At 36.9% G+C, this 72,089-nt stretch overlaps 1 protein-coding gene across 1 annotated transcript; it reads right to left on the reverse strand.

Annotated features, from left to right (window-relative positions):
- Window positions 1–50,935: 50,935 nt before the first annotated feature.
- Window positions 50,936–52,176, reverse strand: LOC149173803 (putative LRR receptor-like serine/threonine-protein kinase At3g47570). Its single transcript, XM_089428008.1, has 2 exons — window positions 51,585–52,176; window positions 50,936–51,477 (listed from the first exon to the last, which is right to left on the reverse strand). Exons 1-2 carry the CDS (start codon window positions 52,039–52,041, stop codon window positions 51,029–51,031), a joined length of 906 nt encoding a protein of 301 aa, XP_089284134.1. The 5' UTR covers window positions 52,042–52,176; the 3' UTR covers window positions 50,936–51,028.
- Between the last annotated feature and the right edge of the window lie 19,913 nt (window positions 52,177–72,089).

Genomic DNA, 72,089 nt, shown 5'->3' on the forward strand with positions numbered 1-72,089 from the left:
TTGCATGGAAGACAAATTTCATCAGTTGACTACATCAGTATGTTCTGAAGACTTGTGCATAAAAAAACAAAGAAATTCAACAACTCCAGGGTATGATTGATTGATCATCAGTAGCAACAAACTGCATGCATCTCCAACACTTCGACATCACAAGTAGGCTCAAGTATGACAAACCTCACCTCTTCCCTATGCACATAATGGTAAAACAATGTGTTTAATGACCGAGAATGGATTTTTTATGGCTAGAGGTTTAGTAAACTAGAGTTCACTCAGCCATCTATACACATGTCGAAGTAAAATTATGTGGGTTGATGATTATGAGGAGTGCGGACAATAGTTAAAAAAGGGAAATTTGTGTAAGGTCCAAGTCACCAAAGCGCTCTAAGCCATTACCAAAAAAGGGAATAAAAGTACGAGGCTCGATTCCAATTGCACAATTGCTCATTTCTAGAAAAAAGTTGTAGAGAGCCACAAAGGTATTGAAGGACGAGCTAGATGCTACCTGATGTTTCCTATGGTTCCATCGAGCTACTATAAGTTGCATTCCAAGTGATACAGGAGGTGTTATAGGAGGATCTGATTTGCTACAGGAGCACATAAAATAAGCTATCGGGATAGACTAAGGGGAGAAGGGGATCCAAAAAAACCAGAAGTTTTCCTCAAACCCTCATGCACCAGAAAGAGTCATCTTGGAAAGGGTAAGTGGCCTCCTCCCTCTCTAATTTCCATTTAATTGCATGAAGAATTCAGCTTAAATCGGGTACATCAATTTGTGTATGTCAACATCAATTTGTGTATATAAAATTTGTGTATGTCAACATCAATTGTAATTTTCCAACCATTCCACATCTCACTCTATATAAAAAAAAAATCCATTTTGTTTCTCACCCATATGACATTTTATCAACTTTGGAGCAACATCTCATATATGACTACAAATTTTTTAGGTGACGGCCCTCTTGTGCAGTTTAAAAAAATAAGAAATAGTACCTTCTCTAAAATTTATCAATGGTTTGTTGTTGAACCTCATTGATAGGTGAACACCATTATACCTCCAATGTGGGCTTGGGCATTTTATACTTATATTTTCTCTTTCAATTTGATATGTCTGGGTTTTATATTTTCAGGTCAATAAAGAAAAACAAAAGGTAAGCTTAGCTTAAATGTTTCTTGAAACTTGACAAGTGTGAGGTAATTTTTTAAAATTAATTTCAAGCTAAACTGAACTTTTGATATTACTTCATTCTTTGATATTTAATGACACAATGATGAATGTAGGTGAAATTTTCTTGTAAATGATTTTTTTATTTTTTTGTTCTTCCAAAAAAAAGAAAAACTAGAATGTCACTCCCTCATTATAAGCTAAATAATCTTAATATTTTTATTATAAGTTTTAATATTTATGATCTATCTTTGAAAAGAGATTGAAATGGGTGTAGTGATTTTAGATATTAAAAATTGTTCCTCGGTTACTTTGAACCACTTGGATGATTCCCAAAAACTTATTATGTTATTTCCACAATGGCTATATCAAGTCTGTGTATGTCAGCATCAACTATACTCTTCCAACCATTCGACATCTCACTCTATATCAAAACAAAATCCCAAATTGTCTATCACCCATATAATATTTTATAAACTTGGGAGTAATATCTCATATATGACTAAAAATTGTTGAGTTAGTGATTCTCTTTCTCACTTTAAACTAGGATCTCATGTGAACCAATAGTTCTCATCCTCCAATTGAATTGCAACAACAATGTCTTGAGTCATAACAACAACCCTTCATTTCCTTATATTACAATAATCCTTGGGATATTATAAACACAAATTGATGTTGATTTAGTGATGAACATGTATTTCAAAGCCTTTGGTATTACATCCTCTCATCACATGTCTACTCATGTTTTCATGGTATTTTTTATAATAAATATTACTAGGTACTCAAGTTGAAATATATTTTCAATTATACAAAAAAAAAATTATATAATCACACACCATCATTATCAGAGAAGCAAAGATTAGCCTAGACTTGAATTTTATTCATTTCAATGTTTTCATTAGTTAATTTTTATTTTTCTAGCAACCATGTTTCCCTCCTCCTTTTCACACATATGCATTAACTAATTGCAGTTGTGACTAGTCATGCTTGATATGTGGTTGAGTGTCATCATATTTATTTATGCTACCATGTCATAAAAATGGATGCAATATTCTTCATTGTTGATATATTAACACTACCTTGTCATACAAAGGAATGTAATATTTAGGCTGATAGGCATTTCTTTTGAATCAATTCCCTTACCCTTTCTTCTACCTTTTTCCCTAATTTGACATATGTTATGTGATTTAATTATCCTGCACCATTGGTTTATGCGCTAATGTGGCTTGAAAGTTAGACCACTACTCTTGACTATTCAAAGAAGCAATTACTGGGTCATTGGTTTATGCGATGATTGTTCCTTGAAAGTTGCGCCAATACTCTAAAATATTCACGAAAGTAATTATGTCATAGTTTTAATTATTATTTACAGTATTTTCCCAACTGGAAAACCAATATGCAAGTTCATGAAGGATTTTGAATTCTAGGTTCCCGACAGGAAAAACTAGTATGCAAGTTCATGGAAGATTATGAAGTCCAGAGTTCACAGTTTTCTTACTTGCATTGTATTGGGATTCCTTGCATGTATAAGCAACTAAAGATGAAGGTTTCCATCGAAAGACTGGAGAAGACTTGCAATGCATGGAAGATTTCTAAGCTTATTGGGGGCTCGATTGATCCTACGAGATTGACAACTAAGGCTATGGGAACATGGATTCACACCCTTCTTTGCTTGCATTGTTCCTATCCGAAGAGCCCAAGTAGAAAACAATGGAATTCTTGCTCTCAAGGATGGGTTTCAGATACCAATAGGACTGAGTTATGAAAATTTATCTCTGGAAAATTTAATTGCTTTTGGAATTTATGACATAGTTCTTAAAAACTGGGAGGTAAAAATTATGGTGATATCATCCATGGGAAAACAAAATAGTAGAAAATATTATTTTTTAAATCACTTCTCAGGGTCTCTTTTGGATGTGGCAGATGGAAGGTGTACTGATGGAGTGTGAATGACTGTGAGAGTAGCAAAAATCGCATCTATGTCGTGATGGAATTTGAAATGCATCTATGTAATGCTAGACTGGGTAGTTTTGAGCAGACAGAGAAAGAAGATATGCTCCTATCAGTTCTAAATGAAGCTATAAACAATGTAACAATCTTCAATAACTAGACTTGTCACTCACAATATAGTTGCACAAGAGTCATGATTTGTCTTAGACTTTCCTGTCTTAGAATTTCAACAAGTTGAAACATTTTGGCATGGATATGGGTGATTGTAAAAGCTTATCATTCTGGATACCAAGTAATTAACAAATGCAAATTGTGTGCAGAGTGACTCTTAACAGTTCCCTTGCAGAAGCTGGAAACAAGGATACATTTCTCTAGCTCAACTCAAGCATTATTTTACAATTACCATACAATTTTAAACCAAGATTATTAGTAGATTGCTTGAATCTACAGGTGGCTATTAATTCTTTAATATAGACTGGATGAATGGATCAGAGTTTCTCACCAGTTGTTTAATGGGAGGTTTTTCCACACTTAGTGACTTCAAGTTACCTTCATACTTCTGAAAACCGTTTCCACCAGTTTGCTTCCAATCACTGTATGATTTCAAAGAAAAAATGTAGTTCATAACTTTCACTAACAATCCTCCCTGAAAGAAAGCTCAAGTGAGATATGTGTACAAAGGATAAACTGAGGCAATCGGTTCATTGCTTGCAAGATTTAGGCCTTCTTCCAGCAAATCGTTTAAGGTAAAACCATAGTAAAAGTGTGTGAGGTGACTGATTTGATCAACTTTTCCCCTTAACATTATGGTGTGCAGAAAGTAGGCATGTTTATTCACTTGTAGCAACTCTTACCTTTTCCAAATCAGACGCTTCGAAGGTTGGGAGGTTCAGCTCTTGAACTGCAATAAGGAAGTTCCTACATTTTTAAAATACTGATAAGCCAAGAGAGGTTCTCCCTTAGAAGAAGGTAATGCAAGAGTCAAACTCTTCACCTCCTGGGACGAAAAACAAAAGCACATCCACTTCATTTCATAGTGAAAATATTACTGATTGAAAATTAGAAAAGGAGTTGTTTATTTAGGCCGATTGTTCTTGCTTTACTAATTTTCAGTTTTCTACAAAGGTTATGTACAGAGGTTACTTTGTGTGTAATATTTTCTAAACTCACTATTGACTTTTAAGCATCGGATTTAAGGCCATATCAAACCTCCTCTTATGTAACTTTAATTTTGATAAATAAATATTTTCCTTTATGGTGAAAATGTCAAAAAAAATGGCAGGAATGACATAGATCAAATTGTTGTGTTATTGCAAAACCAAACTCCATAATGTTGTCAACAAGTAGACTAATTAACAACTAAAATTTTAATTGCAAACATATCAGTCACCTAAGAGTTAGGTTGGGTGGTGATTCATCACTTACAGAAGCATAATCTATTGGGTTGTGATTCATAGTCCATATTTTGCATGTGCTTTATCATGGATATGCATAAGTAATTAGATTTAATTAATAAATATAATGAATTCAAAGAGTTTAAGAGAAATATAGGTAGGATATGCTTATTGATTTACATTTCAATGTGTGTTATCAATAATGCGTTATCACAACTAAAACATTTAATTTCATTGATTAAATGGAATTGGGACTCTAACAAAAATATTTATTTAACCACTATAACATTTTCCAAAGAATATCTCCCAATTTTCATTTGAACATCCTAAAAAAAATTTCAATTCAAACATGTTGTCCAAAAGAAACATTTGGAACAGAGTAAAGGCCATCAAAGGTAACGCCACTCAATTTCTATCTTTTCATTGTATTATTATTTATTTTATTATCTATAGGACAAAGATTCATGTAATTTAAGTGGAGAATGTCTAATAAGAAATAATGGTTATATCTTTTTAAGTCGAACATACAATATTGACAAACCTGATTAGAAATTTAAAGGATCTTAGTCAATAAGAGATAAGAGATCCATTTATTGCATTGACTCTCAATTTTTTTTATAAACAACAACACTAAATCATTTCAAAATACCAGTGAGTGGTTAATTTATGTATTGTAATATCATCCATTATAATAGTTTTCGATTAATCTAATTGGGTAAATGAGTTAAGATTTTTATTTATTTGAGGAAGCTACTCTATATTCTCAAATTGATGGTGCTATGTTCATGTTGACGGGTATAATTTCACTCTAAAGTTAATCAATTAATGGGTCTAGATTGCAGTTTTTATGAACTTGTGGAAGTGGTCTCATAGTTTGAGCAATTTAATTGTTTTTTAATTAATTGGTGTTCTATTACTCCTTGAAAAGCTGAAAATATTAAGATGATAAAATTTAAAAATGTTAGATCAAATGTGTATGTGTTGTTGAAATTACTACAATTTAACAATCTTACTTGCATCTCTTTGCTCCTTTTGGATAATTGCTAGTCTTCATCATTAACATATTTTCAATACCTAACTTTTAATTAACCAAATAAATTGATTATAATTTTTCACATTGTATAAACATGTTGAAATAGAAATTTATTAGATATTCAATTACCAGAAACATATCACCATTATTATTAAACCATGTCAACCAATTTAAAAAAAAAAAACTTTTCACCTCTTTTCATTACTTAAACTATATTGTTTTATTTAAACTTAAAAAAAAACCTACATAAATAACGCATCATGTCCATGGAATATATACATAAAAAAACGAATAATAATAATGTTGTAAATTAGGAAATTAATAAAGACTTGAAACAAAAAAAGAAACGATACACCCTTTCCATTTACAACATATGCACTACGCATTTTGTTCAACGTTCCTTTATTCAGTAGCGTATAGTAGAAGGTGATGCATTTCACTGGTGAACTAATTGGAATGGATGTTGTGACACATAATGAGGTATGCCATGTATCCATTACATATGGGAGCTCATGTATCCATTACCACGTGCCCATCACATGTCACGCTATGTGCTATATACATTAACACTTGTCTTTCATCGTGCATTGTCCATTTACCCAAAGCATTCGGATGTAGAGGTGTAGATAACAGAATTTCTGTGCTACCAAATACTGTGTGTGTTTTATTTCCATCAGCATTTTTCGGAGCAGAGCTTTTACCTTCATTAATGGATTTGGTTTTGTGTGTTCAACTTTCTAGCAGTTACAAGTTCTGGTTTTGTGTGTTCAGCTTTCTAGCAGTTACAGGTTCTATCCACGCTCATTACTTGGAGATTCACTTTGATGCTAATCTGATTGATAGGATACTTGGAGATACACTGTGATGCTAATGATACGGAAGCCACTTTTAGCATAGTTGAATTGGAGGATACTTGGAGATTCACTGTGATGCTAATGATACGGAAGCCACTTTTAGCATAGTTGAATTGGATACCTACAGCAGTGACTGACACTATTGAATTGGATAGTTATCTCGTGTTAATGACCTGTGCATTTTGGTAACCATTAAGGAAATGCATTTTTGTTGTGTTGGGTATTTTTAATGGGGAAAATACCAAAAACCAAGATTCAAACACACAGAGGCAATGCTCTGTTTTACTTTACTCCAGGATCTTTTTGTGCACAGGAAGACTTAAAAAAAATTCACTGAGAGACAGAGTATTTCACCACCATAAAAAAACATTTCTATTAAAAAAAACTGATACAAACTTCATCCTCTTTTACTGAGAGGGATTTACCACTGTAAAATCCTTTTTACATTCACTGCTGTGAAAAACAACTTACTGTTGTAATAAAAATTTACATATGCATTCAAAAATGCGCTCCACCATTTTCTTTATGCACTGCTGTGCAAAACCACACATGGTTTTTCTTACACCTCTGTTTTACAAAAATGCCACACAAAACATTGCAAACCTGTTCTTGTCTTTTTACACACTGCTGTGCATACATTCACTGGTTCACACATGGTTTTTCTTACACCTCTGTTTTACAAAAATGCCACACAAAACATTGCAAACCTGTTCTTGTCTTTTTACACACTGCTGTGCATACATCCACTGGTTCTCTCTCGCTGCTGCGAACACCAGTTACAATTTTCCTCCCGTGTGCAACAACCATATAATATGGAACACACTTCACTTGTTATATGTTTGATTACAAAATGGTCAACGCAATAATAATATAAAAAAAATTACGTACCCATATCCCATACAAAACTTAGTTAATGAGCATATGCGCCCATACCTCCGATTAAAAACATTAACACTTTACCTACCCATATGACAGTCTATTAATAAAACGTATGGTCAACAAAACTTAGATTTACTCCACGCTATGAATTTAATGCAGGTTCGTATGCAGCTCCAGGTGATCAACGGCGGAGAACACGAGAGCAAATCCAACGGTGGACAACAATATCGGAAACCCATTTTCTGCTGAACATTAGCACCCGAGAAACTTACGTTGGCTTACGTCAGGGGTGAACCACGTGTCAGCTCCATATTTTCTCGGGTTTGAACAGACGGAAAATCCCTTTGCCGGAAATCGACCCGAGAACTCTCCGGCGAACGGTTTCTGGCTTGGTGAACAGTTGCGTTGAAATTACAAATTTAACACTCCCCTTTAATTTCAACAGCTGGGCATTCGGTCATACCAAGACACTTTCTCAAAAATTCAAAGCTCTTCTGATCAAGTGGTTTTGTCAAGATGTCTGCAACCTGTTCTTGAGTCCTGCAATGTTCTAGGACAATTTCTCCATTGTTCACCAATTCTCTGATGTAGTGAAACCTTGTATCAATGTGTTTCGTTCTCTTATGAAACACTGAATTCTTTGACAACGCAATAGCTGAGCTATTGTCACAAAAGATCACTGTCGCTTTTGCCTGCTCTTGGCCTAAGCTTCTCAACATTCTTCTCATTCAAACTGCTTGACATGCTGCTGCTGTAGCTGCCACATATTCAGCCTCTGCTGTAGACAATGCTACAATGGACTGCTTCTTAGAAGCCCATGAAATGGCTCCTGAACCCATATTAAAAACATAACCGGAAGTGCTCTTCCGATCATCTACACTTCCAACCCAATCACTGTCAGTGTATCCAACCAAATCTGAATGTTCTGAGACATTATATAAAATTCCAAACATTTTGGTACCTTTGACATACCTCAAAATTCTCTTTGTTGCCTGCCAATGTGCCTCCTTCAGCCTCTCCATGAACCTGGAAATTAAACTAACATCATACATTAAATCAGGCCTAGTTGCTGTTAAATACATAAGGCTGCCCACAATGCTTTTGTACAGGCTAGGATCAAAATCCTTGCTGCTGTCCTCTCTGCTGAGCTTTAATCCCATCACTGTGGGAGTGATGGCTGCCTTGCATTCTTGCATGTTAAATCTGCCCAAAACTTGATTTACATATCTTGCTTGAGATATAAAAATTCCTTTTTCATTTTGCTCTACTTCTATGCCTAAGAAGTATCTCAAGAAACCCATGTCAGTCATTTCAAATTCATCCTTCATGACTGATTTAAAATTCTCAATAAGATAAATATCATTTCCAGTGAAAATAACATCATCTACATACAAGACAACAATTAAAATTTTACCATCCTTTTCCTTGATGTAGACTGTGGGTTCTCCTTCACATTTGTCGAATTCATTATCCAATAGATAAGAATCTGTCCTGTTGTACCATGCTTTTGGCGCTTGCTTCAGCCCATAAAGAGCTTTCTTCAATTTGCACACTTTGTGCTCTTCACCTTTCTTCTCATATCCGAGAGGTTGTTCCACATAGACCTCTTCCATTAACACTCCATTTAGGAATGCTGATTTCACATCCATTTGGTAGACTTTCCATTTGTTTTGTGCTGCTATAGACAACACTGCTTTCACTATTTCCATTCTTGCAACCGGTGCGAAAGTCTCCTCATAATCTCTCCCATACTGCTGCTTGTAGCCTTTGACAACTAGCTTTGCTTTGTGCCTTTCTATCTTGCCTTCAACATTGCTCTTGGTCTTATAGACCCATTTCACTCCAATGACTTCTTTGCCTTTTGGTAGCTCAACCAAATCCCATGTTTTGTTTCTCTCTATGGCATTCATCTCCTCATCCATAGCTTCTATCCATTTCCTATCTTTGATTGCATCCTTGAAATGAATAGGATCATCAACATGACAATACAAGGCAAATAAGGAATTCATTCCTTCTTCATAAATGTCACTTAGATTTCTAAATTTCTTACCTCGTTCATTTGGTGTGCAAGTGCTTGAAGATGCACTTGAATTTCCTCCTTGTGGTGTGCTTGGAGAAGCACTCTCATTTATCCTCAATGGTGTCCCTTGCTGTCCTTGTGTTGGCGCTGCTGTTTGGGGATGCATTTCAGCCACCTCCTCTTCATCTTCATCATGAGACAAACAGTTCTTGACATTGACTATTTTCTCTATGCTTCCATCCCAAGCTTCCTCTTCAATGAATTGAACATCTCTGCTGACAAAAAACTTCTTGGTGGATGGAATGTACAGCCTGTAGGCTTTGGATTCATCACTGTATCCAATGAAGATGCATTTCTCCCCTTTGCTATCCAACTTCCTCCTTAGCTGATCTGGTATGTGTGCATAGGCCACACACCCAAAAACTCTCATGTGGGTGACTCCTTGCTTTCTCCCACTCCATGCCTCTTCTGGCACTTTGTTCAAGACTGCTTTTGTAGGACACCTATTCAATATATAAACTGCACAATGTACAACTTCAGCCCAATACTCATTTGGCAAATACTTTGCCTTCAACATGCTCCTTGCCATCTCCATGATGGTTCTGTTTTTCCTTTCAGCAACTCCATTTTGCTGTGGGGTGTACCGAGTTGTGAACTGTTTATGTATTCCATTTTCTCTACAAAACTTTAGGAATTCATTTGAGATATACTCACCTCCTCTATCAGTTCTCAATACTTTTATGTGCAGCCCGCTTTGGTTCTCCACAAGTGCTTTGAAATTTTGGAATTTTTCAAAGACTTCACTTTTGTTCTTGAGGAAATATATCCAAGTCTTTCTTGTAAAATCATCAATGGATGTCAAGAAATATAGGCTGCCAGCTAATGATGGAGCTTGCATTGGTCCACACAAATCTGAGTGGATAATCTCTAAGGGTGTCTTTGCCCTTATGCTTTTCCCTGATGGAAAACTTTCTCTATGTTGTTTGCCCAATATACAACCTTCACAAAGGCTGTCCGGCTTCTCTATCAATGGTAATCCCTTTACCATTCCTTTTCTGCTCAATAAGTTTAGACCTCCAAAATTTAGATGCCCGAATCTCAAGTGCCATAACCAATTCTCATCCTTTGGCACGCTTTGGAAGGCCTCTTGGGTGACTGCTGCCATTTCCCTTTTGTTCTTCATGTCTGCCCTGATCCGGAGAGGGAACATCCTGTTCCTTGTCATCTTCACTTCAGCAATTCATCTTTTGCTGGGTGGTATATCCATGATGGTGCATACATCATTTTTAAAGAAAACATTGTACCCCTTATGGACAAGCTGTCCAATACTCAAGAGATTACATCTCATTCCGGGGACATAGTATACATCTGCTATGGTTTTCCTTTCTCCTTGCTTTGAAAATATTTTTACTTCTCCTTTTCCCATAACAGACACTTTACTATCAGTTCCTAGTGTGACTTCTGATTTCACATTTTTATCTAGGGCAGAAAAGAAGGCTATGTTTCTGGTCATATGGTTGCTGCAACCTGAGTCTAAAAACCGAATGTCCTCACTATGTGTTTCAGCCATGTTACAAGCTAACAGGACATTTTCTTGACTGTTGTTTTTTCTTGTAACATTGGCATTTTGTCTGTTGTTCTTATCATGTTGTTTCTTTCTACAATCACTAGCATAATGTCCATACTTTTTGCAATAATAGCATTGAACATTATATTTATCATACCTTTGTCCTTGAGCCTGATACTGATCTCTTTGTTGGCTGCTGCCTTGACCTTGGTTCTGATTTGCATTGCTGCCTCTTCCTTGTGCATTTGATGGGTTGTTCCTTCCACCTCTGTTCTGGCTTCTGCCTCTTCCTCTTCAGTTTCCTCTTCCTTGACCCCTTCCTCTTCCAAAGGACATCTGGGTCTTGAAGGCTTGCTCAAGGGATGAGTTTTCATTCCTACTCAACCTCTGCTCATGAGTTATCAGTGATGCATGTAGCTCATCAACTGAATAGTTTGAGAGATCCTTTGTCTCTTCAATGGTGGTAACTATGGCATCAAACCTTGAGGGTAAGACCCTCAATATTTTCTCCACTATTCTTCTATCTTCAATTGTTTCTCCATGAGTTCTCATTTGTGTGATTACACCAATCACATGAGTGAAGAATGAGTCAATGTTATCTGACTCCTTCATGTTCAAGTTTTCAAAATCCTTTCTCAGCATTTGCAATTTTGTTGTCTTCACTCTCTCCATGCCTTGATAGGTTGTCTTAAGGGTTTCCCATGATTCATTTGTTGTCTTAGCTGCTGCTAACCTAGGAAATATACTCTGGTCTACTGCTAGATACAACAACACACGGGCTTTTGAATCCTTCTTCCTATTGCTCTTCAGCAGATCCTTCTCTCCCTGAGTTAATGCATTGAACTCAGTTTCATCTGCTGGTTCTTCAAAACCATCTTCAACTACTTCCCATCTTGGGAAGCAAGCAAGGCTTTCATAGTTATTGACCAGTAGTCATAGTTCTTCCCATTAAACTGTGGGAGCTGGGTATTAAACATACCCATACCAGTGCTTGTGCTAGCCATTCCTTGACTGTGTATTTTTAAAAAGAACTGACTGTTTCTTTCAGCAGCAACACAAAGAAAAACTTTGAGAAATACCTGAATCCTTCGTTGTCTGAGTCTTCTATCTGCCTGAGAGGTTTTGCTGCAGCTACAACCTTCTCCCTTCAGTTTCTTTAACTTCTTTAAAGAGCCTGGACCAGCTCTGATACCACTGTTGGGTATTTTTAATGGGGAAAATACCAAAAACCAAGATTCAAACACACAGAGGCAATGCTCTGTTTTACTTTACTCTTGGATCTTTTTGTGCACAGAAAGACTTAAAAAAATTTCACTGAGAGACAGAGTATTTCACCACCATAAAAAAACATTTCTATTAAAAAAAAATTGATACAAACTTCATCCTCTTTTACTGAAAGGGATTTACCACTGTAAAATCCTTTTTACATTCACTGCTGTGAAAAACAACTTACTGCTGTAATAAAAATTTACATATGCATTCAAAAATGCGCTCCACCATTTTCTTTATGCACTGCTGTGCAAAACCACACATGGTTTTTCTTACACCTCTGTTTTACAAAAATGCCACACAAAACATTGCAAACCTGTTCTTGTATTTTTACACATTGCTGTGCATACATTCACTGGTTCTCTCTCGCTGCTGCGAACACCAGTTACAATTTTCCCCCCGTGTGCAACAACCATATAATATGGAACACACTTCACTTGTTATATGTTTGATTACAAAATGGTCAACGCAATAATAATATAAAAAAAATTACGTACCCATATCCCATACAAAACTTTGTTAATGAGCATATGCGCCCATACCTCCGATTAAAAACATTAACACTTTACCTACCCATATGACAGTCTATTAATAAAACGTATGGTCAACAAAACTTAGATTTACTCCACGCTATGAATTTAATGCAGGTTCGTATGCAGCTCCAGGTGATCCACGGCGGAGAACACGAGAGCAAATCCAACGGTGGACAACAATATCGGAAACCCATTTTCTGCTGAACATTAGCACCCGAGAAACTTATGTTGGCTTACGTCAGGGGTGAACCACGTGTCAGCTCCATATTTTCTCGGGTTCGAACAGACGGAAAATCCCTTTGCCGGAAATCGACCCGAGAACTCTCCGGCGAACGCTTTCTGGCTTGGTGAACAGTTGCGTTGAAATTACAAATTTAACATGTTGCAGAACTGTTTCAGAAGTTATTTCGACAAGACCTTTTAGTTGCAAGTCTCTTCTGAAATTTCTTGATTGGGGATTGCGAACTGTTCTCCCCTTTCTTTTCCACCCTTGGCACCTGCTCATCGACATGATTCCCACCTGGTAATATGTTTTGGAAACCTTACTTTCGGCATTAGTATTGTTCATGTCTAAATGGTTTGTTGATTGAGGTTATCGTTCATGCCTAAATGGGGTTTGTTGATTGAGGTTCTTATTGTGTTTTCCTTTACAGGGATACATGGGATATGGGATATGGCCGCTGAAATTTGTCTTTCTCAGCTTCCGACTTTGCTTAGTGATTCAAATCTGGAGTTTCAGGTAAGTTCTCGCCATGCTGAATTGTATATACAATCTAAATTTTCACTAATACCAAACTTGCACTATAAATAAAACAAATAAACTGCAGTCCCGTCACCTCCAAACATGATATCCCCCATCTTAGATGGTGCAAACCAACATCTTCTCCTAGTCATGATATTCCTATTTTGCTTGCACTTGTGTTCAAACAAAATGTCCCTCCTTGTTATAGTAGCTACAAAAGACTTTCTTCCTTCAAGATTCTCTGGACTATCAATTCCCTCCTTTTAAATTACATTGTTCAAATTTCCTTCCTTCTTGTTTGTTTTGAATTTATAAATGCGCTGCTCTTTTTGAAGGAGCATAGCACCAAGATCTTCAAGTGAAACCGTGCAAGTCTTCTTTGATGGTTCAAACACCTCAATCAACCAATCACTTTGTCAAGTCTGCTGTCAGAGCGCCCAATTCCTTCACTTCGACACTATCAACAACAAGAAGTTGGTTGCAAAGTCTTCCATGTGGGTTATATAATCAACAAGTCTCATTATCAATATGTTTCAAAGCCTGCAATTGTTTGCAGAAGTAGATAAAATAGTCAAAGCCTACAATTGTATCAATAGGTTTCAAAGCCTACAATTGTTTGCAGAAGTAGATTAAATAATCAAAGCCTACAATTGTTTGCAGAAGTAGATAAAATAAGATAATTTTGTTAACGTGCAAAAGTCCAATAAAGGACCACAATGTTGGTCAAAGTCCAATAATGGACCACAATGTTGGTCAACGAGATTAAAAAAATAATCTAACTTAAATATAGTGGGAATGCGAAAACATCTCTTAACACAATTTGCCTATAGGACAATCGATTTATTTGAGGTCTTAAATGGATACTATATTATGATTCATATAGGAATAATATGATGATTTACAGTAGAGTAGAGTTGAAGTTATAGTGTGCATCGTCATCACATTCTTCAAAGATACCAAAAGCAATGTTAGTAGGACCACACCACCTTGCTTGTTTGTTGCTGCATAACTCCACACCTTTCAGGGAAAGGGCTTATCACATGTTTCACAGTAGGACAATAACACCCAACCTTTTACTCTATTACTAGTGTATGCTGCAAGATACACAACCTCTTCAATAGGGTATGGATGTCCCTATGACTATCATAAATCATAACAATTCTAGTTTCATTACCCAAATCATAAATCATAAAAAACAGTAGTTATATTCATCTATTAGAATTATATTCATTGCCATATTTTCTTCAATAATTTCTAGAACTAAAATATATTTCTATATTTTAATCATTTGAAAGAAATACTAAATTCCTTATGTATTTAATACCAGAAGAGTATAGATGTAAAAGATATTGAATATAATTTTTTTTAAAGATAGGATAAGAAATTTTATAATCATAAAGACATTTTTATAACACCATTCACAGTGAATCTAATTCTATTGTTCACATTTGCATAGAATTAATAACAAATATTTATGGAAATAAGACTCAAATTACTTCATAGTTTAGTTACATAACTACCACTTTGCTAGAATGGACTAAGATGTGAAAGAACTTTGGCCTTCACAAATGTTGTTGATAGTAGTACTTGTACTACCCAACAAATGTGTTAGATTTGATTGGAATTTGGGAATGGAAGTAGAGCCCAATAAAGTGTCCCTAATGTTTTGCAATGTGCTTAGAATTCCCAACATAGTAGGTCATCCTTGAGGAGATTCATTTGTGCAAAGCAAGCCCACATTTATCAGTGAATTGAGACAATTGAGATCCTTATCTTCTTCAATGCATCTAATAGTCCTCCTCAATATGGTAAGGGGATTGAAAAAATATCCGAATGTGCATAATATAGATGTGTCATCATGGCGACTTTTATTTCTTTATATATATTCAAAATCTTAGTCTATTATTATCTTTTCTTCGTTATTTGTTATTTTATTTATTTATGTATCATTAGTATTTCATTTATTATTATTATTATTATTATTGATATTATTAATACAGGGCATTACATACTACCCCTCTTTAAGAAAATTCATCCCAAAGTTAATATATTCATTTAATATTTGATTTATTTATTACCCCATGTTTGCCTAACACCCTCTAATGAACTAGTATACCAACAAGAATCGAAAGTTACATTACAACATGGGGAAAACCAAAGGAACCTAAAGTCTCTTTCCCAACTTTAGGAATTAGGAATATGGCCTCTTTAGTTTATATCATGGCACCAAGACTCACATAGGGGCTTATACCTCATTTGCCCCAAGGCAGGCATTCAGTCTAGTACTGAATGATGTTCGACATATCACAACATTGGCCCAAATCCCTCCAGAACCAACTAAGGTACATAGCCTCAAGAATCGAAGTCCTTACACCACTTGTGTACTTTGGCATCCCAATCCAATTTTGGGCACTCGGGCTCCTCAAGATGGTCCCATAGCTCCTCAAGAGCTATACATCAAGAGTTATACAAGAAAACAAATTGGCATATGTTGTGTTGATTTATTTTTTCCCCAACCCATATGGTTTACACATTCTCCCTCATAGGTATGGGCTCCCACAAGATCATCAAATAAATCTGATGGGGCCAGCCCACGTGGTCCCGCCGTCGATGTGCTGAGGTGTTATGCGACTGTAATGAATATAATAATGTTTTGGATTTTTGGATATTTATGTTGGTTGATTTGCAATTGGTGCCGTATTGATTTTGAAGGTCTGTACCTTAGTGGCTTACCCGTTGAACACCTGTCCCTCCTCGAGATCCCACGAATTCGCCCAGGTTTGGGGTTTTTACTCCTTCGCGCTCATTTCTTTCTCGTTGTTTCGCCTGGTCTTTTGCTCTGCGAGCTCTGCAACTTCGATGGTTTGTTTATTTTGGATGTGGGTTCCTGCGACTTGTCTGCACGGCTTGCTGGTTGTGGCTCCTAGTTACCCTTTCGACTTCGGTCGTTGGTTCCCGGCCTGGTATGTCTTTGCTCTTCCGCGTTTTATGAATGCTTTGGTAAGTTTTCCATGGCACTATTCCTCGACTTGCATGTCAATTACTGTTGTGATTTGGGGTTTTGTTTTTCTTTCAAGGGTTCCTGACTCTGTGTGTGCTATTTGTATCCTGTGAGTGGTTACAGTTTCTCTGTTAGTAGTTTCCGCCTCTGTGTGTTGCTGTTTGCATCTCGTGAGGGTTTAAGCTATACGACAGTTGTGTAATACTTGTTATTTATTCCAATACTGGTTCAGCTCTTTCCATAGTCTTTAGCAATCCGATGGCGGCGTCCTCCGTTGGGGTCTCTGCAAACTCGTTCGGTAAGTTTTTTTTTTATGCCGGAATTTTTGCATTCCTCCTTTACCTGTACCTGATGTCTTGGCTCCTTCGTGAGCAGGGGTCTTCTCGGGGTTGAATGGAGAATATGGTTCACCGAACAGGTATGGTGCCATTTCCTTTCATTTACTCGTCCCTTTCAAGTTCTCTTTAACTCAGTTGATGTTGTTGCTTGGCCTAACCACTCCTGTTCATTCTCTTGCAGGTGTGACTGTTCGAGGGTTCCGGTGTTTGAGCTCTCGGCTGTTCGGGAAAACACGGGTAGTTTCTCTGTTGTTTGGTAGCTTGTTTATAGGGGTGTTTTGACTTTATTTGTTGAACTTGGTTTGCTGGCCTTAGGCTGCTCTCTGTCTGTACTTAACTCTTCTTTAGTCGTTGGGCACGACGTGGGTTGTGATTCTGGGTCATATGGGAAGTTGGTTTCTTGTTTGCTGCTAGAGTAAATGTCTCACGACTGTGGATTTAGTCCGGTCTTCTATTTCGGACAATATGTAAACATATATGGAATTTTGGCCGACTGTATTATGTAATCATATGAATTTAATGATGAATAGTTAAGACTTGTGTTTGTATTTTCCACATACCTGTTACGAGGTCTTTCTTTTTTTTTCTGTTTATATGGACTCGTGCTGTTACTTGTCGTCCAACTGGTTTATCTTCTCCTCTGGGTCCAGAACCTGTAGCAGTACATTCGACAGTATTTGTATAATAACTTACTAGTGAAATCATACAATCATTGAGGACACGATAGGATTATATGTGCACAGAATTGTTTTATATTAATCTCTCTGTTCTTTTTCCATACAAAGTCGAACCCCTGTAATGGTTTGTTTCACCCCTTTTGTAACACTGTTTTCAAACAGTTTTGTAACTGCTGTTAGTTGTGTTGTTGGTTATATCAGTTATTTCATATACGGGACTTCTCCATAGCTAGTTAGCACATTTTGTTTTACATGCATTTACAACAGTAATATAACTATTTGGGAAACAAACGATTCTAACTAATTACTACTGCTCCTAATTAAAATTCATTACATTATTCTTAGGCAATTTAAAAAGAAAAGTAAAATAAAAATAAAGACAGATATACTGTCCATCCAGCGAACTGTGTTCTCTGTCCTTTTCAGAAACCATTGCCCTGTTAGCCAGATGCTCCTGCATCAGGCTCCCGGGGTAAAAGAAATTCATGGCTCCGTTCCATGAGTTCCTCCACCGAATAGCCAGCCTTCTGTATCTGCGTCGCGTCGAGCCATGAGCTGTCCTCCATTGGACGGTCTCTCCACTTGACGAGGTAACGTAGATATTCTTTCCTACGTGTCTTCTTGGCTACCTGGGTACTGAGGATCCCTTCAATCTCATGGGACTGGGCCAAAGGCAATTGTTTCTTCCAAGAACTGTCTCCAAGTTGGGTGTCCCGTTCTGGCCATACCACACTATCATCCTCTGCTTGGGCATTATATGGGAACAGATCTGCCACATTGAAAATAGGTGATATGCCTATGTCAGGTGGCAGCTGAATCTCGTAAGCGTTGGCTGAAAATTTACGTAAGATCTTGCATGGACCAATTTTCTTATATTTTAGCTTATTATATGTGCCCTTAGGAAATCGTTCCCGGTGCAGGTGCGTAAGGACCTCATCCCCAACATTAAAATGCACCTCTCGTCGCTTTGAATCCGCTTGCTGCTTGTATTTATGTACGCTGTCCTGCAACCTTACTTTGACTTTTTCATGAAGTTCGCTCATTTCTTCAGCAAAGTCTTCCCCATCTACGCTTCTCCGTTCCAACTTTCCCAAATCTCGCAGTTCATGTATTCCCCGAGGATGCATGCCATACAAAATATTGAATGGGCTGTGTCCGGTGCTACGATTGGGCTAATCGTTATAAGCGAATTCTGCCTAGGCGAGAGCTCGATCCCATAATCGTGAATTTTCTCCAGTTAAACTTCGTAATAAATTCCCCAAGCTCCTCTTCACCACTTCCATTTGTCCATCAGTCTGCGGATGATACGCGGAGCTGAAATTCAGTTGCGTGCCCAACTTTTTCCGCAGGGTGTGCCAAAAATGTCCTGTGAATTTTACATCCCTGTCTGAAATGATAGATCTCAGTAGGCCATGTAGTCTAACAACTTCCGTGAAAAATAGGTGTTCCACATACGTGGCATCACTAGTTTTCCGGCAAGGAATAAAATGAGCCATTTTCGAAAATCTGTCTACCACCACCATTACTGAATCATATCCCCGATGCGTTCTAGGCAGTCCTAGGACAAAGTCAATGCTGACGAAGTCCCATGGCCTGCTTGGAACAGGTAGTGGTGTGTAAAGTCCATTATTTTGACTGTGTCCTTTCGACAGTTGGCAGATTTTACACCTGTTTACATATCTCTATACATCCCTGCTCATTTTAGGCCAATAATAAAAATGTCCGAGTTGCTCCAAAGTTTTGTTGATGCCAAAATGTCCCGCTAATCCACCACTATGCTTCTCCTGTACAATATTCTCCCTCATTGAACAGTCCGGGATACATAACTGCCCACCTCTGAATAATAATCCTTCCTGTAAATTATAGTCCAACCATGGGCTTGCATTCCTTAATACGGGATTTTGGCAGGCTTCAAAAGCTTCCTTGAAATCTGTGTCGGTTTGGTACAAATCTTTCAAATGTTCGAATCCCAGTACCTGTATGCTACTCTCTTGTAAGAGCAAGGCTCTTTTTCTCAAGGCATCCGCCACTTTGTTGGCTTGCCCACTTATGTGTTTTAATACGAAAGTGAAACTCTGCAAGTATTCTACCCATTTGGCATGCTTATGGTTTAACTTGTGCTGCTGCATTACATATTGTAATGCCGAATTATCAGAAAATAAGACGAACTCATTGCCCAGCAGGTAGTGCCTCCAATGTTTTAAAGCTTGGACCACGGCATAAAATTCCTTGTCATACGAGGAATATTTCTACTGGCTCTCGTTTAGTTTTTCACTAAAAAATGCCACTATTCTGTCTTCCTGACTGAGCACAGCGCCAATAGCTGTTCCACTTGCGTCACACCGAACTTGAAAATTTTTATTGAAATCGGGCAGCCTCAAGATTGGCCTCTCCGTGATCTTCCACTTCAAAAGCTGAAAATTGTCTTCTGCCATCTTGGTCCAACAAAAAGGCTGACTGGCCTTTCTGATGGTCTCTAACATTGGTGCGCAGATTTCACTGAAATTTCTAATAAATTTTCGATAAAAACTTGCCAGTCCGTGGAAACTACGTACCTCAAATAAGCTCTTCGGTGACGGCCAATTTATAATTGCTGCAATCTTCTCGGGGTCCATTTTCAATTCATTTTCTGCAACTACAAACCCCAGATAGACCAGCTCCTTCTGCAGGAAAGTGCATTTCTTTAAGTTTATCAGCAGTTTGTTCTGCTGTAACTTCTCTAACACCCTTCGAATATGTTGAAGATTCTCTCTTTTCGTTCTGCTAAAAATTAAGATATCATCAAGATAAACTATCACGAACTTGCCAATGAATTTCTTTAACATCTCATTCATCAATCTCATAAAGGTACTAGGAGCGTTGCTTAATCCAAATGGCATGACCAGCCATTCGTACAGCCCTTCATTAGTCTTGAAAGTTGTTTTCCACTCATCTCCTTCCCTAATCCTGATCTGATGATAACCACTCTTCAGATCAATCTTTGTAAAATAAGTTGCTCCGCTAAGACAATCCATCATGTCGTCCATCCTGGGTAAGGGAAATCTATATCGAATAGTGATTTTATTAATAGCCCGCAAATCTATACACATTCACCATTCTCCACCCTTCTTAGGTGCAAGTACTATTGGTACTGCACAAGGGCTCAAACTTTCTCTGATCAGTCCCTTATCCAGCAACTCCTGCACTTTTTTACGAATTTCTTCATTGTCTTTCAGACTCATCCTATACGTTTCCTTGTTCGGCAAGCTTGCTCCAGGTATAAAATCAATATGATGGCTAATACTCCTCTTGGGAGGCAACTTATCTGGTAGATCATCAACTACAATGTCTTGAAATTCTTTTAACAACTCCTGAATTTCTACAGGCAGTTCTGATTTTTCTGTGTTTAGCAACATCGGTTTTGTCCTCCTTACAATCGCATAATTGACCTCATTTTCCTCAATCTGCTTCACAAATTGTTTTCCTCCAATCAACAATGCTTTGGTTCCACTTGATTCTGCTGCATCCTCCTCTTTGATGGGTACAAGCGTATGTTTGACCCCATCTTTCACAAATTTATAACAATTCGTCCGTCCATCGTGCGTCACCTTCCAATCATACTACCACGGTCTCCCTAGCAGTATATGACACACGTCCATTGGCATAATATCGCAGACCACTGTGTCTTGATATTTGCCAATGTGAAATTCAACCTCGCACTGTTCATCAACTAGTAGCTGGTGGCCTTTCTGTAGCCATGACACCTTGTAAGGCGTCGGGTGTTTAAGCCATTTCAATCCCAGCTTTTCCACCATTTTGGTGGCAACCAAATTGTCTGTACTCCCGCTGTCTATAATCAATTTACAGCACTTCCCATGTGATTTGCAAACTGTTCGAAACAACGCCTTTCGCTGGGTCTGTTCAGCCATCTCCTTGTCTAGCTTCAACAATACTTTGTTCAAAATTAGAGCTTCCCCTATTTCTGCCACATTTTCTATCTCTCGGGGCTGTGCTTCAGCTTCCTCAGGCTATGCAACAAATGCTCCCTCTGGCCAGCGTGCTAAGCTTCCGAGCATTCGAAGGATCTGTGCCCCCATTTATGGCACCTGTAGCACTGGACATTAGTCCCTCTTCCGCGACCATTTCCTCTTCCCCGCTGATATGGCCGACCTCCTCTAGTGCTATCTCCCTTCTCTGTTGTCCCTGAAGCCCTGGAACTGCTGCCTTCTTCGTTGTTAGTGGCAGTTCTCCCTCTGCCATAGGACTGTCCTCGTCCTCTGCCATTTCCTCTCCCTCTCCTATTGTTATGTTTCCTGTTAATTTTCTCTTCAGCCTTTACAGCACTCTGAAAGGCTTCTTCAATATTTTGGGGAGAGAGAATATTGATCTCGTCCAATATTTCCAACCTCAAGCCATTTACATACCTCACTGTTTTTTCTGGAGTATCATCCGTATAACCAGCACGTAAATTTACTCGATAAAATTCCTCGGTGTACTCCTTTACAGTCATACCTTTCTGCCTTAAATTCTGTACTCGTCGATAAAGTTCAACCTGGTAGTCTTTAGGCAAAAACCTGCCCTTCAATTTTGCCACCATCCTTGGCCACTTTCTTATTGGCAACTTGTTCATCCATCTTCTGTCCGCTTGGACACTATCCCACCAGAGGGCAGCGTGTCCTTTTAACTTAGTCGCAGCAAATCTAACTCTTTTGTCCTCACTGATCTCCTCATTTTCAAAATACTTGTCTAACTCACTCACCCAATCCAGCAAAACATCGGCGGACAGACTGCCATCATAGTTAGGGATCTCAGGTTTGGGTTTGCTGCTGGCTAACAGTACTGATCTCAATAGTCTTAACTCCGGGGCTTCTTCCTCTGACCCATCTGTAACAGTTGCTGCCTCGTCTTCACTATCATCCCCAAGTTCCGGGTCCCTTCGCCTACCTGCCTCTACTGCTTCCAAGCGAGCAGTAAGGATTCTCAACTGTTCTCTCAAGCCCTCGTCTGCTACTCTGCGTGCACCTCTTCCTCGTCCTCGTCTTTGTACTTCCATCTTCCCCTGTTTCCTTAAAATGCTGCTCTGATACCACTTGATGGGGCCAGCCCACGTGGTCCCGCTGTCGATGTGCTGAGGTGTTATGCGACCGTAATGAATATAATAATGTTTTGGATTTTTGGATATTTATGTTGGTTGATTTGCAATCGGCGCCGTATTGATTTTGTTTTATGAAGGTCTGTACCTTAGTGGCTTACCCGTTGAACACCTGTCCCTCCTCGGGATCCCACGAATCTGCCCAGGTTTGGGGTTTTTACTCCTTCGCGCTCATTTCTTTCTCATTGTTTCGCCTGGTCTTTTGCTCTGCGAGCTCTGCAACTTCGGTGGTTTGTTTGTTTTGGATGTGGGTTCCTGCGACTTGTCTGCACGGCTTGCTGGTTGTGGCTCCTAGTTACCCTTTTGACTTCGGTCGTTGGTTCCCGGCCTAGTATGTCTCTGCTCTTCCGGCGTTTTATGAATGCTTTGGTAAGTTTTGCATGGAACTATTCCTCTGCTTGCATGTCGATTATTGTTGTGATTTGGGGTTTTGTTTTTCTTTCAAGCATTCCCGACTCTATGTGTGCTATTTGTATCCTGCGAGTGGTTACAGTTGCTCTGTTAGTAGTTTTCGCCTCTATGTGTTGCTGTTTGCGTCTCGTGAGGGTTTAAGCTATACGACAGTTGTGTAATGCTTGCTATTTATTCCAATACTAGTTCAGTTCTTTCCACAGTCTTCAGCAATCCGATGGCAGCGTCCTCCGTTGGGGTCTCTGCAAACTCATTCCGTAAGTTTTTGTTTTATGCCAGAATTTTTGCAGTCCTCCTTTACCGGTACCTGATGTCTTGGCTCCTTCGTGAGTAGGGGTCTTCTCGGGGTCGAATGGAGGCTATGGTTCACCAAACAGGTATGGTGCCATTTCCTTTCATTTACTCGTCCCTTTCAAGTTCTCTTTAACTCAGTTGATGTTGTTGCTTGGCCTAACCACTCCTGTTCATTCTCTTGCAGGTGTGACCGTTCGAGGGTTCTGGTGTTTGAGCTCTCGGCTGTTCGGGCAAACACGGGTAGTTTCTCTGTTGTTTGGTAGCTTGTTTATAGGGTTGTTTTGACTTTATTTGCTGAACTTGGTTTGTTGGCCTTAGGCTGCTCTCTGTCTGTACTTAACTCTTCTTTAGTCACTGGGCACGACGTGGGTTGTGATTCTGGGTCATACGGGAAGTTGGTTTCTTGTTTGCTGTTAGAGTTAATGTCTCACGACTGTGGATTTAGTCCGGTCTTCTATTTCGGACAGTATGTAAACATATATGGAATTTTGGCCGACTGTATTATGTAATCATATGAATTTAATGATGAATAGTTAAGACTTGCGTTTGTATTTTCCACATACCTGTTACGAGGTCTTTTTTTTTTTCTGGTTATATGGACTCGTGCTGTTACTTGTCGTCCAACTGGTTTATCTTCTCCTCTGGGTCCAGAACCTGTAGCAGTAAATTCAACAGTATTTGTATAATAACTTACTAGTGAAATCATACAATCATTGAGGACACGATAGGATTATATGTACACAAAATTGTTTTTATATTAATCTCTCTGTTCTTTTTCCATACAAAGTCGAACCCCTGTAATGGTTTGTTTCACCCCTTTTGTAACATTGCTTTCAAACAGTTTTGTAACTGTTGTTAGTTGTGTTGTTGGTTATATCAGTTATTTCATATACAGGACCTCTCCATAGCTAGTTAGCACATTTTGTTTTACATGCATTTACAACAGTAATATAACTGTTTTGGAAACAAACGATTCTAACTAATTACTACTGCTCCTAATTAAAAGTCATTACATTATTCTTAGGCAATTTAAAAAGAAAAGTAAAATAAAAACAAAGACAGATATATTGTCCATCCAACGAATTGTTTTCTCTATCCTTTTCATAAACCATTGCCCTGTTAGCTAGATGCTCCTGCATCAAAATCTTCCTTCTCGGTTCGTTTGTGGAATTCGTGTGAATCACCACATCTCAACATGTAGCCAATATATTCATTATAACATCATAATAAAATAATTCACATGCCAACCCTTGTATGCCATGACAAAAATATAAAATCATTGTTATCAAAACATTCTGAATAGTAAATACTTCATGCTCATGCATGTCATAATATATGAATTCTTTAATCACACGTTTCACATCCTGAAATACCATCATAATAACTGGAAGCACATGTCAATATATCCTCATATCGTATCATCATAATTATGAGAATCATACTTATCAAATAGAGATCAATGATATGCTATAGCATTCTTATCATGATTCATCAGGGAAACCAATCTCATTTTCTTATATAAAAAATAAATACTAATGATGAAATACACTTATTCAACATCACTCTAGGATCTAGGTTATCTATTAATACTATTAGTTTCATGTTTTCATCAAGCTTATAATGTATTTTTCAATAGTATTTTCTTGTTCCTTCAAGTAGAAAGTTGACAATTTAACAATAGGTCAAGTCATTTAAGTACATCGTTAAATTTCAAGTGAGTCTCATCATATTCAACCTAAATTTCTAGTCATGTTTTCTTCCCTCCCCAAGGAAATTTAGTGAATTCATCATTAAGATGTTATTGGTTGTACAATCATTCCTTAAATAATCAATATCAAAATTAAAAATTCATGATCCTTCTCAAGGTCTCCTTATAAAACATGGAAAATTTTAAGGGCTAATATTCATAGGTGGGCTAATTTTCATGATTTTTCAAAAAAAGTTATTCGTCAAATTTCCATTTTCTATAAAATTTATTTGCCCCCATTTTATAATATACAATTATTTTAACTTAAAAGTCGCTAAATTTTTATAGAGAATGATATGAAATCATTAGAAATGTGAATATTTTTAGAAAAATATATCCAAACATTTTACACTTTGCATGTTAGGGACTAGTAAGATTTTCCAAGGTTTCTAAACATTAATAAAAAATTCCTTAAAATTTTCCTTGTTATAAAATTTCTTTCAACATTCATTCTTATGCTTCAATTGTTATCTTTAACCATTTAAGCCTTTGAACATTTTCCCATTTTATCACTTGTCATCCCTAACCAATTACAAGTTTTCATAACCCCCTATCTTGTCATTTTCAAATACTGTGACATTCACCAATCACTAGTCTATATCTTTAATAGACATTTCTCTTTGAGAAATATCTCATTTATGTTTTATCTTCTTCATTCCCAGTATAAAGGAATGGATCGCTGTATCACTACTTAATCTAATGTCACTATACTTCCTAAGTAGTACCTTATATTAACCTTCATCATTATGATGATCATTTAGCTACGTTAGTTGATTGAAATTATTCTCGTCTTGATAAAAATTGTCCTTATTTAGACCTTATAGTGATTTTATTGGGTGCTCCATTTCTGGAAAAGCAATTTTGGAAAATTTTGAGTAGGTTTTGATCCGAAAATGGTTGTACGGGAGATCACTAGAAAAAGGAAAATGAATGGTTGAAACAACCAAATGCCAAGAATCATGGGAAAGAGGCACACAAGATAAATGAAAAGGTATTTATGATGAAATATGAAGAGGCCTCCAAAGAAGGATAAGATCACAAGAGAAATGAAAAGGAAACTATGATTGGATTTTCAAAGGCTGCCAAAGAAGGATGGACACACTAGAGTTTGAGGGAATCCAAAGTGATCAAGAACAAATAAGTGAGCGAGATCACAAGAAGAAAAGCTATAAAACCCAAAGGGGAGATGGCAGAAAAAAGAAGAATATTGGGAGTCTATGACGAAATGTTTTGTTTCTTGAAGACTTCCTTTCTCTTTATGATCTCTCTCTCTAAATTCTATTATGTAACCTGATCCAATAGTGATTAATGTTCTTTATTGTGATGAAGAGCATGTCATGATGTAACGATCTAGCCATTAATGGCGTTATAAAATAAAAAAAAATAAGAACTATTTTCTTTATGTTGATAATTACGTGTGATATTCTTATGTTCTTATCAACTTTCTTGTGTTCTTCTTTTATCTTAATTCATCAAGAAATTATGAAAACAATAGAATAGAGATCAAAGGCACTAGATGTAGGGCGATAACGAGGGAAAAACGCTTTCTAGGGGAAAACCCATTCAACAACTCTAATTTAATAGTTTCACACGATAATCGAAGACTCTTAACCTATACAAAAACTTCCTCCATAGCAAGTCAGCCCTTTCTTCCTTCTGTAGGTAATAACGCTTTCAGCAATAACTTCAACCTAGTAGAAACAACTTGCAGCAACAACCAAACTTTGATCTAACAGAACAATGACCCAGTAGTAGCCCAACAAAATCTTCAACCCAATGATTAGCCCAACAAAAACTTTGACCCAACAGCTAGCCCAGCAAAAACTTTTTCCTTCCAGCAAATAACCCAATAAATCCAAATGAGTGAGAGAGAGACAAACCTTGAAACTTTGATCTTCCTTCTTCCAATGACTTTCCTCCTTCTTCTGCAACTTCACACTTTTTCTATTCTTCCTTTTAGATATCAAACGTGTGAGTGTGAGTGTCCTACGAACAAATTGAATTGCTCCAATACATATGCTTCCGGTGAGGTCGAATTATCCTATTTGAGGCTGATTTGATCTCCTTGAGGCTGACTTGGTGTGGAGGTGACAAATACCTTATTTGACACAATAAATATTTTTACATGATTCACAATTCCAAGGGTATCTTTAAATGGACAATGACTCTAATGACCTAGTATAAATCCTATAAGTCCTCAATGGGGACTTTGACTTAAAACAAGTTGACCCGAGCATGAAACCCTTGCTTTAAGAAATCATAATAATAATAAATTATTTTTTTTCTTTTTATAAATATATTTCATTACGACTCAAATACAATTTATGAAGAATGAACCTTGTTACATTCTTCAACACTCCCTCTTAAATAGGGAGCTATTCATACATACATATACAAGTACATGGAATATTTCAAAACGCATGAACCATCAATAGTTTAGGAACTTACGGTACCACAAACTAGATTCCTGACTAGAGAAATATATCTAGGTGGGACTACGATGGAGTAAAGCTTTCAACCTCTCTAGGTACCATTAGGCTTACTTTCTAACCATCACCTTAGGGAACTAGGTGTGTAATGTAAGGTCTGAGCTCTAAGACCAACACCTTAGAAAATGTATTCTAGGATATGTGTAGAGATCGACCTTAGCAAAGGTATTCCTCGTGATCTTCTTATAAAACATGAAAACTTTCAGTGGACATGGGTGCTAGGCTATCAGAACACAACTTTCATATGCCAAACATGTTCCCAGATAGGACATTTGCATAACTCTTTTACACAAGAAATAAATGCGCCAAAAAATAAAAAGAGGTAATCTCTTAAGCAAAGGGGATGAAAATTCCCTAACAATTTAGAAGATGAAAAAGAAGACCTCAAGGAAACTCATCCAAATTTTGAAGTATAGTCTCAACATGGAATTTAGTTAAATGGTGGTGAAGGTGATAGGTCTGGATCATTGGATGTTACCCAGAATGCTACTGAATCAACATATATCATATTACCATAAAAATAGAAAGTGGAATTTACCAATGGAAAAAGATTCAGGAGGCATAAAAGCATCTCATGTATCTCAAAGCTCAGACTTAGAAAAATATATCCCACTATAGACAAATGGTAATCAAATAGAAATAGTAAAAAATTCAATCATTGTGTTTGGTGAAAGGTAGGGGGAAAGAAAGGAAAGAAGGAGACTTATGTACAACTATTTTATTACACCTATGCAAAACTTGTAACTAGATATCAAACTAGCAACCACGGATGTGCGGAGCTTTCTGCACAAGCATGTAGAATGGGTGTATTCATATTTAATAGGTTATTTTTGTAATGAATGAAGAATATTGCTTCTGCTTTTGGAATTAGTCATTAGGGGATTTTGGAGGTCTAAAATGGGCCTCCTACATAAATTATAAAATATTAGTGGAAATAATAAAATAAGATTAGATTACATCATCAAATTTTAGAGGGAAAATATAAGAAAATAACTATTTTTTCAACTTGTAATTTCAACTTATCTCCCTATGGGTTTACTCAAATTTCGAGAGGAAACACTCATTGGATGAAGAATTTGATTCCTCATCCAAGGAGTACCCATGCTGCATACTTTCAATGGACTTGCTACATGAAAAATGAGAAATACATGAAAAATGTAGAAATTTTGAATAATTTAACACATATTCAACAGAGATTATCCTGATCATGTACTATTGCGGAATACATACACAATACATAAGCTCCTCTACGTTGATCATCAATATAGCAACATCAATAATAATAAAACATCAAGAGCATTCACACATTAACACAGTATGTAACCCGGGGAAAGCATCTTGCTAAAAACCCCACACTATCTGTATATTAATGATTGAGACCATGTAACATTACAAAGTACAATGCTTATCACAAGTAATCCAATACCAGCTCCACCTGTTACACACAATACAGCTCAGATCTAATCTCCAAATCTATTCCATTGCTTGCTTGCCTCTCCAGCTCAATACCTGCTCAAGAACTGATGAGAATGGTTTACCAAACTCGTATTTCACCTGCAAAGAATCACTCACACTCTGTTGGACGTGAGCACAGGCTACAATTCTTGATATTGGCCAATTCATTGGCATACTCAATCCCTCTGATTGTGCAAATCATCATGCACAACTATAGTCACAACTGATAGCAATCTGATCCTCTAACACATGTCCATGCTGAACTGAACATGCACTAACATGCAACTGAGTTAACTGATGTATTCTATAGTTGCATTATGAGTTAATAACTTGTGAATTAATTAATAACTAATTCACCAAACTCATCTCTAGTCTATTTGTCAGTTAGACTAAATACAACCAGTTTAACAAAGCTAAACTGAACACAACTCCATCAACTGCACCTCCAGTCCACTAAACTCAACTCACTTGAGTTCTAATTGAAGTCCTGCACGCAAATATTAGTCATCCCATAGGTAACCACATGTTTCCCTCTGGGATCTACATGTACCACATCCGTAGCTCATCCTGAAGTGCTCCAAGAGAATAGGATCAAGTTTATAGTCCAAATATTATTATGAGACAATAATATTTGACTTTTCTATTTTTGACAGCCAGTCTAAAAATAGACTATGGTCACTCACACTGTGGTCACTCACACTGTGGTCACCCACACTGTGGTCACCCACACTGTGGTCACTCACACTGTGGTCACCCACACTGTGATCATCCACACTATGATCAAAAATAGAACTTGCGCCATAATTTGCCTGCGGGCCCACTTAGTGAAGGCGACTCTTTTCACTAAGCTCCATCATCTTGTTGCAATCTCAACAAAAAACGTGATTGCAATCACGTTTTTTCATGTATTTCTCATTTTTTATGTAGAAGGGTCCATCGAAAGTATGCAACATGGGTACTACTTGGATGAGGAATTAAATTTTAAATCCAATGAGTAATCTCGCTCAAAATTTGAGTAAAACCTTAGGGAGATAAGTTTAAAATATGAGTTGAAAAAGTAGTTTTATTATTTTATTATCTTTAATCTTTTTACTTTTTTGCTCAAAAAATGGTGAATCATCCCCATGGTTGACATCATCATCTTTAATCATATTGGTTCTTATAAAGTTTATTTTGATTGTACATTTTTCTTAGAAGGCTCTTTTGTGACCTCAAAATTCCCCTAATGGCCACTAACAACACTTTTTCCACTTTTTCTTCAAACCATTATTAAATAAATAAATTGTGGTTTAATGTTGTATTTGTATGTTAATTGAAGTTTCATGCACCTCCACACATTGGTTTGTGCAGAGATGCAGGGTAATGTAAGCCTTCACACAAAATTATTCTCTTCAAACACGTGTATTCACTTTTTTGACCTATATGTGATCTTTCCTTATCATTTTGATGACTCTCTCAATCACTTTCATGTGGATTTTCAAGTTATTAAATAATTTAAGGGTATATGCATGGATTTGGGCTACACTTTTGCTGCAAGTGAGTGCGCCTTGTGGGTAAAAAGCCTTTTTAAGCACTTGGTCGAATAAAATCTAAGCTCTCGAACGAGTTATTTGAGGGCTTAAATATTTCTCAATTGAGCATTAAAACAAATTCTCGATCAAGATCCTATGTAACCCAAGGATAGGGGCTCAATGGAGCCATTTTTTTGCAATTCCCTGCAAATACATCTTGGGAATGAAAGTAAAAAGGGTGGCTCAATCGAGCCTTAAAACACGATCGAGCTATGGGATTGATCCAGCTTTAAAGCTCAATAAAACCATTTCTTAGCCACGTTAAGGGCTTGATTGAGGGTTTCTTAAACCCTCGATCAAGCTATTTGATCTTTTACAACATTTTGTAGCCTAGCAGACTTAGGGCAGAATTTGTCCTTAAGTGGTAGAGTTGATCATGTTTGATTCGTGAAAGAATCCTCTATCCAATAGCATATGAGTTTGACACTTTAAAATTCATATGGTATTTTTCATGTAATTTTTTTTAAACATAATGCTTGAATTTTTTGTAGAAATTTGATAGAAATTGCAACTTCTCAAGATTTCACACTGAAAAAAAAAAAAAAAAAGAGAGACGCAATTCTATTGATCTGTGGAATGAAAATAACAATTTAGAACAACATGCATATACATGTAATAAGAAAAATCATAAATACACAGTGATTTGTAGGGGGACCCAACTAGAAGAAACCCCTCAAGCCTTTTTTCATTAATCAATTGAATAGAGAAACTATTACAACTGCTAGCTCCAACTCTAAGTTCAACTTACAAAAGAATAATTGTTCTCTATGCTCAATGAAAAAATCTGGCCAACACTTAGCCAATTACTTTCCCACCAAGCCTCCTATTTCCTTATGCAAATCCTAAGGAAAATTTAGCTCCTCAACAATAGGGAAACCCCTATTTCCTTGCGCAACTCCAAAGTATTGATCAACTGCTTGCCTGCAAAAATTTGTACACTCCACTACTATACAAATAATTTTACATTAGCCTTAATTCCTCCACTCCAGGTGAGGAATTTGAATTCCATACATGAATGAGATATTTTGGGTTGCTTGATCAGTTAACTGATAGATCTCTGAGTTAGACTGTTGTCTCACTGCACAATTGACCTTCAACTAACTCTATCAATAGTTATAGGTTAGTTAACTATATACAACTGGAAATAACTGAAATGGACTACTAAAATTTTGCAATCACACATGCATAATTGAACTCCAAGCCCTTTAACTCAAATTTACTGAGCTAACTGAGTGACAAGATCCATGTCACACTGGTTAACTTCCTCCGAGTTAGATCTTATACTTTTGTGATCAATATGGTCGAATAATAATGTCTTTTGGATTAATCACATCATTAGGATTTGGTTGACGTTTCGAACCAACTAATGTGGTTCATCCTTAGGACACAAGTGAAAAAACAAGTCAATCTTAAGGAATAAATAGCAAGGCTGCATTAGGGTTAGGAAATAGTCGTTATAAAATTAGTTATAAAATTATTTAAAGAATATTTATTTATAAATTAGTAACTTTTTTATATTATTTAATATATATAATAAATAATTAAAATAAATAACCATGAGTTTTTAAAGTAATAAACAAAAAGTATGTAATAAAAATGTATGAGAAAAATAGAATTTAGAATAATATGCTGACAAATAAAATTAATTAAAATATATTAGAAAATTATAAACTTAAATAAGGATGGATATAAATCAGATGTAAGGAATTCAAATAATTTAAAATTAGAGGTCCTATATTTATATTAATTCGGAAAAAAGCCATTGGTGAATAACTTACTAAATTAATTAATTAATGAAAAAAGGGGAAGAAACAGGGGGTTGGAATTAAGAAGACAGGGCTGGAATCCAGCTCTTACTTAATTTCCAACCATCATCCCCATTGAGATTGATAGCATGCTTCTGAATCTCAATTGCATCTCTAAGCTTCCTATGGTGGAAGTGATCAACCCTAGCAATGACTTTGGAATCTTCGATGAAGATATGGTGCTTATATTTCTCCGCATGTTCAGCTAGAGTTGATGAGTGGGAATGTTCGTGCCTAATGCATGATGCATGCTCTTGGATTCTCTGGTTAATGGAGAAACCAATTTCCCCAATGTAGGAAACCCCACATGAACAAGGGATCAAGTAAACCCCTTTCATGTCTCTGGGGTCTACAAGGTCCTTAACAAATCTCAAATAATTTCCAATGGTATTGAGAGGTTTGAATGAAGTTGAAACTTTATTCTTTTTAAGGATATGGGCAATCTTTTCTGTGGTCCCTAAATGGAAGACAAACACTAGAGGTGGGATCCATCCAGGCAGTCTTAACTCTAGACTCTTTGTGGGCCCTTGGAAAGGCCTTAAGGCCTTCAGTTCTGCTATACCCATTATTCTCAAATACCTCAAGAAGATGAGACTTCTCTTGCCCCAAGTGGTTCTCATCCGAAATTTTCAAAGCTCGGGTTGCAAGAGTGCTAAGAACTCCAATTTTTTGCGCAGGAAAATGATGAGAATGAGCATGAATATATTGTTCCGTGTGATTTTTTTACGAAAAACTTGGTGAGAAAGGGAAGCATCATTCATCCTCGAGAGGAGGATATTATTTTAAATTCTATTTTTCTCATACATTTTTATTACATACTTTTGTTTTATTACTCTAAAAGCTCATGGTTATTTATTTTAATTATTTATTTTATATATAATAAATAATATAAAACATTACTAATTTATAACTAAATATTTTTTTATTAATTTTAAAACTAATTTAATAATGACTAAATCTTAAAGACTATTTCTAGACCCAGATGCATCCTTGTTATTTATTCCTTAAGATCGACTGATCTTTTCACCTTTTTTGTGAGGATGAACCACATTAATTGGTTCGAAACGTCGACCAAATCCTCATGATTTGATTAATCCAAAAGACATTATTGTTCCTCCAACTTGTCGTGCTAATGTGGAAATTCGATTTACTTAATTTGACTAAGGCTAAAGTTAAATTGATCCTTTCTTGCTACAATTTCTAACAATTTGTTGGACAGTTTCAACAAAGGATGAATAAAAATTTATAACATAAATTATATACAACCATTTTCTTTTCAAAAAATATCACTGCCTTCGTTTAGGAATCATCTTCAAAAGGGTATTCTTGGTTTTTCAATTTATTTAAACAATAGATTAAAATCTTAAGCGATCATGTGTTTGCAAAATGTGATTAAAGTATTACTTCGCCAACTTGGAAAAGTAATAAAAAAAATATAATTTTTTTATAAAAAAAAAAATTAATATGAAAAACTTAGTTCTTTCTGCATAGATCATGCTTGCACATCTTAAAAGGTGTGTATGTTTGTGTAGCATAACTTAGTCTAAAATGTGTAATTTTTAACACACACACACACACATATACCTTAAGATGTATGTGTGTGTTCGTGTAGCATAACTTGTCTAAAATGTGTAATTTTTAATATATACATATATATACACATACATACATACATATATATATATATATATATATATATATATATATAGATATAGATAATTGAAAGATTATATGACACTAATTGTTTTTGCAAAAAATAACATTATGACTTGTTGTAGTGGCTGCAACACCCTCCAAACTTTTGGCCTGCATCCAATTTTGGAGCCTTCCCTGGTTTTTCCGTGATGATTTCAAACACTCAGGCTCATCCCATGAGCTCATGTGGAGTCTTTATACCCTCTTTTCTTGACCATTCATCGGTCGTATTTTAACATGTTGGTTGCAATGTCATGCTTGCAGTCTTGTTCTAGTTATTTTCAAGGTTTGTCTTCATGTGTACAAGTTGTGTCACTATATAAGCATCTGTCGCACTCACACACAAATTTGTATGAAATTTCATGCAAGTGTCGTCACAGTTGTTTAACGATCTATCGCAAGTGTTGCACTTGTCACTTGCACCTATTAGTTAGTCACATTGAGCATGTTGTCTAGTTGGTTTGAGGTGTCTCGTTCTTGAGTCATGTTGAGTGTGTGTTCGCAAGGTCATGTATACACGAGTTCACTCACTCACACACTTAACCATTTTGTCGAAGATCTATTGACCGGAGCACCCTCCATCTGTCAGAACTCCACTGAGCTACGCTGCGTAGTCTCAGCCCTCAGTGACCAAGCACTATTGCCCAAAAAAGCACAGAGATTGAGGTTGCCTCCTAGGCAATCTACATTGTGCAATCATGGAATCAACCTTGCTAACTTTCACCCAGAACAACACAAAATTTTCCCAAGAAACTATCTCAATATGTGCTTCCTACAAGCCTATCCATCAAGCCTCCCACTGGTCAACCAGAGAATTTGACTGGGCAGTGAACCTGAGCTTCACTCATCCCAAAAATTGCAAAAAATTTGTCAACCTACCTACTTGCATTGAATGAAGAAATAGCACAGAAAAGAGGGATAGACACTTGTTTCTGGTCACTGCACTGACTCTAGAAATGGCATAGTTTTCTCAAGAAATCCCCTTGCCAGCTGACCTGCCACTCCTCCTGAAAATTGCATAGTTTTCTCGGACTATCCACCAGCTACCTGACACCCTGATCAGCCTAGAAACTGCACATACATGTCCTGCATGATTGCCTCCCATATCTGTGCACTTTTGGCGAGCAAGATCACGCAGCCCACTCTCAGCCTCCTCTAAAAATCTACGCAGTTTTCACTACCAGTGCCTCCTACTGCCAGCACTGCCTTCCCCGAAAAAATTGCATAGTTCTTCCTCCCAACTGAGCCAGAACCTGCAGATGTCACTTCTTTCCTGGACTTCTCAACCTGGCCTCTCAGTGACCTCTGCGCAGTTTTTCCTGACAGTTCTTGAAGCCTCGCATTGCGGCCTAAAATATGTTATGCGCAGTTTTAGAAGCCTTGTCCGCTCTCCGGGTCACCTCCACTCGAAAGAAAAAGATGATGCATCATGGTAGACTAGGGGATTTATAGATTTGATGTCATCTCATCATGAGTGATTGCAGATATAGGTACATGGATGAGACATGGCACGACGACTAATGGGATGAACAAGGCGCCCATGCTAGGAGACTTGTTTGCGAACGGATCAACACATGAAGCATGCCAAGTACCAGCAAAGGGGATACATGCACATGCAACATCAAGTGAATTCCAAGACCATCGAAGACTCTTCACACCTTTTCATGCGGAGATGAAGCTATGATACACCAAGAGCACACTCATCATTCAGCAACACTACAGCTCAACATGGACACCACCCTCAGCATGAACATACTAGCACTATCATGTCGATTCATGTCATGAGTCATCTCAGCCACATCACTACTATGGGACATACTGTTGTAATCAATGTAATGTAACGTGGAAGTCCAAGAGACCTGCATACGAAGTTGAAGAGTCACATCAGTTGAAGATTCATGTAAGTCAAACAGTCATGAGGGAAGTCGAAGAGTCACAAGGGTCAAGTTCACCCTTGGCTATATATGACCCTCATTTGTACATGCAAAAGACCTTTTCACCTTGGCTCCTCCCATATAGCCTTAAGAGTCTGTAGCCTTTTCTTTGAGGAGCGAGCAGTGGCTCCAAAGCCCTGCTCTCGGGGTTAGTGATGTATGGTGTATGGATGTGTCTTGGAACTTTCGCTTAATTCAGAAGCCTATTAATAGGCCATCACGTTTTCACACGTGTATTGTATTTGTTTATAATACTATTATTTGGGCACTTGTAATGCATGTTACTTTAACCTGTACTAATATAGTTGAATTATTTTGGTTGTTTTAGTGTGTATTCTGTTGGAAATGTGTTGTATCAATTGTTAACATTGTCTTGCCCTATTGGACTACTCCATCGAACACTTGACAGATTCATCCTCGTAAACTTGTTATAACGGCCGTTGCACTCGTGTGCACTATTCTGCTGGGTTTTGTACGTGCTATCTCTTCACTTTGTGTTTGTGACTATCACATTCATGTGGAATACTCCGCCAAAAGCTGCGCATGTCCTGATGTGTTGTGCGTCTCTAAATAAATTGGGACTATTCCCTTTCAACTTGAGACTCACTCTCACCCTCTCCCTATGCAGTGAAAGAACTTAGGCACAAGTTACACTAAGCACTCACCAGGCATACAAACCTCATTGTTTGAAGACTAAGTATACCACTCTCATGTGCTGATAAGCAAGACCTAAGGCATATCTTTAAGATAATGGAAACCGGGTCATCATACTAGATGGGACTCCTACACGAAACAATGTGAGGTCTAGTTGGGACTTCATACCGGCGAGATCCCCTGAATGTTGGTGGGTCCAACACCATAAACATTTTTGGTGCTAGAAGGAGGGTCACTAGTTATTTATGGCTGAATGTCCTCTCACCCCCACTCATCAATCATCTGGTTAGCGCATTAACTCACACTCCCTCTCACCTACGAGAAGCTCTGAAGTTTTTTACTCCTCACCTCCTAGACGTGAACACAAAATTTCGTATCAACACCTATGCTCTATTCATCCCATCCCCCATCAGTTTTCCAAAGCAGTCATACTGATCCCAAGAATACAATATCTTCCATATGCATCAAAGAAGCCAAATACCACTTCCAGAGGATTTGTTGGCTCATCAGTGGAAGAAGCAATTCTTTCCACTCTCGAAGGTCTGGCATAAGCGGTTGAGAACGTAGAGGAACTTCCAGTCTTCCGATAGGGAGAACAGGACACTCTCATGATCTTGGGCTTAGGTTCAGGTATAGGAGACAATGGGGAAGGCAGCGGAGGAAGTGGAGGCGAAGACGAACCAACAGAAACAGAGATGGAACCATCAGATTTTGAAGAAGAGGAGAAATATGAAGAAGAAGAAGACATGGCTAACCAAAACCTGGAATGGATTACTCAGGGACCATTTGCTCTCTTGGATGCCTTGTATAGGATGCCAAATCATTTAGAGAGGATGTTGAAAAAGTATGACCCTGACAGAACCGTGAAGGTAGAAGACCACTTAGACAAATTCTACCTACAACTGCATACACTTGAGGTATGGTACGACGACGTTGCATGTAGATTATTTCCATGTACCATGGATGGCTGAGAAACGGTTTGGTATCACAACCTTCCTGTCAACTCCATCCAAAATTGGGGTATGTTCAAATGGATGTTTTTGGAAAAATTATTGATGACAAGATCCCTGCATGTTGAGTAGTCTCAAGATGGAGTCAAAAGAGAAAGTGAAATACTTCATTCAGAGGTTTTTATGTATCTTGAGACAAAAAAAAAATGATGAATCCATCACTATCAACTATTACACGTCTCCGCTGCAAACCATTATTATGCAGTTCATCAAGCGGGCTGCAAAACCAACGTTACTCAAAAATTGGGAAGAGGTTATTGTTGTGGAAAAGGACCTACACGCGATTGGAGTCATCAAGGATGAAAAACTATCAAAAGACTCCAAATATGTGAGAAGGAAGCCCCAGGCTGATGCGAGTAAGGGGAAAGACAAGGAAGAAAGTGACATTTAAACCCTTACTTGTCTTGTCAAGAACTTGACAACAAAGGTACCTGAGCTAAAGCAACGAACGATCAAGACATCTTCTAGCAGCCGACCTCCCAGACAACAGAAGAGGAGCATGTCATCAGGCAGCAACAGCTTCCCGTCCAAAACTGCGTAAAGCTCCAGCTCAATGTTCTAGATGGAAATGTGCGCAAACTCCAAGTTTTTCTCATTCCATGAGGACTGCCACCTGGAAGGAACTTGTGTTGAGATTTGAAATTACACCTCTCCTACAACTTTCCTAGACTTTTTCCCCTCACCTGGACCTCATAAGCTATCAAAAATCATTGCATATTAATTCTAAAAGAGCATTTAAGTGGTTTTCTAACTATGTTTTTGTGTTTGTTGTTTGAATTAGATTTTTCTCATGAGCTGCGGAATGCAGCCACTTTCCGCAGCTGATTCAACTTTCCGCAGCTGTTTTTGTTAAACTCTAGGTTGCAGGTGTCATCAGGCAAAACAAGCCACATGGGCAAGTTAGAAATGACCTGGACATGGATCAAGTCCTATTGGTTTAGCCGGATTCATCAAGGAAAGTTGTGGTCAACGGTGGTCAAGCGGTGGTCAAACAGAGTAATCCTACAACAACAGGACTCTGTTTTCAAAAACATGAAGGATTCATGGCCGTTCCTAGGTCCCTGGCGTCATGTTGACAGCTGTAAACTACCCCACGATGCGAACCAACAGCCACTTTCGATAGATTGAATAATCTCGGCAACCGTTATGCTAAATTCATGGACGTTGTCTTTTACGTGTCCTCTGTTGACGTAGTTTCACAGGAAAATAGTTATGAAGTTTTTGTTATAAATAACGCATTTCCAAATGCATATAGTTAGTCTTTTGTTAATGTAATTTTATTTTTAAGTCTATTGTGCCGTGACACTCATCCCACTGTGGTAACGAGAGGATTCTTCCTCTGTTTTGAATTATAAAGAAGACTATGTTTTTACATGATTGCGTGAGCATAATTTTGGACTGATAGCCTGCTGACCAAGGCCGTGCAGAGGGCCCCTACACGCTGAGGTTTTGTTTCCTTATTGTTGTACAGTTTTTATGTATTGTTTCCTTATTTCCATTGCACATGTTTCATAGTTATCCACCTGTGTATATATTTCATCTGTTATGGTATTAACATTTCATTCATGTTCGTGATTTTAAAAGCTTTGTATATTGTTGTTAACGCTGATCAGTGTGTGTACATTGTTTCAGGATAGAGTAGGCCCAGGGATTTTCATACAATTTTCGTAATAACTAGTGACATGCGATTAGCCTCTCTGCTGACTTTGCTTTTCTTAGTTTTTTTAATTCCAGTACTGTTTTGTTGATTTCAGTCTTATTCACTTGCTTTGTTAATTAGTTTAGATATCAACTTGCTCATATCATTGACGTTATCTCCAAAAGCCATAGCTTAGACTACCTGGTGAGGTATCAGACTATGAATGATGTGATTGATTTTAGTTTTAATTTTCTGCAATTAGACATCAACTTGCTCATATCATTGACATTATCTCCAAAAGCCATAGCTTAGACTACATGGCGAGGTATCAGACTATGAATGATGTGATTTGATTTTAGTTTTACTTTTCTACAATTAGACATCAACTTGCTCATATCATTGACGTTATATCCGAAAGCCATAGCTTAGACTACCTGGCGAGGTATCGGACTATGAATGATGTGAATTGATTTTACTTTTACTAGATTGCAATTTTTGATTTATTTGAGTGCAGTAGCTTAATTCATTTTTCTGTATTTAGACAGCAGCAGAGATAATGGTTTCATGATCAGTAGTTCATTATTCGCTTGATTTGAATAGCAGCACATTTTCATTCTTGTTCAAGTATTAATTTCACCACTAGTATGTTCTAAGACCCTCTGAAGTATTAAGTTCTGGAAATCATTATAGAGGACATAATTGCCTTAAAATCTATATACATACTTGAATTCTAGAGTACTCTTAAAACTCAGGAATAGGATTTCCATTCATATTAGGAGACAAACGAAGATAACAACCCCCAAAATAGAATAAAAATTGAAAACGACAAAAAGGTAAGACAGAGGCTATTTTGCACAAATAGTGCGCCACACTTCATCAGTCTACGACTCCCAGATTGATAATTAATGTAGAAATTTAGGACATACTAAATTGACTAAACAACTTGCCTAGAATGGAAACAAGTTGTGGATCCGGTGTGCAACAGTTTAAGAAATGTGGTAAACAATGTGTAGTGTAGTGTTATCTGGAAGACAAAGATGATGAAGAAGATGTTGCATATGATGAGGCACTAGGTACTGGGTAGGTGATCAACATGTATCAATGCTCGCATGCAACACAAAAAACAAACATTGAGAAGCAACCCCCAAAACAAAATGGTCGATACAATCTCAGAATTCAAGGGGATCCCCCTACTATTGGGGAGATGCAAGAAAAGCTTGAACTGTTGAGGAAGTTTGATCCACCAACCATCCCAAAGTAGAAAGCATAAAGCAAGATCGGGAAGATAGCTACAAAAAAGAGTACGTCCATGATCAGTAAACTTTAGAACACTTCGCTAGATAGTACAAACACAAGTCTAACCCTGGACACCTCGGTGAGTTTACCCACTCTTGACTACAATATTGTGGAAGATATGAAGAAAACTTGTGGAAAAATGTCTTTGTTCGAGTTAGCTAAGATCAAGGGTCAGTCAGATATTCTGCTGTGCGCATTAGGGAAAACATGAGCAAGCAACATAGCCTCTACTAGCAAGGGAGCAAGCACATCTCCCAGTTCACTCACAACTGTGTTCAACACACTCTGGATGGAAGAAGAAAACTCAGTTTTCCCTCCATTCTTTCTCTCATTTGAATTTGTTTGGTTGACTCTGGCACATCAACTAACGTCATGCAACTCTCCATTTCCAAGCGAATCAATTCGTAATGGAGCAAGACATCTGCGCAGATCATCCAACTATATCGAACATGTGTACCAGCCATTGGTGAACTTCATGATGTGATCATCCGATTATCTCATGATGGCCGAGTTCACCAATGCATCAACATTGTCATTGTGGATATATCATAAACATATGGCTTATTTCTTCGCAGATATTGGTCCAACAAGTTGAATGGATACTTTGCCACAGACTACTCACACTTATGGCTTCCGTACCAGGGAAAAAGCAATTATATCCGGGTGTTATCGGAGAGATACATGAAACATAATGTCACTCCCATCAATGGTGAGAATGAACTGTTGTCTTTCGCGTAGCTCATGTTCAGAAACTACCTCTTGGAAACACAATTGGGGTGTTATCGCACACAACTAGCTCCAACCCCACTAGACACACAGTTAGGCCTCCTTCCTTACTCAACTGATGGGAATGAAACATGTATAGTACATTGTAACACTAGTAGCATTAGCAGTAGTAGTACTAGTGCATCGAGCAATCCATGTACAGACGAATTGTGAACCATTTATTTTGGTGGATCAAAGACACATGATGGCTCTAGAGCTGGGTGTGTCTTGATAGACCCAAAGCACAGGAAACACTTGATCTCAAGCCACTTGGAATTCGAGTGCACGAACAAAACTGTTGAATTTGAAGCACTCGTATTGGGCTTGCACAAATTCATTAGCCTCAATGTTGCTACACTCAAAGTGATAGGTAATTCATAAATCATGGTACGGTAGATACGTAACAACATACATTATTTTTCACCTCATCTCAAAATTTATCAACAAGAGGTATGGAAACTGATCTCTAACTTCCAAGATTTCAATATCATTGTTGTGCCAAGAATGCATAATGCAGCTATCGATGTCTTGGCTAACACAACTACTAGGATGACACCGCTTAGGGATAGGTTTACTTTTGAAATTTTGTATAAGCCTTCTATGCGTGATAACATAACTAATATATGTGTACTTTACGATGATCAAAAAATGCTATACTTCATGGCCATTGATTATGTCTTCAAGGATGCAACGATTGACGAAGATAAGCACGATCAGTCTCTGCAAACCATAGCTAATGATAGGAAATGCAACCCCATACCCAAGGGTGTGGTATCTCTCAAAGTGTTCTATGACTTGCAGAACTACTTTCAAGGGCCAAGGAACACAAAAACCCATAGTTCCACAATGACGCATGAACATATCAACTTGGGAACGTAACAAGATCTGAAGTTTTCCAATCTTAGTACGTGTTTCACACCGCAGGAGCAGCAAGCATTTGTCCACTTGTTCAAACAATAACAATATGTGTTTGTGTGGACATACGATGATCTAAAAACATACAACACACGAATAATCGAACATGTGATTTCGATCAAAGAAGGGGCCAAGCCATTTCAACAAAATCTGAGAAAAGTACATCCGTCACTTCAACCCCTCATACAAAAAGAAATGACTAAGTTGTTGGATGTCGGGATCATTTATAGAGTTCGTCATTCTACATGGGTTTATAAGTTAGTTCCTGTACGTAAGAAGTCAGGGGATATCCGCTTATGTGTTGATTTTTGAAACTTGAATCGCGCCTCAGACAAAGAAAACTATCCCATGCCGTCGATGAAACATATTTTACAGACAATATCTAGAGCCGAAATGGTTTCCTTGCTCGATGGATTTGCGGCATAAAACCAGGTTCTAGTAGCAGAACCTGATAGACTAAAAAATACCTTCCTTACCAAGTATTGTACGTTCTCCTATCGGAGAATGCCATTTGGGCTTGTCAACATAGGCGTAACTTTTCAGCACACCATGGACATCACTTTCCGTGGACTTATCAAATAGAGCATAGTGATGTACCTTGATGACGTGATTGTCTTTTCCAGAAAATGGTCAGACCACATATGCCATTTGAAGAAGATATTCGAGCAATGCCGAAAATACAGGATATGTTTGAATCCCAAGAAAAGCGTACTTACAGTGTCTGAGGGGAACCTCCTTGGGCACATCATTGCCAGAAGTTCATCTCAGATTATGCACAGATAGTGAAACCTATGCAAGACATGATCAAGAAGGATGCAGTCTACAGTTGGGGTAACAATGAAAAGAATACATTCACTCATATCAAGCAGGCTATAGCAGATGTGCCTTCACTTTACAACCCAGACTTTAATAAGGACTTCTTGATATACGCCTTTGCTTCCGACAATTCACTTGTTGCAATACTCACTTAGAAGGATGACCTGAATGAAAAACATCCCATCTCCTTCATGAGTGAAAGCATGCAGGGACCCGAACTCAAATACCCCTCTATCAAAAAACAATAATATGCAATATACAAGGTGGTGAAACACTTCAGATCCTACTTGTTGAAGAACCATTGCATAGTCTTTGTGCCACACCCAATAGTCTATTCTCTTCTTGTACATCAAGAGTTGGGTGAAAGACATGCAAACTGGATAACAAGATTGCAAGAGTATGATCTTGACATCAAGCCAATTCACATTGTCAAGGGTCATGGCCTCCACAGACTTGCAACCAAAGTAATCTATGCAAAGAAGGAAGAAGAAGAGCTCATTGGTTGGGAGCAAGAAATCGAGATGTACGATGTAGAGCAAGCACCACCCGCTTCATACGCAAACTCTTGGTATGAAGATGTGTGCCAGTACCTTGAGCATGGCACCATATCCTCTCATTTCTCCATGAGACAGAAGAGGGCACTTCACCTCAAAGATTTACCTTATTAATTGGTGCACGAAGTTTTGTATAAAAAGCACAGCGATGGAGGGACATGATTCAGAGAAGGTCTTGCTTTATTTGCATGGCAAACGAGTCAGGGGCCACTTTGCAGGAAATACCATTGCACACAAAATCATACGAGTTGGTTTATACTGAACAACAGTATTCAAGGATGCACATGGCTATGCCTACAAGTGCCTGGTCTGCCAGTGATGTGCCAATAGAACATGAAGGTCAGCAGACTTGCTGCACCTTGTTGACTGAACCATTTCAACAGTGGGACCTGGACATCATTGGGGAAATATTCCCATATTCATCGAAATAACAGCACTACATCCTCATAGCTACATATTATTTCACGCTGTGGACATAAGTAGTTCCACTTAAGTAAGTGAATGACCAGGAAGTCATCAACTCATGATTTGGCTTTCATGTATCACTTGTTTTTGAAAATGCAACTTACTTTTTATCTTTAAAGCTTTATGATTTTGCATTGCGATATGGTATCGTTCTTAAACACTTAGCTAACTACTACTCGCAGGGAAATGGTCTCCCTAAATCTACAAATAAAAACCTTATCTGCATTATCAAGAAGACCATTTACTCTGAGTAGTGTAACTGGCACTTTTCTTTGATGAATGCTTTATGGGCTGACCGTGTTGCACCCAAAGCCTCTCTGAGAACTTCGCCATGCTTCCTGGTTTATGGGAAAGAATCCATCATTCTGCCAAACATCTACTTGCATGTGCTCCAATTGTCCCAAGAATCTCAAGGCAAGCATTGTCTGCTAGTTCAGCGTAGGATGTATACACTTCACAAGTTGTAGGAAGAAAGGATGAAAGCGAAAGAAAAAATCACACTCCACCAAAATTGTATCAAGAGATGGTTCGACAAGAAGTCTGCATGGAATACTAACTTCGATGTGGGTGACTTAGCCTTGAAATGGGATAAGCCCCATGAATACAAAGGAAAACATATGAAGTTCTAATCCCTATGGATTGGTCCATACATTGTCTAGGAAAATATTGGCCCACACACTTACCGTCTGCAATCACTTGACGAGAGGATTGAAAACCTTCCTGTCAATGACCAAGACTTAAATCACTACTTTCAGTAATTCGGGTTCGTGTCGTGCACCATGTACATAGTCTGTTTACTTCTTGTTGTCTTTTTGATTTGATTTGCTATTTTTTCTTTGCTTTGTTTTGTTTGCTTAATATCATGTTATTTTTTGTTTTGTCAATAAGTGCTACCCTCTACCGAGTTCTGACTTTTGAATGAGTATGTGGCTAAGATCCAAAGAGTCTTGTGACACTGCAACACTTGTTCAGCCTTGTGTATGTCTTCTCTATGCTTGGTTATAACATTTGGCTGATGAACTCTCGACAAAAAATATGAGCCGTATGTAAGGGGATCTTTGGTCCAACCATGAACCTGTGTCCTTACTAGGAAACCCCATTCCTATACTTAGTCTTCTGCTCTGTGTGTTCAAGTTCATCCAACTAGTAGAAACAGAGAAGGCGAAAATCTAAATGAGAAAACCTAAATTAGAGGTCTTACATTCTTCTCTGAAGGAATAACCTCTTCTGCTCTCAATAAGTTGGGATCCCTCTTTCGACCCAAAAATAAATAAGTGCCTATGTACTGTCCTGTTTTAAAAAATACAAAGTCGAAAGAAGAGAAAGGATTCTTGCACAAAGAGGTGAAGCATGCAACTCCACCAGGGTAGTGACCAGGCTCACTGGAAGTGGAGCAACACATGTGTTCTTATGTGAATCCATCGAGGTATTGTCCAGGCCTGCTAGCAGTGGAGCAACACCAAAGATGAAAACTTATACTGTGATAATTTTAAACTCGCAAGCCAAACTAGCCTTCCCGAGTTCAAAACATTATGATCAGGCTGAAACTTGTTGTGTGTTCAACTGAGTTGGAAAAAAGTGAACCATGTTTGTCCATGGGGTAAGTGGGGAAACTGAATTAACCCACACAATGATTCAATACTCCCTGATAGAACAAGGCCCTGTGTTGTCAATGGACCAAAACAGAGAAGATGGTATTTAACCAGTGTGTCACCAAGTGTTGTAGCGGCGGCAACACCCTCTAATTTTTTGGCCTAGATCCAATTTTGGAGCCTTCCTTGGTTTTTCCTTGATGATTGCAAACACTTGGTCTCATCCCATGAGTTCATGTCGAGTCTTTAAACCCTCTTTTCTTGACCGTTCACTGGTCATCTTTTAGCATGTTGGTTGCAATTTCATGCTTGCAGTCTTGTTCTGGCTATGTTCAAGGTCTATCTTCGTGTGTACAAGTTGTGTTCGCTATGTAAGCATTTGTCGCACTCACACAAGAAGTTATATGAAATGTCATGCAAGTTTCATCACAATCATTCAATGATCTATCTCAATTGTCTCTCTTGTCGTTCGCACCCATTAGTCAGTCACACTGAGCATGTTGTCTGGTTTGTTTGAGGTGTCTTATCCTTGAGTCATGTTGAGTGTGTGTTCGCAAGGTCATGTAGACATGAGTTCAATGGCTCACACACTTAACCATGTTTCTGAAGATCTATCAATCGGACCACCCTTCATTAGCCAAACCTTCATTAAGCTACACTGTGCAGTCTCAACCCTCAGGGACCAAACGTTGTTGCCCAGAATTGCGTAGAGCTTGAGGCTGCCTCCCAAGCAGTCTGCACTGCACAATCCTGGAATTAACATGGCTGACTGTCACCCAGAAAAACGCTGAAGTTGCCCAAGAAGCTATATCAATCTGCGCTTCCTGCAAGCATATCCATCAAGCCTCTTGTTGGTCAACCAGAGAATTTGACTTGGAAGTGACCCTAGGCTTCACTCCCAAAAATTATGCAGAAGTTATCATCCTGCCCGCCTGCACTAACTGAAGAAATTGTGCAGAAAAGAGGGATAGGCACCCGCTGTCTGTCACTGCACTGTCTCTAGAAATTGCGCAGTTTTTTCAGGGAGTCCCCATGTCGGCCGACCTACCACTCCTCTTGAAAATTTCATAGTTTTCTTGGACTGTCCACTAGCTTCCCGACACGCCGCTCAACCCGAAAACTATGCAGACATGTCCTGCATAACTGCCTCCCAGATTTGCATAGTTTTGGCCAGCAAGTTTCCTGCATCCTACTCCTAGCCTCCTCTAAAAATCTGCGTAGTTTTGATTGCAAGTGCCTCTTGCTACCCGCACTGCCTTCCTCGAAAAAATTGCGTAGTTCTGCCTCCCAGCTGAGCTAGATTCTGCAGATGTCACTCCTTTCCCAGATTGCTCAAACCAACCTCTTAGTGACCTCTACACAGTTTTCCTGACAGTGTCCTGAAGCCTCACATCCTGGCATGATATATGCTCTTCGTAGTTTCAAAAGCCTTGTCCTCTCTCTTGGTCACCTCCACTCGAAAGCAAAAGATGATGCATCATGGTAGACTAGGGGATTTCTGGATTTGATGTCGTCTCGTCATGAGTGCTTGCAGATACAAGTACATGGATGAAACATGGCCCGACGATGAATGGGATGAACAAGGAGCGCATGCTAGGAGACTTCTTCGCGAATGGATGAACACATGAAGCATGCCAAGTACCAGCGAAGGGGATACATGCACATGCAACATCAAGCGAACTCCAAGACCATCGAAGGATCCGCACACCTTTTCATACAAAGGTGAAGCTATGATACACTAAGAGCACACTCATCATTCAGCAGCACTACAACTCGACATGGACACCACCATCAACATGAACATACCAGTATTGTCATGTCAAGTCATGTCATGAGTCGTCTCAGCCACATCACTATTATGGGCCACATTGTTGTTATCAATGTAATGTAGCATGGAAGTCCAAGAGACCCACCTACGAAGTTGAAGATTCATGTCAATTGAAGAGTCATGTAAGTCAAACATTCATGAGGAAATTTGAAGAGTCACAAGGGTCAAGTTCACCCTTGGCTAAATATACCCCTCATTTGTACATGAAAAATACTTTTTCAGCTCGACTCCTCCCACATAGCCTTGAGAGTCTGTAGTATTTTCTTTGAGGAGCGAGTAATGGCTCCAACGCCCCGCTATTGGGGTTAGTGATGTATGGTGTACAGATGTGTCTTGGAACTTTCGCTTAATTTAGAAGTCTGTTAACATGCTAGCACATTTTCACACATGTATTGTATTCGTTTGTAAGATTATTCTTTGGACGCTTGTAATGCATGTTGCTTTAACCCGTATTAAGATAGTTGAACTATTTTGGTTGTTTTAGTGCATATGCTGTTCGAAATGTGTTGTATCAGTTGTTAACGTTGTCTCACCCGAGTGGACTACTCTATCGAACACTTGACAGGTTCATCCTTATAAAAATTTTATAACGACCGTCGCACTTGTGTGGACTATTCTGCTAGTTGTTGTACGTGCTATCTGTTCACTTTGTGTTTGTGACTGCCACATTCATGTGGACAACTCTGCCAGAAGCTGCACAAGTCTTGTTGTGTTTTGTGTTTCTAACTGAGTTGGGACTATTGCCTTTCGACTTGAGACTCACTCTTACCCTCTCCCTCTTAGTGAAAGAACTTAGTCACGAGTTACACTAAGCACTCTCTAGGCACACGAACCTTGTTGTTTGAAGACTAAGTATACCACTCTCATGTGCTGACAAGCAAGAGCTAAGGCATATGTTTAAGATAATTGCAACCGTGCCATCATACTAGATGGGACTCCTACAGTAAATGGTATGAGGTATAGTTGGGGCTTCATACCGGGGAGATTTCCTGAATGTTGGCAAGTCCAGCACCGTCAACAGGACAACAACATAATTCTTCACAAATTTTCTTTCTACTCCGAATCAAAATTCACAACATATATGAATTTTGAGGGCTTCAATTCTAAAAATTTTGAAATTTTAAAGCTACATTTCTCCCAAAAGAGTAACACACTTCATGCATTCCCCCAAAGTAGTTTCTTTATTCTTATCGTGCATCAATTGCAACATTGATATGATTAATGTTGTTGAGCATATGGAGAATGTAATTTTGTTCCTTGTTTTTTAGGTTGAATAAAATATGATTTTTCCTTCAAAAAAAACTCTCTTATACTTAACGTCTAGGATCATTTGTGCTTATTTTTTCCCGTATTTATGGTTATAGGCATATTTATTTTGGAATAGGGCTTCCAAAATTTTAATTTAATTGTGAATGATTATTTGGTGGATGGTATGGATTTCACTTTATGGAATATTCTAGAATATTCTTAAAATGTCATATGATCCTCTGTCATATGAATGTGAGTGATAGTTTTTTGGCATGTGGTATAGTAAGGGTATTAGCTGATGGTATTGTAAGAAAGCCTATTTAAAGTGGAATGAATCATAATGGTAAAGGGGAGATTGTAACAAAGTTTGTTTAAAGTAGAATGAATCTCCATGATAAATTGTAAGAAATCTTGTTTAAAGTGGAATGAATCTTCATGGTAAAGGGGAGATTGTAACAAATTTGGTTTAAAGTGGAATGAATCTCCATGATAAAGGGAAGATATATGGATATCTATTGAAGTATCTCAAACTGGTTGCCCATCATTTATTCCCCTAAAATTTTTGGCTCGCTATAAATTAAGATTATATCTAACATTATTCTTTTCAATAATCATCTACCTGATCTAAGGCACCAAATCACCGTCAATTTCTTTCTATTTTTGAGAATCTAAGCAACATAAGAACCCTATAAAGAAGAAAGAGGGGAAGAAATAAGAAAGAAAAAACCTAATAAGAAGGAAAGTCTAAAATAAATGAATATTTGCATCTTATTAATAATTTTGTTACATATTTTTTAAATGTTTATATACTTAATATATATTAATTATTTTTATTATTAAATTATATATTTAATGTATATTTATTATTATTATTAATATAAAATTATAATTGAGTTGATTTTTAATTATTATTTTTGTGAATATAAAATTTATTTATAATTAATAATAATTTAAAATAAAATTATAATTTAGTTAAGCTTTTAATTATTATTATTATTAATTTCAAGCCTTGAAAATTATTTAAATATATTTTAAAATAAATAAGGTTAAAATAAAGAAGGTATTTTGATATAACTTTTTTTAACCTTTTATTTATATAACTCTGTTATTTACTTTATTTCTTGTTTATTTATTATCATTTTATCTCTTATCTATCTTTAGCATCATTCGTGCTTATTTTTTCTTCAGTATCTAAAGCAAGCAAGGCAACGAGCTTCACATTTGTGCTTATTTTTCCCTCGTGCTTCACCCATATTGTTTATAATGAGAAATCACAAATATGTTATGCGTATTGCTTCAATTAATACGGATGCACAGGCTCTCTGGAAGTCAGAAGGGAAACATCATGCTCCACCACTGCAATTTTTCCAATCCTTTCAGCAAGTTCTAGTGAGATTTCACAGGTGGGAACTCCATGTCAAAAATCTTGACAACTCCATCCTGCTTTTCTCAGGGAATTTGAGATCAAATTTGAATAACAAGTCGTCTCAAATTGCTTTTCCGAAGGACAGGATGAGGTGGGAACCACCGTTGCTGCATTCCCCCTTCCTTAACTAACTCGAAAAACAAGAAAAACAAAATAAGTTGTGAGTAGAGATGCGCAGAGAAAAATGGACATCTTTGCCGCAAAATTAGTCCAAAATGCTATCCACCTTGGAGATTTTGAAGGCTAAGGGAGCTGCTGCTAAAGTAGTAAGAATCGTTCTATGGAATTGGAAATTGCATTTAAAAGAATCTCGCAATGGAAGTGGACAGTGCATTTAAAGTTGGGGGAATTGTAGATATAGCTGCCTCTTAGTCACAAAGATGCTGCTCTGAAAAACTCAAAACTCAGAACTCTTGTTGTTGTAAACATCACCGCAACATTTAGCTATAAAATTTGTATGTTTTCCTGGTAGTTGTTATGACAATAAAGATAGAATTTGTGAACTATGATTACTTAATGTTAAAGGTCGTCTGAATTGTTCCTTTAAATTAGATCGTAGTATCATTTTTTTATGTTGCTTATGACAAGTTTTAAAAGTGAAAGATAGACTTTTCTACAAAATTCTTCTTGTATTTAATACCAAAAGAGTGTCACACATTCATATAGATGTAAATGATATTGAATATAATTGTTTTTTAAAGATAGAATAATAAATTATAATTATAAACACATTTGCAGAACACTACTCATGAGTAGATATAACTGTATTGTTCACATTTACATGCAATCAATTATAAAACATTTATATACAATCAACAACAAAGATTTATGTACAAAGAAGCATATAACCACTACTTTGTTACAATAGACTAAGATGTGGAAGAACTTTGACCTTCACAAATGTTGTTGATAGTAGCACTTGTACTACCCAACAAATGTGTTAGATCTGATTGGAATTTGGGAATGGAAGTAGTGCTCAAAAAAGTGTCTTTGATGTTTTGCAATGTGCCTAAAATGCCCATCATTGTAGGTCGTCCTTGAGGAGATTCATTTGTGCAAAGCAAACCCACATTTATCAGTGCACTGAGACAATTGAGATCTTTATCTTCTTCAATGCATCTACTAGTCCTCGTTAATAAACCCATGTCCACCACTTCTTGTACTCGACTTGGAAAGCTACTACCCACCCATTTTTGCAAGTTCATTTCTTCCACAAACATGTCATGGGTGGGCTTCTTTCTAGTGAGCATTTCCAATAGCACTATTCCATAGCTATAAACATCACCTTTGGTTGTAACTTGTCCTCCCACTCCATATTCTGCATTCATAGATCCTCATCTTAAGTTTTTCAATTTAATTGAATATGTTAAGTAAACATAAGAAAATCATAAGATTGCTTCATATGGGATATAGTTTAAATAATACCTGGAGGAATGTACCCGGTAGATCCTTTGAGTGAATTTGTGGAAGTGAGAGCTCCATCTTCATTATTTGCAAAACATATAGTAGCAATGCCAAAGTCTATTAAATACGCAGTCATATCTTCACCCAACAACACATTGCTGGGTTTCAAATCACAATGAATCACTTGCACAAAGCAATGATGATGGAGATATGTCATGCCTTGGGCGATATCTATTGCTATATTCAACCTTTGAATCAAATTCAAACAGCATTGTTCTCCATCATCGGGATATAACCACCTTTCTAGGCTTCCTTGTGGCATTAATGGAAATATCAAAGCTTTGCTTTGGAGATCTGAATAGCAAGTTATGACCCGAATCAAATTCCGGTGTCTAACTCTACCCAAAACTTTGCATTCTCTATCAAAACTCTTTTGAGCCCCTTCATTTTGTAGATTGAGAAGCTTGACAGCAACCATTGTGCCGTCATTCAAAATCCCTTTGTACACTTTTCCAAAACTACCAATTCCTAACAAGTTTGCATCACTAAATTCATTTGTTGCAATGACGAGCTCTGCATAGGAGATTTTTCGATGCCCCACATTTAATGATGGACCAATCTCTCTCTGAATATTTCTCCTACAATTCTTTCTCCACAAGATTGCAATAAAGAAACACAATACAACAATTGCTACAACAACAACCGGTATGATAACTCTTTTGAGATTCAAAACACTTTTATGTTTATGAGCATAGCAGGGTGGTAGATTTACCCAAGGTCCACATAGACCAAGATTTCCCATAAATGCTGTGGCGCCAATCTGTTTGAAAACTCCTTCTTTAGGGACTTCCCCTGACAACTTGTTAAAAGAAAAATTCAAGTGATGGAGCATTGTGAGATTTGCTAGTGATATAGGTATTCCACCTGACAAATTGTTGGAGGAGAGATCTAGGTCTCGAAGACTTAGAAGTTCACTGATTGACATTGGAATTGGACCTTCAAGTGCATTGTAAGAAAGATTCAGATATGCTACTTCTTTGCAGCTTCCAACGATACTTGGAATGTGGCCAGTTATTTGATTTGCCGAAATATCTATGGCTTGAAGCTTATCGAACTTTCCTAGTTCTAAAGGTACATGGCCACTTAATAAATTGTTTGACAAGTTGAAATAGAAGGCTAAATTTGCAAGGCCTGCAAGCTCTTGAGGTATGTGCCCACTAAGCTTGTTGTATGATAGATCTAGCAGTAGTAAGTTCACACATTTCCCTAAACTTGCAGGTATGTTTCCTGATAACTGGTTATGATTAAGATCTAAATATCTTAATTGTTGGAGGTTAGCCATAGAATCAGGGATTTTTCCAGACAAATTATTTCCAGAAATATATAAGAGACCTAAACCCTTTAGCTGCCCAATTTCCATTGGGATGTTCCCTTGTAAATTATTGGAATCCATATATAACCTCTCCAACTTCTGAAGCATACCAACTGAAGAAGGGATTGACCCTGTAAAAGAATTACCTTCTAAATCAAGGTATGTTAAGCTACTTAAATTTCCAATAGCCTGAGGTATTTCTCCAGCTAATTCGTTGACACCCAAGTCTAAGAAGTAGAGTTTTGTAGAGAGGTGGCCTATAGAAAACGGTAATTGCCCAGTGAAGTTATTATAAGATAAGTCTACCTCTTGTAAATCGGAAATGTTACTAAGAGCAGTAAGAATGGGGCATCTCGTGGTGTTGCCGCTAATAAGGTAATTGCCGTACAAGTCAAGCAACCGGAGATGTGTCAATTTACCCAACTCCATAGGCACTATTCCGCTGAGCTGGTTCTCTCCTAATTCGATTTTTTGTAACTTGGTACAATTGAAGAGGGATGAAGGAACGCTGCCAGTTAGCTGATTAGCAGCCAGATAGAGTTCCTTTAACTGCGCGGTCTTCTTGGTACACAACTCCAACGGAATGTAGCCAACTAATTGGTTCATAGATATATCCAATTTTTCAAGATTGGTGCAGTTGGACAACGAAGACGGAATGCGTCCCGTCAGATGGTTCTGTCCCAGATGAAGAAGGATGAGCTGGCTTAGCATACCCAATTCGGAAGGGACACTGCCGTGAAGGTTGTTGTTAGGCAGATATAAGTACTGCAAAGAGGATATGTTTCCCAAGCAGCGCGGGATTGTTCCCATCAAATTGTTACCACCCAAGCTCATCCATACTAGGTTTGGGAGAACACATAATTGTGGGGGAATGTGGTCAACTAATTGGTTAAAAGATATATCCAATTCTTCAAGATTGGTGCAGCTGGACAACGAAGACGGAATGCGTCCCGTCAGATGGTTATTACCCAGGATGAGCTGGATTAGCATACCCAATTTGGAAGGAACACTGCCGTGAAGGTTGTTGTAAGACAAATCTAAGTACTGCAAAGAGGATATGTTTCCGAAGCAGTCCGGGATTGTTCCCATCAAATCGTTAGCCCACAAGTGCATGGCTACTAGGTTGGGGAGAACACATAGTTGTGGGGGAATGTTTCCTGTCAGATTGTTAAGGGGCAGAGTCAAGTTCCTTAAACTGCGACAATTAGCCAGAGTGGGCGGAATGGAACCCTGGAGTTGATTCCGAGACAGGCGAAGCATCTTTAAGCGAGAGAGGGTTCCCAATTGATAGGGAATGTTACCGTGGAAACTGTTATTGCGAAGGTCGAGTACTGTAAGAAAGGAGAGATTGGCGAGAAGGGGTGAGATAGTACCTTGTAATGCCATGTTTGAGACATTGAGGGAAACGACTCTCTGCCTGCGCCTGCTGCATGTGATGCCCGTCCAGTGGCAGAATGAAACATTTGGCATCCAAGACGTGGCTAAGGAGTGGGAGGGATCATATGTGATTGCAGACTTGAATGCAAGGAGAGCGTGTTGATCGGAAGCATTGGTGAGACGAGGAGGATGGTGAGGGAAATGGGCGATGGGTGTGGAAAAGACAAAAGGAGGATTGAGAAAGAGAATGAAAGAAAGGGTGGGGAGGAGAAGCATTATGGTAATCTGCATCTCTTGCGTGACAGAAAGAATGGTTTGTGATGAGAAAATGGAGTTTGGTAATGTAGTAGCTATATAGCTGCTGCTGCATTGAGTGAAGAGCATAAATTATTTCCGATATCTTCGGGTTTCTTAATTTTGCAAAGAGAAAGAACACAACAGCATTTGCACTCCCCAGCGAGTAGAATGAGTGTCCAAAAAGTCCGCGCTCCAAGTTGGAATAATTTGGTTTTCTCTTTGAAGTTGGAATAAGCAATGATGTCTGATACATACATTCAAACAATGATGGCAAATACCGATTCTTCCGGAAAGTAAGAAAACACTTGTTTAGGCGCACTCACATTTACTAGAATGAGTGCCCAAAAAATCCGCGCTCCAAGTCTGAATAAACAATGATGTCTGAATTTACGCGCACTCACATTTATTAAATCCAGAAAACACTTGTTTTCTGTTTGAAGTTTGAATAAACGAGACAGTTGTCGGATTTAAAAAATGATGATAAAAACGCACATTTCCACATAAATAAGAAAAGAATATGACATTTCGAAAAATTATTGGGTGAAATAATCACCATTAATGAAAAACACATTCTCATAAATCTTTTCCAAATCTATCTATATTTATTAATTTTAACGAGAGTGAGATGATGACTATCTATGTTTATTAACTATGAAAATATGTACCTACGCTTGAAAATATTTAATAAAAATGATGTACAAATATATAAGATAATAGAGCCTTTTAAAAAATGTATATATTTATGATAAAGGAAAATGGAATTTCTAAGCAGCACTCATCTTTTCCAAATAATCACCATTAATGAAAAACACATTCTCATAAATCTTCTCCAAATCTATCTATGTTTATTAATTTGATGACTATCTATGTTTATTAACTATGAAAATATTTACCTCGCTTGAAAATATTTAATAAAAATGATCTTTTCCAAATAATCACCATTAATGAAAAACACATTCTCATAAATCTTCTCCAAATCTATCTATGTTTATTAATTTGATGACTATCTATGTTTATTAACTATGAAAATATTTACCTACGCTTGAAAATATTTAATAAAAATGATGTACAAAGGATTCTATTATATATAAGATAATACAGCCTTTTAAAAAATGTACATATTTATGATAAAGGAAAATGGAATTTCTAAGCAGCACTCATCTTTTCGAGATGTGGTCCCTTAGTTTCTCATTTTCCTGTTTGAAGTTTGAATAATAGACGAGACGAGACGAGATAATCAAATATTTCGGATATCTTCGGGTCGCTGAAGTTTGAATAATAGACGAGACGAGACGAGATAATCAAATATTTCGGATATCTTCGGGTCGCTTAACTTTCCACACAAGTAAGAAAATAATGTGAATTTCTAAGCCTTTTAAATAATGTGATTCTATTTATGATAAAAAAAAATGGAATTTCTAAGCCTTTTAAAAAATGTATATATTTATGACAAAGGAAAATGGAATTTCTAAGCAGCACTCACATAAATAAGAAAACAACATTAACGATCTTTTCGAGATGTGGTCCCTTAGTTTCTCATTTTCCTGTTTGAAGTTTGAATAATAGACGAGACGAAATAATCAAATATTTCCGATATCTTCGGGTCGCTTAACTTTCCAAAAAGAAGAGCGCACTCACATTAATTAAATCCAAACACACTTGTTTTCTGTTTGAAATTTGAATAAACGAGACAGTTGTCAGATTTATAAAATGATGGTAAACACCTACCTTTCCACACAACTAAGAAAATAATGTGACATTTCCATATTTTATTGGGACATTTCCATATTTTAAAATAATGACTCGCATAAAATTAAAGAAAAATCATTCTCAGAAATCTTTCCAAAAAACACGAAAGAGATTTTAGTCGGAAAAATTAAATTTTCCAGTCTGTTCGAAGATTGAATAAACAAATAAGCAATGATGCTGAATGTCGATTTTCTTATTATTAAAAAAACAAAAACGAATTTTAATAAAAGTAATCACAAAGTATTGGTTGCACAAGACCGTACTAACATAAAATTAATAAAAAATAATATCACTAACGAGAGTTTCTCTTTGTTAAAAATAAATCTCAAAATTTTGATAAATAAGTAGAAAAGTCCATAAAATTAGTTAAAAACATCTCATTGCTCATGACTAAAATAAAAAACTCTTATTTAAAGTCACAGTTTAAATAATTCAATCTTATTTGTTTATTCAATTTTGGAGTCTGTCTTATTTAAAGTCACAGTTTAAATAATTCAATTTTTGGAGTCTGTTCGAACATTGAATAAACAAATAAGCAATGATGCTGAATGTCGATTTTCTTATTATTAAAAAAACAAAAACGAATTTTGATAAAAGTAATCACAAAAGTATTGGTTGCACAAGACCGTACTAACATAAAATTAATCAAAAAACAATATCACTAATGAGAGTCTCTCTTCCTTAAAAATAAATATTAAAAATTTGATAAATAAGTAGAAAAGTCCATAAAATTAGCTAAAAAAATCTCATTGCTCATGACTAAAACCAGAAACTCTTATTTAAAGTCAGTCAATGACGTTTAAATGTAAAATAAGGCACAGTTTACATGTAAAATAAAGCACTTAAAATAAATCAAAAAATCTGGACATTTCATAAATTAAATTAAAAATTTCAAAATCATTTTAGTTTTAAAATATTTTTAAAGGTGCATTTTAGTTTTTGTGTCATAGTATTTAATAACTAGCACAATTATTCATTTTAATTGTATTACCTAAATGTGAAAATGTAAACATGTACTCACATGCCGCCATTTGTTATTTCACAATTTGCATGGTAATTCCATAATTGTACTAGGTAAATGTGAAAAGATAAACATAGATTTAGAGATGCAACCTAGTTAATATTTAAAATTCTGTTCATTGATGTAGATGACAAAACGAGAATATGTCAAGATCTTTAATTTATGAACATAATACTAGTACAACCATATTGTTGAGGTATTGTCACTAATGTCAAAACAATGGTTAAGGGTGGCCTTGAAGTCAGAATCAAACCCTAATGTAAATCAATATTTTGGTGAAACAATCAATGGAAACACAAGAATGGTTTACACCATCTCATAGTGCTCATCGATACCTTTCCAATAGTAGGTGGCATGCCTCCTAACTCCTCACAGTTGAGGACATGAATTTTCAAAATGCATATATTGATTTCCTTGCCAAAACGCAAGTGTTGGAAATACTGAGAGGGGGGTGAATCAGTATTTCTTTTTCTCACTATTGTTTTACTAGTTAAAACATATATGTTCAGAACACAAAATGAACAACAGGAATAAATGCTTTTATTAATATAACTGTGCAATAAAGTAAATACAATAAATAGATGGTCACAATTGGTTGCCAAACTCCAACTTGGACTTTTGTGAGGCTCCAACCTCCTGAGCACCAACTGTATTTTGCCAAGACACCAATCTTGGACTTAGGAGCACCAACTCCCAAGGACTTCAATCTTGTTCAATTCTGAGGCTCCAACCTCTTTGCTATACACTGGTGTGCTGCTGCACTCTTTTCAACTTCCACTGCTTCTGCTGCCCCCTTTTCTTCTGTTGCTTCCTCTATCTCATGCTCAGGTTATACTGTCCACTAACAACAACTACAGTTCTCTATTTTTGCTGCTTTTATATGCTCCATGCCCCTGTCCATTCGTTTCCTCTTACATGCTGGCTCTTTGGCTTCCTCCTCACTTGATCGCTTGACACTTCGGCTTCCATTCCTTTGCTTCTTCTGTCTATACAAGTGTTCCAAAATCTGAGTAGAAAAACCCAAACTCCCCTTTCTTAAATAAAACTCGGCCCTTGACCTGTGGTTAATACCTTACAGGCTTTATCGGAGGCATTTAATCACCCATCGGAAGCCACCACCCAAGCGTTTTATCAACCATCAGAAGCCACCACCCGAGCATTTTAATCACCCATCGGAAGCCACCACCCGAGCGTTTTATCAACCATCAGAAGCCACCAACCGAGCCTTTAATCAACCATTACCGAGCGCTTTAATCAACCATCACCGAGCACTTTAATCGACCATCGGAAGCCACCTTTTATTCGGCGCTTTCTATCAATAATCAACCATTGGAAGCCACCACCCGAGCCATTAATCAACCATCACACAGGCTTTATCAACCATCGTACAAGTTTTAATATATACCTTAACCCCGCGGCCATGTATCATATAATACACGGAAAACATTATAAACCCCCGCTCTAATTCAAATGTCAGACTTCAATTGTTATGCACCCGCCTTTACAATTATCGGCGGGTCCGGATTTCGGCGGTCGCAATAACTCTTAAGCCCAGACCTCCGACGAGGTGCGGACCCGATATGGCTTTAGACTCCCTTTAATATTGTTTCGGGTCCGATGAACATAGGCGTTCGTTGTAAACAATAGACCCATTCCTCCGATGTAATGCGGACCCGATGCTTCCTTACATTTCTTCCTAAACTGAATTCAGATCCGTCATATCGGCGGATTCCTTATCGGCGAGTCTTGATGGGTTGCAGACCCGATCTCCTTTAGGCTGCTCCAAATATAATTTCGGCTCTGGATGATTTCGGCGATTGCTACCTCCGCTGCTCCAATGCGATACAAGAGTTTTGCGGACTCGATATGATTTTACACTCCACTTGATAAGGGACTTGGCTTCGGAAGTCAGAAATTTGCACTGCTGAAGGCCTTTTCCAGACCCGATCTACTTTATACTGGCTTCATAATATTTCGGCTCCGTTAATTCAGAGCTTTCACTTCGGATGTTCTAAGGCCTCTCCTCTGATGCGATATTTGGTTTCCAGACCCGATATGGGTCTGGACCAAAATTAATATTCTTTCAACTCCACCACTGTCCCTCCTAAGGGGAAATATTTTGAATTCTCTGTGTAAATAGAGATATTCGATATAGCACTTGTAAAATGATTTAATTACAGAACACACACTTCTTCTTTTGTTTTGACATAAACAGGAAACTCTCCATATACTTGCTCTCCGATGACTCTGATGGCCCTATTTGCTTGTAATATATATATGGCTCCTCTTGGCTCCTCTTGCTCCATCTGCTCCTCTCGGTCCATTTTCTCCATTTGCTCCATATATATTGCTCCTCTTGGCTCCTCTTGCTCCATCTGCTCCTCTCAGTCCACTCTGTTTGCTCCTGTAGCTCCTCCCCTTTGGCTCTGATATGACATATACATATGTGGTTCCTCTTGCTTAGTCTACACCTCTTGGCTCTGTTTGCTCCGATAGCTCCTCCGATGGCTCCTCTTGCTCCGATATATGTGGCTCCTTTGATCCTCTCGGCTCCGATATGCTCTGTCTCCTCTTCTTGAATATTTCCATATTGACATCAATGACAATCTGTGTCCAACAGCAAGTTGGCTCAACCAATGTCAAGTCAACCTTAATTTTAGGGGTCAAGATAACTATAAATAGCTTGTCTCCTCCCTCAATTTGGCAAAGTAACTCGATGGATATCAACAGAAGAATTCAAACCTGTGGAGAATCATTTGAAGAGGTTCATTCCTCATGAACCAAGGAGTTGTGAAGCAATATTGAAGGGTTATTTTATTATGTGTCTCTATTTTTTATTAGGGGATCTTTGAAGCTATTTTTTTATTAAGGGATCTTTGAAGCTATTTTAAACAATCTTGGGAGCACATTTTAGAGAAGTTGTGGGACAAATATTCAACCCTCATTTGACCTAATTTAGATCTCTGAGTTCCACTTTAATTCAACCCCTATTGTAGCCATAATTTCAGCCTATGTAAGCCTTAAATCCCTCCCTTGTTACAACCCTGATTTTGGGCATGTCTAAAGCCTTATATTTTACCCTTATTGCAGCCCTAATTTCGGCATGTGTAATCCTCAGATTTGGCCCCTGATGCATCCCTAATTTTGGCCTATATAAGCCTTAGATTCAACCCTTGTTTTAGCCCTAATGTTGGGAATATGTAAGCATCAGACTCAAACCTTGTTGTAACCCTAATTTCGGACCTATGCAAGCCTCAGATTCAACCCTTTTTGCAACCCTAATTTCAACCTATCTAAGCCTCATATTTGGCCCCTATTGCAACCCTAAATTCTACCTATTTGAACCTCAAATTCAGCCCCTATTGCAGCTCTATTTTCAGCCTGTGATTGTAGGGCTAATTTATTAACATAATTAACACAAGTATTTAATTATCAATCCAGGTTTGCAAAACTTGGAGGCAAATCCACAGTATATGGACATCAGATATAATCAAATTTAGAAGATAAAATTTGAAGATTTAAAGAAGTACATATTACAAATATAAACCTATTTTAACAATTTCTAATTCATTTATGTAATATATGAGGGAAGAGGCTCCTAACTTAGGAGAACCAGGTTGTCCTTCCCTACAATACTACTTGCATGAAGATAAATCTAAAAGCACTAATTAACAATGATTTATGATGCAGAAGATGTAAAAGAAGAGGCTCCTAACTAAGGAGGTCCAGATTGTCCTTCTTCACAATCCTACTATATCACAATCACCATTGCTTCAAACCAGAAATGCATAAATAACTTCAAATAAGAAAAGGAGAATGAAATTCAGTTTTAGTTCAAGATCAAATAGAAGGGGAATTTAACTTAAATTCCTATGTGTCCCCTCATATGTAGATTAGAATTAAACCAATATCCATTCAAGAATCATCACACATTAATTCAAATAAGCAAATCTGAAACAAAACAAGTAAAAAAATCTAAAGCAACTAGTTCATGAAAATTAAGCTAGTTTAACAATGAAGTGTACTTAGCTTGGAGTGGGAGTGCTCCACCCTTGACTTGCACACTTGAAGAAATCTTAGCTACAACAATTTCAGTAAATCAACCAAGCATGAACAACAAACTGAAATGAAACAGGTTCTTCAAATTAGCTTCCAACTCCAAAGTGTATCAACATAAAGTTATACAAAAGTTACATACCTAAGCCATCAAAATCTTGGCTTTAAATAGAAGTTTTGTGAAACAAACTGATCTATATTATCTCTAACACTCATATCTACTCATATCCACCTATCTAAGTCGAACTCATCCAATTCATCCCAAGAAATATGGTCAATCCCATAAAATCTCAAAATTGCCCTATTTCTTAGGGATTTTCTGGGTGACTAGTCATGTTTGACCAGCCTTGACCGGGCCTAATAAAGCTTGTTTTAACCGAACCAAGTGGAGTTAGCTCAGTCTTAGTTCCCAAGCTTTCCATTCATGCATCCAACTCGAGCCCAAGTGTCCTGCAAATATGTCATCCACATAGCTATTACGGGAATTTCTGATTCAGTCCAAAATTGCACTTGAAACTCAATTTTCATAAAAACTTCTAGAAATTGAAAAATTAAAATTAAACCCCTGATTATGCATAAATACATCAAAATGAGATGAATGTGATGGAAAATGGATGGAAAATATAAAGATTAAGTAAGTTTCCTTAAGCAAAAATATACCAAAACTGAGGGCCAACATCTCCCCTTTGTTGATCTTCAGGCATGTCCTCATGCTTGTTTCTTCCTTTTGACCTTTTTCTGCTATATGCTGACTGGCCTGCTGATGTACCTATGACTCTGACCCTTGAAGATGAAGCTTTCTCTTGAGCTACCTGTAAAAGGATATCTATGCCTTCATGTACTTCTTCTCCTTTTTTCCTTATGTTTTTCATCATTTCATCATTTCTCTTTGAAGTGTTGCTCTTTGTAATATTCTTCACCTATCAGTGGAAAAATTATGGCTTGGGCTATGTATTCTGGAGTGATGGGAACAAGAATGTCTCTGATGTGTGATGAGGTTTCACCATCAACATACAAATACAAAAACTTTACACTATTCCTCCTTTGATGATAAAACACCAATAAATCATTTTGGATGAGTAGCTTCAGAGAAGACAACAAATAAAACTTGAATTTTGCAATACATTCTGACATAGGATTCATGTCCCTCTCAAATTAGCAATATCAACAATTTTACTCAAAGGATCCAATATCGAGTTGCCCTTACATCTCACTAAAAGAAGTAAATTTTTTTATGTCTAGGCATTCATGTTCAATTTAGCCACTGGTTTACCCACGCAATCTACAAAATAGGGGTCAAAAGAACCATCAAAATATCCCAATTAGAAATGAATTTGAGAAAAATGCCTGCGTGGAGCCTAATTAGGCTCATTTTGAAGAAAACCCATGTTTTCGTTTTTCAAATTTCATTTTATTTTGCTCAGAAAAAAACAATGAAAAATAGTGCATTTTTTAACAATTTCGAATTTTTAAAAGATATGGCGCCTGATTCCTTACCTGTTACCTCCACTTTCAATTGGCTCAATTCCTTTTTTTTACTGCACGAGTGTTTTCTTACCAAGAATCTTCAATGTATATCCATAATTTTTGAATTGGACTGTTTGATTAGCACCACTGGTTAATACCTTTTAAGAAATCGAATTCTGGAAAATCGATTTTTTTTTCGGTCTACTATCAAATTCTAGCTGATATATATTAAAAAAACGAAATCATATCATAATTCCTCCCTTTGATTTTAGTTTTTCCTAACATATTCTTATAACATCAAACTAGAGTCGCTTCTTCATTCACTGATTGTTGAATTGAGGCCACTGTATGCAACACTTCGTTGCTGGTAATCAACGAATTGTTTCACACATTACAAACCCTGTACTCTGTTTTCGTTGATCATTTCCATTATGAAATCAAATTGAAACTTGGTCTTTTATCACACTGTCTGATTACAAAAAACATGTACAAGTGTAGTTTTAAGCTTGGCTAGCTATGCGTTTTCAAAACTACACTTAAACTTCTTGTTTCATTACTTCAACATGCTATCAAACTTCAATAAGACACGCTGTTCATGGAAAATCTGATTTGTCAGCCAAGATTTGTTTTGATTTTTTTCTATCCTAAATTAACAAATCACATGTTAACCTGAAGCTATATCACCGTGCATTATTTGTGCAACCAATCCACTCTGCAATGAATCTGAAGATATGTCATCGTGCAAGCAATCAACCTCATTATGAAAACACTTTGTTTCATTTAATAAACTCGGCGATTTCATGGAGAAATTAAATCAATTTACCTGACTGCTGTTGAAGAAGTGGCATGATCCTTCTGTATCGTGGCCCAATTATTGCGTTTTCCACTGTTAAACTTCATTTAAACACCCTACGAATTTACTGATGGAAGAGTCTCAATGAATGACGGAAGTGACACATCTTAGTAGTGGTAGAAGCATTATCTTATAACTGATGTTTTCAAAAAAAAAAAATATCTCGAGATTTCCTCAAAAAAATTTGTTGCATTAATGAAAACGAAATCTCTCTCTTAGTCTATTCTGCTTGAGCTTACACGTCGGCCAGATCTCTTAACTTATCCCTCAGTTATCTCCACTTATTATTCTTATCTCTCCAGGTCTTCAACACTCTATTTCTCCCTTTGCTTCCTTTGTCAAAACGTTTTACTTCCCTCAACTGCTGGCCAATGGCATCTACTGTTTTCCTGACCCTCTCAATGGCTGTGATGGCAACAAATTTACGGTTCTGAGGTTCAACAATGACAGAGCTCTTCTTTGTTAATACGCATAGGGTTTTTTTCTTCTTGTTTCAAAACGTTTTGACTGTTTAACTGTTTGGTTGCTATCCTTTGACTGGACGTCGTGCATATACCATCAATATGATAGAATGGAACTGTGTTTAATTATTTTCATCGTGTTTTCGACACCATCCGACCTATTGTTTCCATTCATATTTGTTATTATGACTTTAGCGCAGGTTATATTTGATTTATTTGAAGCCATCCTTCCATTCTGTCATGGTTGTCCTCCTATATTGTTTACGACCCTACCAATGCACCATCCGTTGAATTGTTGAATGCGTTAGCCATTGCCATTTTTTCCATACAAATTTATTACTCTCTGCATTGGGTTTCATCATAATCTTGTTTGCATTCTTGCCACTACCCACGACTTCATTACATATATGAACCATATACGTTGAAATCATTTTGATATAATGGTTTCCATATGCGCATGTTAATTATATCCCCATCTCTTTACGTTATGATATCATTGCATATTTCCTTTATGCGCACAAAGTTTTTGTACTTAGAGCATTTCCCTCTTGTATTTCTTTGCAACATATTTTATAATGCACATACATTTCTTTGTTTACACAATATATCTTATAATTTTAAAATGACCACCTAGGTCATGTTTAAAATTATCTCCATGTATTAATGTGTGATTTGTTTGTGTAGGTTTCATTGCATATTTTAATCCCTTTTGCTTAGAGGAAAAGTACTTAAGATTATATACTTAGGGTTAGGGTTATGAAATGAATATGGATTGTAGGAAATAAATATAGGATATACATAGGTAAATATAAAATGATATTTAGGGTTATGAAATGTTAGGGTTATGGAATGAATATGAAATATATGAATGGGATATAGAATATAAAAATAGGATTAGGTCTAAGATAATGGGTATAGGATGAGGAAAATGTGATGAATATAAAATATGCATTCAGGTATTAACTCAATTTTAACAAAGTCTAAAAATTTCTACAAAAATTTGAATTTACAAGAGCAAAATTGTGCACTTACTATACTTGTACTTCCCTGATAGTATTGGATGAATGTTGTTGTTCTTTAACAATATTGGATGAAGTTGTCTTGATCGAATATCGTAGATAGATAGAAACATAGAATTTATTTCTGCCTTTTGTTCTAGCATCCTTCATTGATTCTGGTTCATTGATTGTCGATGTCGTTCAAGTCCCTCTGCAATTGGTTCATAATAACTCAGGACCCTTCTGTCATGTACATTTTTATGCAATATATACATGTTTTTTCTAACATTTCAGGTCCCTCTGCAATTGATTTCAAAAATATTTCAGGTCCCAACTGCCAACAATACAAGTTCCGTCGTCAATTCAGCTACACAATTAAGTTTCTTTTGTGACCTTCCCCCTTGCTGATGGGAAGACTTGTCCTCAAGTCTTGTTTATTTTGGAGGATGATTCCTGCAAACTCAAACTGAAGAAATGGTAAAACAAAATAGAGAATTCATATTGGCCAAACAAGTTGGTTTTCCGATATGAATTTGAGTTTGTATTGTGCCACTTTCGTGGATTTTCACAACCAAACTCTATTATTTTTTTATTTTTTTCTATTTTTTTTTATTTTTTCCTTTTCTAGATGGAGGTGGGGTGTAATGGAGTAGGGAAGTATGAAAAGCTTATGGAAATAGGTTATATTGAAGTCATGAGATAGTAGTAAATGGATGGATAATAGATCGTGGAGCATAAAATATGGCTGATGGATGAAATCATGAACACTATGGCTTATGAAAGGCTTCTTTGTGACTTGATATGGTACAGAACTTGACTGCTTCTTCTGATGATTATCTTCATGTATTTTTGCCTTGATCTCAATCATGTTGTAGGGTTTGTTAGTGTTGTTGGTCAATATCTAAGAGCAAACTTCAAGAGTTTGAGTTTCATTGAATGAACTCAACATCAAGTGAATTTTCATTTTTCTTTGACTTGAACATTTGTATTCATATTCTGGAATATGAATTTGACTTTGAAAATTACTTCATCCATGGAGTTCACTCCTTCATTCTTCCTATGACCTGCAAAAACATAGCACTTGCCTGCAATAAAAAATTAGATGATGGAGGAAGAGAGGTGTATAGTCTCTATTCTTCCAATAAATATGTAAATCATTACAAACATTTCTTAGAAAACAAGTCTAAAGATGATATACAAAAAAAAAATGCATTTATTTACCCCTTGAGGAATGGTGGCCATCCTAGACCTCCTAGCAATATTTTGTTTACAAAATATTCGTTTTATATCCAATTAGAGTGATTCCAAAGCCAAGTTGAAGTGAATTCATATGACTACCTCTAGTATAAAAAAGCTTTCAAAATGGTTTAAAATGATATGGTAAAAATTATAAGGAGTGTCATGTTTGATAGAGCTGCTTGTTAATTTTTAACTAGACCAACAATCACTATTTGAAGTGTAACTTCTTCGATAAAGATCGGATCGATGTGATTCCACTTGGAAATTAAAGTAGATTCATTTTATATTTCCAGTAGAAACAGTTTTTAAAAAATTTTAGGCTTGATATCACAAAATTGGTAATGAACAGACCTAGGAGGCAGAGTTTTACTATACTGTTTTGAAGACATGCAATCACTAAATGTGGCATAGCTTTTTCATTTCACCTCCAAATGGGATGATTCAAATTGTGTTTAAAACTAGACTTGAATATATATCTCCCATATAAACAGGTTTTGAAAATAAGATGATTTTGTATATCAAATTTGCCAATGAACAGTCAAGACCTAGAATTTTCAACATGCAGATTTTTCGACAAGCAATTAGTATTTCAAGAATAACTTTTTCATATGATACCGGATTGGAGTGATTAAAATAGATTTGGAAACTAGATTCCAAGGGCTATCTTCCCTATGAATTTCAGATAAAAATGTTTCCATTAGACACTTTCAAATATAGGCTATACTAATTCTGTCCTCAACATTTCACTTGAGACCTAGTTTTGATTTTGATCACATTTTTATTTGTGATATAAATTGAAAACTTCAAAAAGGATTCCAAAACTAGATTCCAAGAGATGTAAAAAAAAAGAAAAAAAACCATGATTTCAGAATGATCATATATGGTTACCCAAAATAGGCTTGTTCTTACTGCATTTTTCCATGTAGTCCTTTCAAATGAATATTGAACAATGATTTGAAGAAATAGTTTGAAACAAATTTATTATGGAAGTATTATTGTGAATTCATTCTACCTGTTTATTTATTCTATTCTATCCTATTATATTTTAGAAAAATAATTCATTCTCTCAAGTATAATAGAATTTCCAGTGCATCCATTTTCGTAACAAGATCATAAGTAAACTCATATCCAAATTTGAAAAATATACTTTAATAATGTTTGGACATGAAAATTTATCTGATCATAAAGATTTGATGATAAAGAATGTTGAATAATGGAGTAGTGTTGTAGCCTATTCTTTAACATCATTTTTTAGATCTTGTCTTGCAAATGGATTTGGTAGTTATTTTTTTGATTTTATGTTTTTGTTGGGAGGTTTTGTTTTGGAAACCTAATTTTAGGATCTCTATTTCTATGTATAAAGAAACATAACTAAGAGAAACGTATACTAGCTAAATTTTTTAGTTTTTTTGTTTATCTTCTATTTGACTATGCTGATAATTACCTCCCCGGAAACAACGCCAAAATGTTGGGCTAATTTATTAACATAAATTAACACAAGTATTTAATTATCAATCCAGGTTTGTAAAACTTGGAGGCAAATCCAGAGTATATGGACATCAGATATAATCAAGTTTAGAAGATAAAATTTGAAGATTTAAAGAAGTACATATTACAAAAATAAACCTATTTGAACAATCTCTAATTCATTTATGTAATATATGAGGGAAGAGGCTCCTAACTTAGGAGAACTAGTTTGTCCTTTCCTACAATACTACTTGCACAAAGATAAATCTAAGAGCACTAATTAACAATGGATTATGATGCAGAAGATGTAAAAGAAGAGGCTCCTAACTAAGGAGGTCCAGATTGTCCTTCTTCACAATACTACTATATCACAATCACCATTGCTTCAAACCAGAAATGCATAAATAAATTCTAATAAGAAAAGCAGAATGAAATTCAGGTTTAGTTCAAGATCAAATAGAAGGGGAATTTAACTTAAATTCCTGTGTGTCCCTTCATATGTAGATTAGAATTAAACCAATATCCATTCAAGAATCATCACACATTAATTCAAATAAGCAAATCTAAAACAAAAAAAGTAAACAAATCTAAAGCAACTAGTTCATGAAAATTAAGCTAGTTTAACAATGAAGTGTACTTAGCTTAGAGTGGGGGCCCTCCACCCTTGCCTTGCACACTTGAAGAAATCTCAGCTACAACAACTTCAGTAAATCAACCAAGCATGAACAACAAATTGAAATGAAACAGGTTCTTCAAATTAGCTTCCAACTCCAAAGTGTCTCAGCATAAAATTATACAAAAGTTACATACATAAGCCATCAAAGTCTTGGCTTTAAATAGAGGTTTTGTGAAACAAACTGATCTATATTATCTCTAACACTCATATCTACTCATATCCACCTATCTAAGTCGAACTCATCCAATTCATCCCAAGAAATATGGTCAATCCCATAAAATCTCAAAACTGCCCTATTTCCTAGGGATTTTCTGGGTGACTAGTCATGTTTGACTAGCCTTGACCGGGCCTAATAAAGCTTGTTTTGATCGAAGCAAGTGGAGTTAGCTTAGTCTTAGTTCCTAAGATTTCCATTCATGCATCCAACTCGAGCCCAAGTGTCCTGCAAACATGTCATCCACATAACTATTACAAGAATTTCTGATTCAGTGCAAAATTGCACTTGAAACTCAATTTTCATAAAAACTTCCAGAAATTGAAAAATTAAAATTAAACACCTGATTATGCATAAAACACATCAAAATGAGATGGATGTGATGGAAAATGGATGGAAAATATAAGGATTAAGTAAGTTTCCTTAAGCAAAAATAGACCAAAACTGAAGGCCAACAATGATTTCCTCATTTTTCATCATTGTTTAGGCCTATTTTGCAGCAATTTTGGATAGGTTGGTGCTTGTAGAGGATTGATTTCCTCTCTTTATTGATTGGTTGGAGCTTGGCTTGGTTCAAGAGGATTGGTTTCCTCATTATATCTCTTGGTTGGTTCCCGAGATTATACAAAAGGATTAGTGTATTTATTTGATCCAAGAGGATATAAAATGGCTCAAAATTAAAAGTCCTCAAATTTTAGCAAAAAAGGAATCAAGTCATAGAGCTTAGTGAGAGCTTTCCAATGATGTGAATGAAATGTTGAAATTCTTTTGTATGAGGAAATATGACCTTTTGAAGTTTCACAAAAGCAGGAAAAAAAAGGGCACTAACAGTGCCACTTGGAATCACTAGAAGAGGCCAGGTGGAACCATCCAAGAGGCGCCACATGTCACCCTCCAAATATGTGGCCAGTACTTGCAAGTGAGATGGAACAACTCTTGAGTGCCATGTGGCCCCCTCCGATTGGCCACAATATTTTACCAATTAAATATGGGGGTTGAATCCCTGACCTCGACGAAAATACACTGATAATCCATTGTTACATTACAATTGGAGCTCAGGTTTGCTAAACGTGGCATGGAATATTTAAACAATGGTTTATGTCATAGCACCAAGAATGGGGGGTATGCGGGTTTAACCTCGGGATCCCCCACCAACCAATATTCTTATTATAAGACTGCCAACCAACTATGACAACAGGTTTGTTGGTGTAAAAGTCGTGTATTGTTATATAAATCTGCCATTCAATCATTGAAGGGTGAGAACCGACAGTCAAACCGTGAAGAGGAATAGAGCCATGAGAGCATTGAATCAAGGAACTGACATATCGTCATGGCAGTATGAGCCAAGGGGACCTATGCCAAGTTTGGGCATGATTTTAAGGAAATATTCCAAGAATATTATTAGTTGTTATGGTACAGTCTACGAGGTAGAGATTCTCAGAAGTTTCTTAAGCTAATGGTTTCAGAACCATATGAAGTTTATAGTCATTTTTCACAATTTTTTGAGATCAGTACACTGGTGCAGATAAAATATAGATCTGAGTAGTAGTTCTAGGGGCTCATGGATGAAGCCCACATGTGCCATTAATGCTTGGCATGAAGTTTGAGACAAAGATGCACTTTTTAGAAGTTGGTCGTATTTATAGTCAAAAGTTATAAAATGATGAGATGGACTTGCTAGTGTTGTGTTTTCCAAGTTTTAAGCAGTTGATTGAGCATTTTGGCATGGAAACCAATGTAAGTCTCATTTGTTGCTGATTTCCCCTTTCAAGATTTGTAAAAGGGAGAACATGTATTTTCATATATGCTTGGGTCTAAGAATACGATTCAAAGAGGAATTTTTCCACTTTATGTGAGAGTTTAGCCCCTTTAACTTGGAGAAATGGAGAACATTTTTTACCACTTATTTTTTAGAATTCATTCCTTTTGTATTGTTGAAGGAGAATGTCTCTATGTAGGAGAGACATTGCTACATGAGTGAGAGTTCAATCCTTGTATCGACAAAGAAAAGACTTATCAAAGAGCATGTAATGAAGCATCTACACAGTTGAGCAAAGTCCAAAGATATAACTCACACATTGTGGGTGAACTCTATTATTAACTTCTGATTCATTTGTCTATATTTTCATTTCTTCATGTGTTTCTTCCTCATGTGTGTTGAACTTATGGTTATTTCATGCTCTTTATGCAATTCACTTTAAAGTCATTGAAGTAAAGATCCTGGATCATGTTGGTATCAGAGTGGTCTTCTTTGACGTGAATTTTGATGGTGGATGCTTAACATAGCCAAGATCAAAGAGGATAAAGGGAAAATTAAGACTTTCAATTATGAGATTATATGTGCAACTCGAAGAAATGAAATGGAAAATGAAGATGTTTGTGAAGAGAATGAAGAGGCACTCCATAAGCTCAAAGAGGGTGAAGGGAAAATTAATACTTTCAACCATGAGATTAGACGTTCAACTTGAAGAAAGAAAATGGAGAATGAAGATGTTTATGTAGAGAATGAAGATGCACTCCACGAGGATTTTTACCGGATGTCAAACATGGTGGACAAATTATTTGCAGATTATCATAAAAGAGTGGTAAAGAAGGAAAGAAGAAATCCAAAGTAGAGGATAATGCTTCAGTGAACCATCGATATGGAGGGGGCCCTCCTGAACATCCATCTCGATCTCCAAGTTTAAGCTCTTCTTCTTCCTTTCATTCTCATCATTAAAATCATCATCAGAAAGATGCTTCTAAAAAGGCATTGTTAAAGTTAGATGTAAAATTTGATTTTCCCATGTTTAGTGGAGAGGCTAATGCAGGAAAGTTGAACAATTGGATTAGAAATATCTAGATAACATCTCTTTGGTTGGAAGGCATAACCCTTGTATGGTGGGAGAGAAAAATTCAAAAAGGTGCCAAGAATAATGGTAAACTCCTTTTTTCATGGTTTGAATTTACATCTTCATCAAGATAATTTTTTACCCATTGGGATACAAAGAAAAATACATTATGGAATGGCAACATCTGAGATAGGGTATAGGTTAGAGTGTGTCATGGGGGCTTCACTCAATGAACCTATGACATATCACGTGCATTCATGGCATATTAAACAATAGCTTTAATTTGACAAGATATTGGAAAATACCTCTAAAAATCAAATTATTTAACCCCCTACCAATATGAATGCAATGCATCTTCCCAATTTAAAAAACCTCTATTTTCACTAGATATTGTTGGTATCCATTTTTGCATTAACATTTTTTATACCCATTTATATTTTTTCATTAA

The sequence above is a fragment of the Pinus tabuliformis genome, chromosome 4_2 (genome assembly GCF_031772625.1).
Source record: "Pinus tabuliformis cultivar Carrire ecotype Pingquan chromosome 4_2, CPIR1, whole genome shotgun sequence".
In the NCBI taxonomy this organism is placed as follows: domain Eukaryota; kingdom Viridiplantae; phylum Streptophyta; class Pinopsida; order Pinales; family Pinaceae; genus Pinus; species Pinus tabuliformis.

Excerpts from the sequence above, each read along its gene's own strand:
- LOC149173803 (XM_089428008.1), bottom strand. The coding sequence starts at position 52,041 with ATGGTTGCTGTCAAGCTTCTCAATCTACAAAATGAAGGGGCTCAAAAG. Across the intron at positions 51,478-51,584 it reads TACCGGGTACATTCCTCCAG|AATATGGAGTGGGAGGACAA; the intron begins GTATTATTTAAA and ends CTATGAATGCAG.